This window comes from Hydra vulgaris, chromosome 06 (genome assembly GCF_038396675.1).
Source record: "Hydra vulgaris chromosome 06, alternate assembly HydraT2T_AEP".
In the NCBI taxonomy this organism is placed as follows: domain Eukaryota; kingdom Metazoa; phylum Cnidaria; class Hydrozoa; order Anthoathecata; family Hydridae; genus Hydra; species Hydra vulgaris.
Window position 1 is genome coordinate 35,651,571 of NC_088925.1, and position 72,089 is coordinate 35,723,659.

The 72,089-nt window shown below is 28.5% G+C and overlaps 2 protein-coding genes across 4 annotated transcripts; both read left to right on the forward strand.

Annotated features, from left to right (window-relative positions):
• Positions 1-7,033: 7,033 nt before the first annotated feature.
• Positions 7,034-38,527, forward strand: LOC100204282 (protein lin-9 homolog). Its single transcript, XM_065799976.1, has 5 exons — positions 7,034-7,284; positions 18,599-19,064; positions 27,025-27,172; positions 34,162-34,280; positions 37,712-38,527. Exons 1-5 carry the CDS (start codon positions 7,162-7,164, stop codon positions 38,488-38,490), a joined length of 1,635 nt encoding a protein of 544 aa, XP_065656048.1. The 5' UTR covers positions 7,034-7,161; the 3' UTR covers positions 38,491-38,527.
• Positions 38,528-38,738: 211 nt separating this feature from the next.
• LOC100201294 (mitochondrial inner membrane protease ATP23 homolog) lies at positions 38,739-48,357 on the forward strand. 3 transcript variants are annotated; one of them, XM_065799978.1, is made up of 7 exons: positions 38,739-38,870; positions 39,513-39,558; positions 43,832-43,910; positions 46,551-46,685; positions 46,795-46,878; positions 47,836-48,005; positions 48,126-48,357. In XM_065799978.1, exons 1-6 carry the CDS (start codon positions 38,789-38,791, stop codon positions 47,962-47,964), a joined length of 555 nt encoding a protein of 184 aa, XP_065656050.1. In that variant the 5' UTR covers positions 38,739-38,788; the 3' UTR covers positions 47,965-48,005; positions 48,126-48,357. The 3 variants fall into 3 exon arrangements, with proteins under 3 accessions (XP_065656050.1, XP_065656049.1, XP_065656051.1); XM_065799979.1 differs by adding an exon at positions 39,298-39,399 and having other exon boundaries at positions 38,750-38,870; positions 47,836-48,357; XM_065799977.1 differs by having other exon boundaries at positions 47,836-48,357.
• Positions 48,358-72,089: the final 23,732 nt, after the last annotated feature.

Here is a 72,089-nt window from a genome sequence, read left to right on the forward strand (position 1 = left end):
GAAATCGCATAATAAGTCATCTTGCCCCGTTCACGTGATCAGATGACAAATTCAAGCATTTTTTTTTTAATTTTAATTTCAAATTTTTCTACTTTCAAACTGAAAATTCATGTAGGCAATGAATTATTATGATAACATAAAGATACTGATAAAGTATTATTGTTTTATGACTGATAGTTTTGCAATAAGTAAGGACTTTCAAAACGTTCGCCATCTAGTCCCATATTCCTCTATGCATTATTATCTCTAGCAACGGCAACTGAACTACAAATGAAAGACGTATATTCGTTCTTATTTGAGAAATAGATGACATCATGTTTTCCTAACTTGTCTATACTCTACTAAATCGACTTGACTCTGTTTATGATGAGAGAAGTTTTATTAGACAAAAGATTACCGGTTTTTACATCCATTTAAAACAAACGTGACATCCATTTAAAACAACCATAACAATCATTTAAAACATCGTGCCAATCAATTAAAACAATATTAAAACATTTAACGCATGCGCAATCTCAACATTTTATATCATTCAAAAAAAAGGTTTTATTTTAATATATATTTTTATTTTTTTATTTCAATTTTTGAAAATTGTTGAAAAATTTTTTTTTATTTAAAATATTTAAAATATTTAAATATTTATTATTAAATTATAAATAAAATATTTATATATAATAAAATAAAATAATAAAATATTTATTATTAAATAATAATAAAATTATAAAATATAATTATAAATATAATAATTTTAAATAATAAAATATTTATTATTAAATATTTAAAATATTTAAAATATTTAAAATATTTAAAATATTAAAATATTTAAAAATTTTTTTTATTTAAAATAAAATGTTTATTTTCCAACTTTTCTGACCTAAGACACGCTTTTTTAAAGCGTGTCTTAGGTCAGATGACATACCTCGACAGTATTTGGAAAATAAACATTTTATTTTAAATAAAAAATTTTTTTTTAATAATTTTCAAAAATTGAATAAAAAAAATAAATATATATATTAAAATAAAACCTTATTTTTTTAAATAATATTGAATGTTGGGATAGCGCATGCGTTAAATGTATTTATTGAAAATCACGATTGTTTTAATTGATTGGCACGATGTTTCAAATGAATGTCATGGTTGTTTTAAATGGATGTCATGTTTGTTTTAAATGGATGTAAAAACCGTTATCAAAAATTATCAGTGGTCAACATTGACAAAAGAATATCTTTCTGAATTTGCATTAATTTTAATTGAACGTAAGCTTCCTGAGAGCATTTACTTTGAATTAATATTGTTAAAATAAACCATTTTGTTTCAACCAAGGAGTTATAATAGACTCGAGGGAGAACGAAGTTAAAATACGTCATTTTTCAAGGAATAGTTTTAGTTGTAACAAAATTTGCTATTAAACACCGCGTAATTATCATAATTCAAAGTTAACCAATCACATTTCACTTTAACAAAAGTTATACATCGATATTGTTTCAAAACGTCTTAAACCATTGAAGCATCACAAAAAAAGATGGAAGTTTAAAAAATTCGTTTTTTGTTTGAGTTAGTTTATGTTTAGAGTATAGCAATTTGCTTTTAAATCCAGAAAAAAAACTACAACACCAAACAAAATGGAGAGATATAATAAGTTCCTTGCCGAAAAAAGGTTCCTTTAGAACGTAACAAACCTAAAGCTAAACGGGAAAACAAAAGATAAGGTTCAACCAAGTATTAGAGGTTGTCTAAAACGTTGATATTTATACCTAGTATTGAGGTATTCAAAAAAAGATTAGTTTACGTAGATCATGATTTTTGTTGTGATTACTACTTAATAGTTGGAGCAATTGATAAAAACTTATCCAGTCAACTTTTAAGATAGTAATCCATTTTGATTACAGCCTACAAAAGTTACAAACTACATTTCAAAATTATCCTTTTTCAACGCAAAGGCGCTATTTTGACTTGGCGCTGGAATAGTTATACAACAAAGACTGTACTACGATTTTAAACACGTTCTCCCTCCATTTTTTTATACCTCCTTGCATCAACCCAGCGGACATAAACGTCCGTAAGACGTCTATACAATGTTTTACAGACGTTACAATTCGGTACGATGTCCTTTAGACGTCCAACAAACTTTCTGTACTTGTTAAAGATAAAATCTCGCAGAAAATATTTGTATAAACTTGCAGGAAAGTAAATTTCTTTCTTAATTGTTACTTTCAGTAATATATCTAGTGTAAATACATTTTTAAATAACCGAATAATTGCAATAATATTAAATGTTTCTTTCTTTTTTTTAACGATAGTTGTTAACCAAAGTAAACTAAGCAAACTCAGGTTTTAGATTGTTTAGTATTTTAGATGTATTTAACATTTATAATAAAAGGCACATAAAAGCATTGATAAAATATATTTATCAAAAGTGCGATTCTTGAAAAGAAATGTTTCTAAAGGTTAATGTGCCACTCCCAAACTCTGTCGCTCCCTACTCATCTCCCTAGCCCCTCTCTCCTCCACACGACGCTTAACATCAATCCGCCACTAAACGTAACTATAAACATTTTTGTAGCTCATAATAATGATGTTAATGTTACCATGAGAACCATGAAAAGCAATGTTGTTATTGCTTGTATGTTTTAACAGTGTTAGATGGAGAAGTTTTGTTTTTGCATCACTTTTTTTCTGTGTTTGTGTGAGTTTCTTTTGAAAATTTTGATTTCATAACGGTCTCTTTTTTACACCAATTAATCATTAAAATAATACTTATGTAATAGTGATAACCTGAAATAACAAAAAACAAATATGGAATCAAAAAGTAGAACATCCTAATTAAATTAAGTTTAAGGTGATAGACCACAAAATAGACACTTTTCATGAAATATTTAAAAAAAGTGTTAAAAATATGCAGAAATGTTATCACTAAAAGAAATAAAATGTTTTTGAAAAATCTATAATAGCACAAAAATAATGTAAAAAAATATTTAACTCCTATGTTTTCAAAACACATTATCTTAATTTAGAATTATAAACCATGATTCAAACTTGACATATCTGGTAATGACATAAATTAGCAAATAAAAGCCTGATAGAAAAAAATACAAAAACAAGTTAGCTTGCAAAGTTATTAAAGAACTTTTTCATATAATTGGCAATAGATTTGTTTGTGGTTGGTATGGCGTTGCTAAGGTAAACAATGCTTTTAATTTTTTTTTTTTTTAATTTCATTTCCAAATTTAAAATCTGCTTTATATGCATGCACCAAAATAAAGAGGATAAAACTTTAAATAAGATTAGTTTAAAAACAACATTTTGATATTTTGGTCTAAAGCAAGTATTTTAATTGTGATCTACATTTAACGACCAATTAATCGAAATGTTTCTATGCACAGTTTTTTTTTTTAATGTTTTTCAAGATAAGAATCTGAAGTAGGGGTGTACCGGATTGGAACCGGATTTGCCGAAATTGTTAATAAAATTCCGGCCGGAACGTTCTATTCAAGGAATTTGAAGCATTAGATCACGAAAACGTAAAATCAAATATAATGGAATACAATCAATGACAATTGAATAATCTTAAAATTATTTATCAAAACAATTCATAGCTTGTAGCGATGTTTTGCAAAAAAATATTTTTAGATCTTAAAGGTTCCACAAAAATATAAATGATTGAAATAATACATCGAATCTGCATAGTTTATCATGTTTGCTGACAATAAAAAATAAAATAAAAAAAAGCAATAATCAGCTGATTTAAATGACTATAAAAATTATTAAAACAAATGAGATTTTGCTCACAAAACAAAATTACCCACAATCAACCAAAAAATCAAAACCTATCCACAGTCAAACTACCCCAGCCGGCATCTCTACGTTGTTTCAACGTTGAAATTTGGTTGAAGCGTTGTTTTAACTTTGTTCAACTATGTCTCAACGTTAAAACAACGTTACGATTTAAACGTTGTTTATTTAACGTTGTTTCAACGATAAATCAACGTTGACAAAAAAACTTAATTATAAAAAAATCGTCCGTTGAATTGGCGCTTAAAGTAAAAATAGTTTAAGCGAAAAAGTAATAAAGCAATATTTAAGTATAATGTGCAAAACAGAGAGTATTTATGTGTGAAATTTTGAATTTTCAAAAACGTTTTATCTAGTATTCAAATTTCTACTTGTTCTTAAGACAAAAGAAATTAATGACTTATTTAAGAAACTGGCGAAAATGCCACTCTATTGTTCTAGCTCTGGCAGAATCATCTTCTAGTAGTGAAGAAGAGAAAGTCGAAAAATATAATGACAATTTAAAATTTACACAAAATATTAGTTAAGTAGAAGAAGACAAAAATTCGGAAAGCGATTATGAAAGTGAAGAACTTCTTTATGATTATTTGTCTCAAAGTGACAACGATACTGTGTTTTTCTTAGAAGAAATTGAAAAAAACGATGTCTCTTTCATAAACTGGCGAAATGGCAGTAGAGCACTGTTGTTCTTATATATTTAGAAACACTAATTTATATGGCTTTGTAAATGGAATACCTTTATAAGTTGTAATACCTTTCCATTCCTTATAAGTTTTTCAAGTTTGCCTTTTTTGATTTTTTTTAATATATTTTTTTTATTTACAGTTTCTTCTATTGTATTCAATGGAGCAAAAGAAACCTCGGTTAGTGGAATATTGTTTGATTTTCTAAAATACGCTTCATTTCAAAAAGGTGATGGAATCTTTTAGAGAAGAAATTTGTGTAGATTTTATTCAATTATATGTAGATTATATTCAATTATTTGTAGGCTTCTGTGATATCAAAAGGTTTTTTAACAGCCGGTTTAACATTGATAAATCAACGTTAAAAAAAACTGTTATTCTTAACGTTGTTTCAACGTAAATTCAACGTTATTGTAACGTTTTTTTGCGTCGAATCAACGTTGATATAACGTTTGAACCTAACGTTGATTTAACGTTGATAAATCAACGTTGAAAAAAACTTTCATTCTAAACGTTAAATCAACGTAAATTCAAAGTTAGGTTTCAACGTAAATTCAACGTTATTTCAACGTTATTTGCCGGCTGGGTACTCTTTCCCCGAAAATTTACTTCAATTGTTTCGCCATTTTTCAAACATTTTTCCTAATAAAAAAGGCACAATGAATTACCATATTGATTAGAATTGAGCAAAGTTTTCTAAAATTCTTGGAACTTTGTTTAAATTCTTGGAATTTATGAAGTTTCAAGAATAAATTTTCGATAACTTTAAGTCCAATGTGTTATAAAATGTGATGAAAAAAGAAGACATGTGTTTCAATCTCAATTATATACCTTTTAGCCATTAATTTTTTTATATTTAGCTAATATAAATGTAACTTTCCACCTGCCCGTCTTTTCACAGATACGAGCCAAGATAGGAATAAGTAATTACGCGAGCATGCATAGTTTTGCTTCTGAAAAACTTAAATTGAAACTACGCAAGCTCATTATTGATTGATTATTTTTTCTAAACCAGTAAAAAAACGGTCAATTGGAAAGTCAACTTGTCAGAGATGTACTGAAATAGGTTAGCCTCTCCTGTCAAACTTCTATTCCGTTGGTGCCCATCACGTCCAAAAGCATAAAAATAATATTCTTTTACTAGATGAAAAGATGGTAGGTCCTTTTATAAGATGAAAAGAAGGTAGGTACAATCGGCAGAGCAAAACAGATTGGTTGAGCAGATCATTTATATGATAAAAACGACAGAGCGGATTATAAAACCAGCTAAATTCTTTTTAGTAATCTGCCAATTAATTTGGCAGATCACATGCACACAAATTAATCCAAATCGAAAGTTAATCCTAGAAAGAATTAATAGTTTGGTAACTTGAGACTTGTGCACAAATGTTTTATGTGTTAGGTAGGAAAATTATTACCATTAAAAAAGGTGATCTGCCATATTTTAATATGTGATTTGCCAAATTTATGGCCAGATCACATTTAGAATTTGGTTGTTTGGATTTCCGCAAGTTTAGGTACAATGTCACGCTTAATTGAAGATCGATGGTAAAACAAATCCATCAATAGTTTAACTTTAAAACCTGTCAATAGAGCCCCAAATCTTTAATTTAAATTTTTTCAATACAATATAAAAGTTCTAACATTTATTCTCCTTAATTGTTTGATCGTCTATAAGAATTTAGCTTATTTTATAATCCAAAAGAATGTCTCTAATAAGAATTCAGCTAATTTTATAATCCGCTTTGCAGTTTGTATTATACCATATAAATTATCTACTCTGTTAAATCTGTTAAACCAGCCTGCTCTGCCCTGCAAACTGTGTTTACCCAAAAAAGATTAAATATATTAAATGTAAGGCTGTCTGTCTAAACTCAAAACCTCAGTTGATATGTGTAAACTCTGAAGTTTACACACATCAAACTGTGAGAGTTTTACACACATCAATCCTTCTATCCTTGCATATCTTAGTTTATTCTCTTTATCCATTATCCAGTTTATCCATTTATCGGGTTTATCCTCTTTATCCTTATCCAGTTTATCCTTTTCAGTATATCATCTATCCATGCATATACAGTTTGCCTAGATTGTCTTAGTTTGGGTTTGGAGTTTAAAAAAAGACCCACCAAAAATAGATCAGAAAAAAGGTAGCGGGCCATTAAAGCGAAAAGTTTAAAATCAAAAAGATGTTTTAGCGAATTTTTTCTTTTTTCCTTTTTTTTTTTCAAGAAAACAACCTGGGGTTTATCTTTAATTCTAAAACGTTGCATTAAATTATGTTTTTATTAATAATTTCAATTATTATTTAATCAACAATTTTATAAAATTATTTTTACTACCTTAAGTATATTAAAATACATATTAAATTTGTTTTAATTAAACCTTTTTATAATAGTTATTGAATGCTAATAGAAACCAGAAACTTTTTCGCTTTAACGACCTTGGGGGATCAACCAGATGCTTTGACAGCCTTTGGGGAACCTTCGCTTTAACGCTTGGGGGAACCTTCGCTTTAACGGCCTTGGGGAAGCAGTAACTTTTTCGCTTTAACGGCCTTGGGGGAAAAAGGATTGAAAACTAAACAGTACACTGCGGTCCGAATAACAAACATTGACTAAAAAAAAAGAATTAGGTAACTGAATTAATGAACTCACGTCGTATAAAAATACATCTCTAATGTACAAATATGTCAGAAACGATATCGAAATTGGACGAGGTTGTTCCTTTTCAAGCTCTTGTTACTCTTCACGACTCACTTCAAAAAATATCGCGGAAGCATAAGTCCTGTGGTACATCTTTTTTAAATCAAGTAAGATTGATTGATTGTTTCTTGATATGGTTAGCAATTAGATGCTATTGAAAATCAATTGTTAATATTTTTTATTACATTAAAAAAAAAAAAAATCCTTTTTAAGAAAAAAATAGTATGTAGGTATGTGACAAAAAAAAAAGAAAAAAAGAAAAAGAAAATGTAAAGTTAAATTCAAAGACATCATTAGAAGCAGCTGTTAGTAACTAAAAAATATAATCAAACTTTTAATTTTTCGATGTCATTTAAGAAAGTTGTATTTTTCAAGCACAATATTTTTTGTAGGGAAAGTTGAATAAGGTTGTGACTGTAAATTGTAATAATGAACTTAAATTAGTCACAACTTTCATAAAGATCCAATTTAGTAAATTGGATTATTTTTATGGATATTGTGATTAATTTAAGTTCATAATTACAAATTGAAGTAATAACCTTATTACTCCTGCTATTTAAAAATTATTTCCAACTTTTTTTAGCTTTCAATTTTACCAAATTTATGTAAATTATTCACATAAATTTGATATCAATTAAAAGCTAAAAAAAAGTTGGAAACATTTCTTAAATAGCAAAGGTAAATACAATATGCTCATGGTAGTGTCACCACCGAAGGTGAGGGAACATGATGTTTAGCAGGACTTTAACATATCCTTGACTTCCTCTGCATCAATATTATGCAACTGGCTGCTGCGTCTCTAATATAAAATGTTCTAATAGCTTTAAATTAATTTTTTTGTACTGCCTCTCTAAAACAGCAACAATTGGTGATAAACAAGAAACAAACATCTATTCAAACTCTATGTTTTTTGGGCACACCAAAGCTATTGCTTTAAAGATCTTGTCATTTTCAAATAAATCATTTGATTATTTTATAGGATTATCTTTTACATAATTTTTTAATATTTTTTTCACCATTTTTATCCCTCCAATATGACTTAAACTTCCTATAGCTGACTAATAAAAAATAATATCTAATAAAGTCAATAGCTCTAAGAAACATATTTCCTTTTAACTGTTTTGTTATTAAATTCTATTTTTAAACTACTTTGTAGCCCGTACATAAAAATGTACTGGTACTTAAAAACTTAACAAACAAGTTGACTTGCAAGAGCTAGATATTGTCTTAAGTGAGTGTAAGTGACAATTTATTTCAATTTTTTTCTCATGAAGAATTTATTAGCTGAACAGCTGCATGAAAAGTGATCTATTGCTATAACATGACACTGTGTTATAGTTGTAAAATGAATAGAGTTTATATGTAATTCTTCCTTGAGTTGTTGCATCAAAGCTAAGAGCAAGAGATTGGCTGTAGAAAGTGCAACAAGGTTGCTAATTATATCTAATTTATGAACCATCTCTTCAACTGTACTATGATGTAGAAAATTTTCTATATTTACAATACCTAAATTTTAAAAATATTTTTGCTACAAAATAAATATTTTTTGTTAGTATCTAGTTATTTTTAAGGCAATGGGAAGAAATGCAAAAACATTTTCAAATGAGAAGTGGAAAATCACTTTTAATTACTGTTATAGTTTAAGTAATAATGTAATATAATATTAATGATGTCACTTCCCGTCTTCTGAATATTATGGTTATTAGTAACGCTATTTATATATAATCTATTATACATACGGTTATTAGTTACACCATTTAAATACGATAGATGTTTGTAGTTCTTGTATAGCCTTTTTCTTATATTTGATAAAAGCCAAAATATATATGAAAGACTATTTTATTATGGTTTACAACAATTTTATCAAATATAATTAAAAATCAGTATGGATGCAAAAATATTCAAAAAAGTACTGTGCAACGAACTAAACGAAGAAGACTATATATACTGGAAAAAAATGCTATCAATTTATCTAGATAAAGCCACAATCCCAGAGGACTGTAAACTTCAAGTCTTATTCGTTCTATGCGGAGTGAAGGCTTTTACGATAATTCAGGATGTTACATCATAAGACGATGCAATCAAAGTTCTTTATAACAAGTATCAAAAACGATCAACAGCGATCATGATGTGCCATAAACTTCGCTCTTTTAAACAAAAAGAAGGGGAATCAATTGAAAGGTTTATGAGTAACTTAAATTTTCCAGAATATGTCCAACAGAACCTCTAACAGCAGATCAACATAGTAACCTACTAATATGTGATGTTTTTATAGCTGGTATTCGCTCACCTTCTATTTGTCAACAACTGCTTGAAGCTGTAGATGACAATCTAGAGTCACTTTATAAAACAGCTCTTATGATGGAATTGGCCACCAAAGATGCCCTTAATTTGACAACAATCATGACAGCTACTACCACGCTACTAACTTTTGCAGCAAGTCATAATCTTACCAAATCTCCCTGTTTTTGATACAGTAATGATCCACATCCAAAAATCAAATGCCCTGCACGAAACTCTACATGTACACATTGTCATAGAAAGGGCCACTGGGCAACTGTCTGTCTTTCTAAGAAAAGAAAAAAAACTGACACCAAAGCAGCAGTTGTTAAAGAATATAATGAAAAGGATGATAACACAATAATATCTATGGTCATAGCAGCAATTGACTCATCTGATTAACGTCACCATAAACTAATTAACGTCACCATAAACGAAAATCTAACATATGCACTGTTAGATACTGAGTCCGACAAAACTTTTATTACATCAGAACTTCTTCAACAATGGAAATTTTCATACAATACTCAATCTACCTCAAAGGTATCACTGGCATTATTATTAGTTAGCGAAAAATTAAAAGTACAATTCCTCATTGTGGACAACTTGGTGGCACCAGTAGTTATCGGAATGGACGTGTTAACATGTTATTCCTCAATTACCATCAGTTTTAAAGAAAACAAGGAGCTTCTAAAATTTTGTTTAGCAACAAAAAGTATTAAATGTTCAACATACGCCTTAATACCTGGGATTGATATTAACAAAATAAAACCAGTAGCTACAACCTCACGACGTATTCCAAAAAATATCTCCGTCATAACAGATGAAATAAACGGCTTACTAAAAAAAGATATAATTCAAGTAAGCCGCAGCCCTTGGCGAGCTCAATGTTTTGTAGTATGAACAGGAAATAAAAATTGCCTCGTGATTGATTATTCAAATACAAATAATTTACACACTCCGCTCGATTCATATCCTACACCACGAATCGATGACTTGATACTTAAAATAGCAGTCCATAAAATTTTTAGCACAATTGATCTCAAATCGGCGTATCATCAAGTGAGAATACAACCTGAAGATTACAAACTAACCGCATTTGAAGCTAATGGCAAATTATAGGAGTTTTTTTTTTTTTTTTTTTTTGTTAATTCACCTCCCCAAGGCCGAGAAGGCCACTACATACGAGGAGGCTACTTAATTGTGGTTATAACCCTCTCTCAACTCTATAACTCTGAAACACGAACCTTGACGAACAAGGCCGCTGTGCGGAGAAACAAGTTGAGCGCGGTACTACTAGGGACGTGGTGGGGATCGAACTCGGAACCTCTCGCTTATAAAGCAAGCGCTCTACCATGACACCACTACCGCATTCAAATGCTTACCCTTTGGATGTACAAACGCGGTACCAATCTTTCAACAAGTAATGGAGGAATTCATTCAGGATAATAAACTTGAAAACACATATGCTTATCTTGACAATATAATTATCGGTGGAAAAGATGCCCAAGAGCACAATAAAAATCTTAGTCGCTTTCTACACGCAGCTAAAATCGCCAACATTGAGATAAATGAAGAAAACAGTAACTTTAAAAAAACTCATATCAAATTCTTAGGCCATATTAATGAAAATGGAACTATAAAGCCAGACCCAAAAGATATGAAGCACTGATAAATATGCCTGAGCCAAGATCATTAAAAGAGCTAAACCGAATGATAGGTTTATTTGCTTATTACGCTAAGTGGATACACAATTGCACAGCATTAACTCTCCCACTTACCCAAGCAAGAGACAATTTTCCAACAAAGGGTTTAACCCTAATGCCAAGGAAGCAATGAAAATACTCAAAAAAAAACTTGTAGAAACTTGTCTAGCCTCCCCTAATTTAAAAGTTTCATTAACAATAGAAACTGATGCCTCCGACTCAGCACTCGGAGGAACACTATTACAACTTGGCAGGTCCATTGTCTAGTAAGCGATTTATAAAATAAAATAAAAGTTAAAAATAAATATAAATATGATAAAACTAGTATAAAAAGAGTAAAATAAAAATACATAATCGGAACAAAAAAACTAAATAAAAGTCCCCGTAAATGCAGACTAGGATTGCGTGTGTATATATATATATATATATATATATATATATATATATATATATATATATATATATATATATATATATATATATATATCTGTGTGTGTGTGTGTTTGTGTGTGTGTGTGTGTGTATATATATATATATATATAACAACTTCACTTTCAAAAAGGTTGCAAGCAACCACTATTAAGTTACGAGTTACTAGAACACAAAGGATAGAATAACCAGCACGGAAAGGGTTAACTGAAGACTTAAAAAGTTGTAGGTTGTGTAAGTCAAAAAAACATGAAGATGGGTGAGAGTTTTGATGTTTTTCAATGTGCGAGGAAAAAATCCAAATAAATAAAAATTTTTATAGCATGAAGGGAAAGATACAGTAAAAGGATGCAACTTTACTGAATGACAAGCCGAGTGAGAATAAGTTTTGGTTGATTTAACTAGAGATGATGGCTTATTTGAGTAGCATCCTTGATAGTATTTGTAGAAAAAAGAAAGAGATGAAATCTTACAACAAAAGATCATAAGATAAGACATAAGATTGTATCAAAGAGATACAATCTTACAACAATGATATAGTAGCTCATGTTTGGCAGATAAAACCAAGCAGGTCAAACCATGAATGCAATTCCCAAAAAGGGCTCCGGATTTGAAAGTCACAAAAAAATTACTTTTCCTAGTTTTTTGAAAAAATAGAGATGAGTTATTTGTATCTTGTCTCTGGGTCCAACTACATTTGTAAATGTAGTTGGACCCAGGGACTTTGTATCCCTGGGTCCAACTACATTTACAATGTGCTTTTAAACCTTGCCTGAGAGTGAGATTTTTGTCATTTGTCAATATAGGAATGTCAATAATATTAGATTTTTAGCAGTAAATAATTGTGTTTTGTTGGAGTTAACGATACAGAAGTAAAGATAGAACCTTTTGTTTCACCTAAAGTGAAATAAAGAGTGTAGGCCTTCCGGAATGAATACTGCAGTTAGTAAAAAATGATTTAGTACAACAAGAGTGCAACAAAAATCAAAAATGAAAAATTAACGCGATGGCGTTTGGAATTAGCTGATATTAATTATACAATTTCTTACAGGCTGGGGAACCAAAACATTGTAACAGATGCCTTTTCAAGATGTTGCTCGACTGTAAATAACACTAAAGCGTTTTACAGTATCCATTCCCAGCTATGCCATCCCGGAGTTACAAGAATGATACATTACTGCAAAACCAGAAATCTACCATACTCCACTGCAGAAATCAAACAATTAACATACCAATGTACAACTTGCAATGAACTCAAACCACTTTTTTACAAACCACCCACAGGTCGTCTCATTCAGGCAACAAGGCCTCGGGAACGCTTATCGATGGACTTTGTTGGACCTTTACAATCCACTACAGCAAACAAATACATCCTCCTGGTGGTTGACGAGTACTCACGCTACCCATTTGCATTCCTCTGTCAAGACATTTTAGCTGACACTGTTATACGACACCTTCTCAGCCTCTTTTCATTATTTAGTGCACCATCATCTATTCATACAGATCGTGGAACTCAGTTCAAAAGCTTAAAAATCAAAGTTTTTCTAGAAAAGAATGGAGTAATTAAAACTAGAACCACTCCTTACCATCCCCGAGGCAATTGTCAGTGTGAACAAATAAACGGAACAATACTAAAAGCTGTTAGTCTAGCTCTGAAAATCTTAAGTCTAGGAAAAGAGAAATGGGAAATAGTATTGCAAATGGCTTTGTCCTCCATAAGAGGACTTCTGTGTACCGTCACTAACGAAACACCCCATCAGAGGATGATGAACTTTCAACGCTCATTAATAATAGGCACTGTTTGTTCAACAAAAGAACTTGCCCCACTAGAAGACCTAAATCCCTCAACAGAATCAGTCCAACAACAATCCGGTGATTTGAACATTGAACAGATGATCATTAGCAACAATATTAGCAATTCAATAAACAGAAACCAAGAAGAACTAAATGAAACTAACTTCAAGCCAATTAGTTGAGAATTCAATTATAGATAGTATCCCTTGTAATCAGTCACCTACAAAGCGGTACCTAGTCAGCCTTTACAGAAAGTTACTACTCCCGAGAATCTTACTAACATACCATCAAGAACAGGACGCATTATGAAGAGGCCAAAGTATCTCAACGATTACTTTCCTTCCTAATACAATATCAGAGGTTAAGTCTATACTCTACGCCCTAAAACTTTCCTAACATGGAGAAGACTGTTATAATTTAAGTAATAATGTAATATAATATTAATGGCGTCACTTCCTGTCTTCTGAATATTAAAGTTATTAGTAATGCTATTTATATATAATCTATTATACATACGGTTATTAGTTACACTATTTAAATACAATAGATGTTTGTAGTTATTGTATAGCTTTTTTCTTATATTTGATAAAAGCCAAAATATATATGAAAGACTATTTTATTATAGTTTACAACAATTACATTCAAGAATGATTTTGCTATTTACATTTTCTTTTGTTAGGTGACTAAAGATTACACACTCTTTTGTATTTTTTGATATCTGGTTATAAGTGGTATAAAAATCAAACTTTTCATTAATAATTCCAAAGTTTTTAAAGTTGACTTTGATTGTTGTATATACAATAGTAAAACATAATTATATAGCCCTATTAGGTTATTATGTACATTCTAGCATTTTTATTACTTATTACAGTATTATATAGATAATATAAAATTGTCTATATAATACTGTTTTGTAAGCCCATATATATATATATATATATATATATATATATATATATATATATATATATATATATATATATATATATATATATATATATATATATATATATATATATATATATGTTTTTATTATAGTATATTTTTATATGTCCTCAAATTTTTAAGATAAAAATAAAACAACTTTATCTTGTTGTAGTTTTAAAAATTATTGAGAATAAACTCTTACTTCGTAATGTCTTTTTGATCAACTTTTTCAACTTGAGTTTAATGTCATATTTTTGTAAATACTTAAACAATTAATAATTTTAGTAATATGCATCATGAAAAACTTGGAAACACTTTTAAGTAAATTTTAGCTAACGTAAAACAGAAATTTAAGTATCCCTTTTTGACATAAAATTAATTTGAACCTTTCTTCATATTTTAACCCATTGTCTATTTATATTAATTTCTATTTTTGTCACTAATTATATAATAAATATAAATATATTCCTTTCATGATATAAGTTAAAATAAAAGATAAATGCAAAGACTGTTTTGTGCAAATCTAAGGTTTAGTAGCTAAAATAAGAAAATACATTAGTTGTTGGTAAATGCAATATTTTGATAAAGGTTCATGATGTTGAGAACATTAATGTTTGTCAAAACAATGTACAAAATATCAACCAGGCAACTGAGAAAGCACAAACTAGTCAATCCTTTGTTGAGAAAGCTGAACTTTTATTTGTAGCTAATTTCTTGCTTTTCAATAAGACTCCTTTTATAATTGACCAATAACTTTTTCTTCGCCATTTTATTCATACCATTCTTGCGACTTCTTGGAGTAGTGAATTGTAGCCAAATTAGGCCAAAATGTTGTGGGCATTTCATGCTTTTTAACAAATAGCAAAAAGTCTTTCTTTACGCATTCTTTTATATATAAATCTGTGTTCAAAGTATTACAAGTTTTGTATGATGTACTTTTTAAACCATAGGAGCAGATTGCTTGCTATATAAGAAACTTGGGAGCAAATTTTTCAGTTTGAATATTTTTTTGAAAACCCAAATTTTTCGGCTACATATCTATATTTCGGCTGATAAAAATATTCCTGCCCTGTCAATTGTGAAAAGTCCTTTTGGCAATAGGGCATCATCTTCAATTATGCACAGGTTTTCTTGGTTTCAAAAGTTAATGTTTTTTTGAATGGCAAATTGCTTTAATTTCTCCTTCAATGCTTTAAAGTTTTCTTTTTATGATATGCTTTATATTCTTGAGATCTAAGTACTTTTCCTATCAAAGCTTGGCTGTATTTAAATTTTCTCGCAAAATCTCTCTGAGACTGATATGGATTTGTCTTTATGAAGCGAATGATCGATTTTGCATTATAACTATCTTTAAGTCCTTTCTTTTTTCCACCCTCAGCTTCTCTTTCAATAGATTGAGTCTATTTATATCACCAAAAAATAAATCCAACTAATGTTCAAGAAACATCTGTCAATTTTGAAATGTCAACTTGTGACAATGAGGGATTTTAAAGAAAAATTTTTAAAGCTATTTTTCGATTTAATATTTGTTTACTCGTTTTAATCCAATAGCAATTATAACCAATACTTATTACCATTACAATCAAACAACAACACATTAGTTTCTGTGTGCAAAAAAGTTAAAAAAATTTGTCAAGTAGTTTTTGAGTAATAAACGATTAAAAGGTGCTGAATTTCATTGTGTTTAACCGATACTGCAGAGAAAGAAAAATTTGTGATTTCTTATAAGAAAATAATGGCAAGAGCAAGCAGTGGCAAGATGGTGTCAACTAAATTGAAATAATCACAAAATCTAAAAAAGTAGCAATTGATAGCAAGAATGATTTATGCTACTGATGCCATCAAAAATTTATCAAAATTTGAATGGGATTAGTTGTATAAATTATTCCATTTAAATTTCTTATACACAGGATATAACTCTCCTTATAGAATTGATCTTGGTATAAAATAACTGTTTACAAAAACAGCTCAACTAGCTGTTCAAGGTTGTTTCTTGATCAGTCTGTAGCTATGACTGTTGATGGGTAAAGTAATGTCCATAATGAACCAATAGTCTGCAAGACTATTGGTTCTAATGTGTTGTTGATAAATAATATGTTGTTGATAAATATCTGAATTCACTTGCAACAGTTGCAATAGTGAATTCAGATATTTATCTTAAAGATATAATTAATATATCTGACCATTCACATACTAAACATATTTGAATATTGAAAAAATATATATATAAGTAAATTTATTTTATAAAAATTTTGCAAACAAAGGTTACATAATGTATAATGTTGTCTAATATAAAACAGTGAGAAATTTGTTTGAAAATGCCTTCCTTGTTTTTTTTAGTATATCACTAATGTATGTAAAGAACATTGTTGGGTGTTCTTGCGACAGTTCTGTATTTCTTGTGTTCTGTATTTCATCCTGTACTAAAATCCTAAACTCTCTCCAAAAATTTTATACAAATATATTGTTGCCCTTTACCAAGGAAATTGTCACCTTCTGTTTGCACATATTCTTTGCTTTTTATTGAACAAAGATTTTTTGAAAATAAATATTTACATGTTTTAATAATGTTTAAATCATTCACAAACAGTTTGACACTTTAGCGCCAAAAAAACAGAGTATATACGACCTGACCAAATCACCATTTTGGCTTAAATGATGCAAGTTTTGAGAAGCTTACTTGAATTTCTAGATTCTTATCTTTGTAAGACACATTTAATTCTTTTAGTTGATTCTTTGTTTTCTTTGTTTAAGGATGTTCTTTCGGACTCTACTGCTACTTATAACTCTTTTATTGTAACCACAATAACGTTTAAAAAGAAAAAGGTAACATCTAAAAGAACAAAATGTCTGAAAATTTATAATTGTAATAGTAAATATAATAAATAATACTAATAAACATGATAATTAAAGTGTTTAAAAATAAATTCAAAGCCCAGTGCCAAGTCTCTTATTGTGGCCTCCAAAGCTGAGAAAATGCTTGGTTTACTAAAACATACCTTTATAAGCAGAGACTCAAAACTATGGCAAAAACTTTACATTACATATTACGCCCTCATCTTGAATTTAATATTATGATAAGGAGCCCTCATCCTCAGAAAAATATTTATTAGAATAAGTTCAGAAACAAAATTCTCATATGAGTTGTTGCTTTATTTCTAGGAAACAAGGTGCACCAAACTAGGCCTCACCACCTTTAAAGAAAGGTGCATCCCTGGTGACATGATCCAAAAATATAAAATAGACAATAACATTGACATCATCTCCTGACACTCTTCACCTTTTAGCATTCCTTCTTTTTACAGCCATCACACATGTATACAACAAGAAAAAGACAATAACTGTCTTGTCCAATAAAACTTTTTTAACAACTACATTGCAGTAGGATGTCCTTCCTGACGAAGATTCACAAATCAGATTTGTTAACTGATTTAAGATTTCTTTTAACATTGTTATATCCACTACAATGCATCATCTATATAATCTATTGTGACCGTCCTAGTGGTTAAACAAATTAGTCTTGCTAACTGATGATGTGTTCAAAGGAACATGCCCTTAACAATCAATTTATTAACTATATTAACACTTGGTCAGTTTTTGTATAAAATTTATAATATAAAAAATTGTTACATATACAAAAAAATAAAAAATAAAAAAGTTTGTGTTTTTCAGTTAATAATAATTAATTGTCACACTTAATTATGTCTCATAATTCTTAATTATTCTTATAATTCTTAATTATGTCTCGTAATTCTTTTTTTCTTCAAATCTATATGAGTCTATAAATTAAACTAAATATAAGTTGTTTTTTTTAGTAATTTCTAAAAAAAATTGGGTTCTTTTGTAATTATAGTTCAATTTGTTTCTTTTGTTTTTTAAGTTTGCCCTTTTTAAGGCATGTAAGATTATCAGTAACTAAGAATATTAAAAGCTTAAAAAAAATTTACATTTTTTTGTAATTTTATTCAGTTGGGTCTTGTAAAATAGATGTTTTCATAGTTTTTAAACATATATCAACTCCATATTTCAATATTAGATTTTTTGAATTCCACCAAAAAAGCATTTTTAAAATGTATGTTCATATTTTTCCCATTACTATTTCTTATTTTATTATTAAAAATATTTGTAAAAAATTCTGTGAAAGTAGACACGTTTTTGAAAATGGGACCAATATTAAAATTGCAATATCTTGGAAGTTGTTATTGATATAATTTTTTATGGAAAACATTTTTCTTATAAGATTTTAATGTGAAAGTGAAAATACAATTTTTTTTCTTTTCTTTAGGAGTTTTGTGCAGAGCCCTCACCTGTAAAAAAGCATTTTCACATAGATCCAATAAGTTTGGATATTTTTACTGAGCAAACAGAGTCAATTTCATCTCAAGTGAGAAACCCATTTTTTGAAAGTTGTTTAAGAAATAAAATATTTGTAAATTTGCAAAGTTGCTTGAAGCAATCTGCAAGTCGTCGTTGGTGTTATTATGAATGGTTTTACTCAAATATTGATAGAGCATTGCTTCTGGATCAAAATGACTTTGAATCATGTTTACAACATTTGTTTAAAAATTTAAAGACCAGAATGTTAACTAAAAGACAATGGTCAATAATAAGAAGAATGATGGGCAAACCAAGACGCTGTTCGCCTGCTTTTTTTAATGAAGAAGTCAATTATTTAAATGAAAAACGTAAGAAAATTCGTTATCTTCACCAGCTGAAAGGTTTTGAAGTTGCAGACATGATGCAATTTAAAGGTATTTGCTTTTAAATGTAGAGATAATTAATAATTTAATAATGATAATTTTTTAACAAGATGCAAATAATTGTTATATTGGTTCAACAATTTTAAGTCATTACTCATTATTTTGTTTTTTTAAAAAAAAAAAAGAAACAAATAGGCTAGAATAGAAAGATTTTTTCTTATTTCGATAGTTCTACTTTTACTAATCTAGTACTAAAAGTGTCTTTTAAGCTTTTCTAAGCTTCGGGTTATTAAAAGATAAAAAAGGTTATCAAAAGATAGAAAAAGTAAATAAAATTTGAAAACATGTAAGATAAAATGTTTTACAGTTAGTCAACTAAAAATGTATGAATTCCATCAATATTGTTCAATGTAATATAATCCTCAGATTTGTCCTTAACACAATGTTCTTCTAATTTTGCATTATACTATATAATTCTACCAATATATACTGTTTGTAATATCCATGAATCTCCTGATTAAATTTATTAATCCCAAAATATTCTTTAGGGTCATCCACTTGTTCTGATTTATCTATATCAACCTCTGTTGGTTTTAGCCTTTCTTCTGATAACATGTCTTTGAGCTCTGTGGCAAGTATTGGTAGAGCACATTGGGGGTGGGACAGCATAATTTGGAAAACCTTCCAAAATTTATTTTGTAATGTTTTGTTCAGTCTGCTGGAATCAAGTATCCATTTTTTCAAAAAAAGGTTGACATTATTACCCAACCACTCCTCTTGGATAGCATCTGTCCTATGACACAATCTTTAGGTTGCTTATTATTCATAGTTGCAGATACACCATACCAAACTAATCCATTTATCAACATTACTTCTGCATGAAATAATTCACAAATAATATCAACTCTTTATTGTTACCAATTTTGACAGTTTGTTTCAAAGTTTTTTTTACCCATTCCGTACTAAACTCCATATCTGACTAGGCTTTTGATTGCCAATACACATCAACATCTTTGTGATTCATTCTCAACTGGGCTAATATATTTTATATTTTCACTAAAATTCACTGCCAACTGAACTTTGCTTTCAGGTGATTTACAAACTTGAATAGTACATTATTTTTTACATAAACCTGGTCCTGCATTTCTAGTATTGGGTCTTTTCTTTTTATAAATTTTTATGTTTATTTATAAAATGCAATAATTTAATAAAATATAATGCAATGTTTTTGACTACCTGCTTAGTTAATTGTCGATTGTCCCCTCCTAGGCAGTAATTTAATATTGATGGGGCATACACCTGTGGTACGGCAAATTCTATTTTTTCGATACCATAAACGACTTTGAATTGCCGGATTAAATCACCTCGATTTCTTCTTTCTTCAAGAGTTGTAAGTCCAAGGATATGAAGTCTCTCTTCATATGACCTATGCTTGCTTTCTGTGATTATTTTTGTTACTCTTTTTTGAATACAATATATATATATATATATTATATATACGTATATATATATATATATATATATATATATATATATATATATATATATATATATATATATATATATATATATATATATATATATTTAATATACATATTATATGTGTTCCTAATAAGTTATTCAGTAATACCACTGCTTTAATCTTGTTAAACTAGCAATAAAAAGTGGGAAAATGTTGCCAAAGCAATGTTTATAATGTATTTATTTTATAGTAAATTTGCTGTAAACTTAAAAACTTGCTTAAGTGGCAGTAAAAATCAAAAGTTTTAAAATAGCACAAGTTTTGAGAAGTTTTATGTTAATTTCTAAAACTGAAATTAACATAAAACTTAAGACTTTGAAAACTCAAATTAGCATAAAACAAAAAGTCGAAAACAAAAATTCACACAAAAAGTATTTAAATAATACTGTTACTTCTTTTAACAATAAAAACAAAGAAATAAAAAAATAAGTTTAGAAGATTAAAACAAATTAATGTTATATGTAAAAGTTAATGTAATAGGTAGTATAATTAAAACAAATATACTAAAATAAATATTTGTTCTGTTTTTAGTTTTATATTAGTTTATATACAAATTTATAATAAAAACAAATAAACTAATCAATAAAAATTATTGCAAAACATGTAGTTTATAATTTATTACATTAGTATACCATAAATTTATCATATTAATATACCATTAATTTATTATATTGTATAACCATAAGTTTATAAAGTATAGGATTAATACATAAAATTAAAATAAATAATTTTTTTTTTTTAAAACATCTTCACTTCCAACAAGGCTGCAAGTAGCCACTAATTAAAGTAATTATCAGAACTTAAAAAGTGAAAAAAGTTAACATTCCATTAAAAAAAAAATTTTTCGGATAAATTTTCTATTATTTGAAATTCATTAATTTGTTAATGAATTTTAAATAGTATAATATAATTTGAAATTCATTAATAAATTAATATTTATTAATGAATTAATAAATCAAAAATATAATTTCTTTTGAATATTTCAAAAGAAATTATAATATAGTAGTTATATGTTATAATATTATAAGGTATAACCTCATTTGCTTGTTACCCAGCACAGCCCACCACGATTGTGCTGAGCAAAAAAAATAATATTTTTCACATTTCTCGTTATTTCGGAGATTGAAAAATGACCAAGGTTTCCTAGGTAAGTGAAATCCTAAAGTATATTCTTTGCTATAGATTTTCTCTGCCTTGTGTTAATGAAGTTAAGTGCTCAACATCAAAATCCATTGTTAACATTAGCAACAATCGGTATGATCGCTTAAAAAGCTCTGTTATTGAAGATTGGTTTTATTTTTGCAAAGCTTGTTATATACTTTAGTTAAAGGAATTTTTCATGCTATTTATTTTTGCTCTGTAACTTCATTTCTTTATTTCTTCTTATTTATTTCTGTAACTTGCCAAATTTAACTTTGTTGGCTACATCTTTAATATCTTTTTTCTGTTAGTTCCACTGCTTAAAAAAATTTCATGAAACTTTTTTCTCACCCTCTCTCATTTCTGATAAGTAACAATCTTTAGAAATTATAAAGGTACTTACTTACAACAGTTGAAATGTATATCGCCAACAAGTATTTTAAACACTGTTGAAATGCTGTTGAGATACTGTTTTTTTTTTTTAATATTTATATTTGCTTGTAAAGCGTTCTTTTTATCAATAACAAAATAATACTAAATATGTCTTGCAGTGGTTTTGTTCATGATTTGTTTTCAATTATGTTATTTAACTATCTATAATTTCAAATGCTATAAATGTTATAAATGTTATAAATGTTATAAATGTTATAAAATGTTAAATATTATGTTAACTATTATAAATATGTTAGATATTAGCTAAAAAACTAGAAATAATTAAAAACAAAATATATATTTAACAATAGAGTATAAATTTAAGTATAAGGTTGATGCATTGGTATCTGCTAGTACCCATCAGCAATGACCAAAAGTAAGCATTGGTCACCCCTACTATAAACATTAAGATAAATATTACCTAGCAGAACCAATATTACCCAAAAGCAATTATTTTTGGTCTAAACAATTTGAGTTCACATATAGTTCAAACAAAAAATAAATAACCCAAGGTAAATCCATTTAGTTAAAGTTTACTAGAACAGTTGTAATCGTCAGCTACAAAATATTATGTGTAGAAGGACAGGTTACAACCTAAGGCCTGTCATACTTTTAATTTATGATAAAAAAGTCCAACAAGTTATAACTTATATTACACTAGTAAAAAAAATAGTTCTGTGTAAACTGATGTAAATAAACAAAATGACTGAGGATCTTTGAATATTTTTAGATTAATGGAAAAGATTTGCTAGTTGTTAGTATATTCTATAATTGATTTCCAAAGTTATAATGAGCAGATTCATGGATCTAACAGATAATATTCCCAACAAAATACTTCAATTATTTATCAGTATTGTTTCTTTAAGAAGGAATTATTTTTTATAATGTGGCTCGAAAGCTAAAATATTACAAAGCAGAATTAAAAAAAGATTTTGTGTGATAATTGAAAATATTTAATGTGAGTATCAAAGACAAAATAAAAATATAAAAACTAGTGGAAACAAAATATTGGACAAAAGTCTGACATCTCTACAATTACTTGTGGGGTTGTTATGGTGATGTACATGTTTGTGAATGGAAGTAGTTATTGAATCTTTAAATGGAATTTTCTTTTATATATGCATAAAAACACAACAATAAATGTTTAACAAATCTTTCACAAAAAAAAAATAATAATTTTTTGAAGATGTGTCAAACATTTATTGTTGAGATTCAGCATCTTTTTTAAACATTAAATTAATAGAGTAAAACCGGATGGAACTGCACTCAAATCAATAAAAATTAGATAACTTTTTTTTTAAATAATTTTTTTTTTTCATATATATATGTATTAGATAGGTAATAAAAAACTGTATAAGAAAATATGAATATATATTTAAAAATATATAATAAAATTATCAAAAATATTGAATGTGAAGAAAAAAAAACTGTGCGGTTTTAGGCAATGTTCTGATAAAACCGCGCACTTGAGAAAACATTGAATTTTTTTAAGTTTTAACTTTTTTTGTTATTATTGTTTTTAACACAAAAAAATTCAGTTCCAACTTCATATTTCTTTGTTAAACATGTTTCTTTGCACAACCATTCAAGACACATCGAATTCTCACATTGCAACATTTCTCTGTGTACTCTATACTTTTTACATCTTTTAATTGTTTGGCTGATGGTACTTGTTCTTCGTTGTTGTTTTGCTGTGGTTGCTCAAGAGTCTACGCTTTACGTTAAGTTTAGCAACTTTCACGGCTTTCTTTGTTGCTTTTTCTTTACTTTTTGTTTGAAGAACTTGATCACATTTTCTTCGGTAATACATTTTTTGCCAAGTTTTGACATGTTGCACTGCTTCTGATGATGCTGTGTCTGAGCAAGGTGGCATAGGTGCAGTGGAAGCTACTAAAGTTAATAGTGGTAGATTAAATGTTTGTGTGATTGCTAATGTTTTATGATTAATGTTGTTTTTATTAAGTGGAAATAAACCATTGTACTTGAAACCAGTGATTGCATGCAGGCATTAAAACATTTACCACTCTCGTACAGCTGTTTGAGCCATGGTTGAAAGTTTATCTAAATTCCGAAAGTTTATCCTGATCCCGAGGGTTGTATATATATATATATATATATACAGTATCCGACAAAACGAGTGCAACCAAATAATGCTAATTTAGTTTCTTTATATAAATTTATATTGTTTAGAGACAAAGTTCTTCAAGTTTTATTCATCACAAAGTTCATTATTTGTACACGAAAATTAATAAATTAATCAAAAGTATTAAAAAAAGTTGATTTCCTTCTGGACAAAACAAGTGCAACTCGACAAAATGTTAACCAAGCTGTATTTTGCTATCATTATTTCGTGGCGAATCCTTTGTTGTCGTTCACAGCCTTGCATCTTCGAGGCATAGATTTGAACAGGTGATCAATGAAACTTTGTGGAATCGCTGCCCAGGCCTTTTGGATTTGTTCAAGCAGTTGATCCTTATTACGAACACCTTCACGATTAATTCTGCGGTTGACAATCTCCCACAGGTTCTCGATAGGGTTGAGATCCGGAGATGGCCAATCCATCACCGATAGGTGGTTGTCTTGAAACCACTGCTGGACTACTTTTGCAGTGTGTTTCGGATCGTTGTCTTGCTGAAAAAACCATTTTATTGGCATATTCCATTCAGCATGAGGTAACATAACATCTTTCAGGATATTTTTATACATGAAACGGTCCATTATTCCATCGTTTCGATGTATTGGACCTAAACCGTTAGCAGAAAAACACCCCCAGACCATTACATTGCATTCACCATGCTTCACGGTCTTATGGCAGTAACGTAAATTGAGGCGTTTTCCGACCGGTCGATGTACACGGCAAATGCCATCACTCCCAATGATGTTGAACTTCGATTCATCACTGAACAGGACAGTTTGCCATTTCTGCACATTCCAGTCAATATGAGATGTAGCAAACAGGAGTCTTTTCTTCTGGTTTTTTAATGAAATCAGCGGTTTCTTTGCAGGGCGTCAAGAAAACAATCCGGCTTCAACAGCACGTCATCTGATTGTTCGGTCCTGATGATATCCAGGGATCCTTCTTAACGGATCTTACAATCATGGAATCCTCTCTAGAAGTGGTGGAACGCGGTCTTCCACCTTTGTTATCTGCTGCCAACTTCCCCGTAGAACGATATTTGGGACATAGTCTTGATTTGGTCCATTTTTTCACGCCATATTTATCACAAATACCTTTTTGTGACATTCCACTTACGTAATCGCCAATAATTTTCTTTCTTAGTTCCAATCCAAGACTGTCGGGAGCCATTTTTGCACTTGAAGTCATAAAAATAATAAAAATAAATAATCACGCTTCTCAAGGCTTACCGTGTTACATTTACCTTGTGATAATACAATAATGCTCTGTGGAACACAACGTCTTGGTTGGATGTGGACGGTATTGATGTAATGAAACACTTGTTGTATTTCACTTCTTGTATTGATGTTCTTCGATAAAACACTTTGATGAAACTCACTTTGATAAACTGTCTTGATAATACTGACTGATTGACTTCCATATACTGACTGAATTACATGTCAATTTACATGTCTCTTATATAGTAAAATGAAGCTGTGTGAACCTGTTCTGGAAGATTCTAGATGCTTCTTTTCGATGCTTCTGGAAGCTTCTAGATGCGTCTGGATGCTTCTGAATGTTTTTGGATATTTCTGGATGCTACTGGATGCTTCCAGATGCTTCTTCTGGAAATTTCTGGAAGCTTCTGCATGTTTCTGGAAACTTCTGGATACTTCCTTTAATTATTAAAAAACTTCCGTGACGTTGACACGGACCAGACTTAAGAAAATGAAACAAACCAAAAAAGTTGCACTTGTTTTGTCCGCTGCAAAATGGCACTTGTCAACGAAATTCTGCCTGTGTGTTGTCACCTGTCAGCTGATTGCTCATGTCATGGCATGCTATGACTCCAGACTCAAGAACTTTTTGCTGTGGTAGTATAGTTCGTTTCGTTTTTAAGACATGTAAAATTAGGAACACTTTTTAGCATTGTTCGATGTTGGTTGCAAATGTTTTGTCCAATACTGTATATATATATATATATATATATATATATATATATATATATATATATATATATATATATATATATATATATATATATATATATATATATATATATATATATATATATATATATATACATATATATTTATATATATATACATACATATATATATATATATATATATATATATATATATACATATATATTTATATATATATACATACATACATACATACATACATACATATATATATATATATATATATATATATATATATATATATATATATATATATATATATATATATATATATATATATATATTCATTTATTTGTATTTATAAACATAAGGCGAGTTTCAATCTATTTCAAGATGAAATATTTGGTTTATAGGGTTTATCAAGATTTAGGCAGCTTTGGCTATAACCCCGGCCCTGGCCCAGCCCCAGCCTCAGTCAAATATCAGCCCCAGTCACTTACTACACTTAACTCCTCACTTAATGTTTTTATTTTTAAAAAATTAGCCATTTTTATCTCATGACATGTAGAAAAGTCATAACAAAGAAATAGTAAAAATTAATTTTTATAAAGAGTAACCATTAACTAAAAATAAAGCCAAATTTGAATTAGAATGAATTAGTATTTCTCAAATTATAAACAGCTCAATTTTAACCATTAAATTTAGAGTTTTTGCAGTGAATTGGTTAAGTTTGATTTTTTTTTTACATTTTTATGAATATTTTAAAATATTTTGGTTGTTTAAAACATTTTTAAAAGTATTTAAAGATATTTGATTAGGCAATTTAAAATATTTTTAAATATTTGATCAGATATATCGTAATTGTGTTTACAGACCTGCCAGATGAAATACCAATGCCAATGGTTGTTGGAACCAAGGTTACTGCAAAAGTTCATCCAACAGGAGATGGCTTGCGTTTGTTTACAGGGATTGTAGATGCTGTTGATAATTTAGACAATACATATCGTGTTAATTTTGAAAGGTAGGTATTTTTTATACATACATCTGCACCTTACCTTCACTAGGGTACCTTCTATTAAGGTTTGATTAGGGTTTCCTGGAAAAAAAGTCACAAATAAACTATCTGAATAAGAAATTAAGGAATTTCTCATTCAGGTAAAAAATATTTTAATCAGAAAAAAAGAGGCAACTGCTTTTGATTTTATATTTAGTTTTGTTGAAATTTAAAAGCCTAAAATTTTAGCTTTTATTCTTTGATTCCTAAAGAGACTAATAGTCACATGTTTAGCCTGGGCATATACTTATGTGAAATCAGGTTTGAAGTTCATTTTATTCATATCATTTATTTGAACAAAATGAACTTGCGAAGTTGGTTTGAATATTTCTGAGTTCTGTTTTTAAACGACTATAAAATTTTTTGGGAAATTTTATAGTTGTTTAAACCATTGATAAATCTTTTGCAAGTATCAATGATAAATCCAATTGTGAACCTTAAAGTAGTTTTCAGTACATAATTCAAACATTAACATGTATTTAATAAACACAGTAAAGTTAAAAATTGTTTGACATGAAGCCAAAAGCTTGTCCTCCATTGAAGAAGCAGAAACACCTCATGTGAAAAGATTAGGAAAGAATTGTTTTTAGTGATGCGAGTATTATTCAAAGTTCTGAGCAGCAAGTGCAATGTGTAAGATGACAAGTTGGGGAGGAAATGCGAGGTGACTGTATTGTTCAGCATGTCAAGCACCCAGTACAGATTATAATATGAAGTGTAGTGAGCATTTTTGGCATGGGTAAGTTTTTAGCATTTGCTTTTTATTTAAAAAACTATTTTTTCAGTGCGACAAAATCATAAGACACTTTTGGAAAAAATTTATCTCGATTTTAAAAAATCAATAGTAGGTATTTTTACCATTTTTTTGAATCACATCAATCATTCTAAAAGGTAAAAAATTGTAAATTTTCTTATTTTGTGTTTTATGTACAAGATGTCAATTGCATCTCATGCTGATACAAAGAATAATTTTAAGTCAGCTAGTAAACTTTATTGTTTACCACCTTCATGACTAGGCATCCAATACCGATACCAAGCCCTAAACACTACATGTGACAGCTATCCCCAAGCATTCTCAATAATATTCAGGTCTGTGGATCTGAATATTTGAATGTTTCAATTTTACTGTTGTTGAAATAATCCTTTACTATCTTAGCTGTATGAATGCTAGCATTATCTTGCTGAAAAACAAAATTTTCTTTACCAATGACTAGGGCATCCAATACCGGTATACCGAAAACCGGTATCTCAGTATACCGGCTGTTTTTCAAATACCGATACCAAGCTCTCAATACTGGTATATATCGGTATTTCAGTTATTTTTCATTTGACAGAAATTGTTCGATGAGACTTCGTGCATGTTTAGACAAGGAGATTTTTAGAGAGTTATAAGTGCGAAAATATCACCAAAGAAAACTTTGAGTATAAAAATGGATAAAAAAAGACTTTTTTAGATGTAGAAAGCCTTTTTTAATATTTAGTTACCAAAGTATTAAATAAGTTACATTTATATTTTGAAATATTAAACTTTTTTAATAGTTAGTTAAAATATCTAAGCAAGAAAATATCAACAAAGAAAACTTAGATTATTGAAATAAAAAAAGCTTTGTTGTGTTGTTCTATATTTATTTGTAAATATAACAACAACAACAAATAAAGTCAAAAAAATTTTTTTTTTTAAATAAACGTTTAATACACATGTATTCAAAGTCAAGATAAAAAAACATAACAACATCTCTATTGAATAATGAGATGTTATGTTTTTTTGTTGTTTTATGTTTTTTCATATTACTATATTAAGTTCAATAGTTTATTTTGTTTATAAATTTTTGATATTTATATAATTTGTATTTCAATATTATTTATCATATTTCAAGTTCTAGTATTCAAAAACATGCTGCCCTAGCCATGGCTGATAAAACAAGAGTATTTGAAGATTTTGAAAAAAGACTTCAGGACAAAAACTCCCTGTGGCAATATTTTTAGCGCGAAAAGTCTGTAGCTATACCAAAATGTAAAAAATGTGCTAGAGAAATCAAGACCTGTGGTGGCTCGACTAGTGGACTCCAAACACATTTAAGGACTTCTCACCAAATAAATTTGAAACGTTATCCAATTAAAGTTTCAATTTTGCCATCTACTGCTGGTATTTCCTCTACATCTGATTTGCAACTCGCTAGACCCAGAAATAAAATTTTAACTTATTTTACAAAAAGCAAAGACAAAGATACACTGCCGAATGTTTCAGCTAAAATAACAGCCACCGATGGCTTGCCATCCAGAGTTTTTATAACATCCAATGAGCTAAGAAAATCGCTAATAGCTCGAGGTTTTGACGTGCCAAAATCATCAGAATCCATTTGCCAAATAGTTAAGAAATATACTACTAAAATTTGAAACTTGATAATAAAGAAATCTAAACTTCAGCGGCAAGGATAACTGATTTAGTTATACATTTGACAAGTGGACTTCTGTAAAAAATAGTTTTTATTTGAACATTTATGTTCATTCTAGAAACAGATTTTAGAATTTGAGTTTAGCAAAAGTTAATAGACATTTCCCAGCAGAAATGTATGTTAAGTTAATTGACAACTTACTGAAAGAACACAACTTTAAAATTGATTGCGATATCGTATGTATTACCACGGATGGTGCTTTGGTGATGAAGAAAGTAGGACAATTAATGTCCGTCGACCAAAAACTGCAAGCAACCACTATTAAGTTGGTGAGTTACTAGAAAAAAAGAATAAAGTTATAGAACAAAGAAACGGTTGACAAAAGACTTGAAAAGTTGAAGGTATGAGTCAGGAAAACATGAAGATGGTAAAGAGTGAGTTCCAAAGGTTTGAAGTGTGGGGAAAAAAACTAAACGAATAAAAGTTGGAGCATGCAGGGACAGATACAGTAAAAGAATGAGACTTTGATGAATGACAAGTCAAGCAAGAATGAGTTTTAGTTGATGGAACTAGAGATGATAGTTGTTTGAGCAGCAACTATGGTATTTATAGAAAAGAGAAAGATGCAACTTTGCCACCATGGGAAAGAGCAAATAATTTGACTCCATTGATAAACAAAAGTTGTAAAGCTGTTTAGACAATCACTGACAAAAAATGAAATCCTTTAAGTTTATGTAAAAACTAAACATGGTAAAGAACTGCCATTAACATAAAGTAATGAGACCAGCTAGAACAGCTTACTTTTTAGGCTAGAACACTTTTATAAATTAAAAAGTTCCATTCAAAAAACCCTGATTGACTTAGATTCAGCTATTAACTTTATGGAATCTGAATTAGAATTGATATTATCAGCAGTATTTATGCTGATACCAGTGAAATTGGCTGTAGAGGCTTTATGTCAGAGAGATGCTTTATGTAGAGGCTTTATGTCAGATGAGAATAAAAGAAAGATGCACAAATTTATCTTATCTCATACAATATCTTCATTAAGGAGATCAAGCCCTTATACATATGGTAAAACTGGTAATAACTAGTTTTACCATATGTATAAAAAAACACCTGTTTTATTGGTTTATCTCAAGGAGATAAACCAATAAAACATGATTATTACTAGTTTTACCATATGTATAATTCAAGGTTTTGTTCACGCACGATTTTAGTTTATATCTCTAGGAACATTGTAAATATATATAAGGAATTTTTTATTAAACATTGCACTTACTATTGTCTGGAATTTGGAAAAATATATGCAATGTCTCAAGCAAGATCAAAAAAGGTTTTTTTGGTAGAAAAAAACCATCGAAAAGCTACCTGATAATAAGCTGCCAACAAAAGGAGAAGTGCTTGGATATCTTCATTATAGAAAATACTTTATGACATCACTTTCTAAATCTGCTAGACTTTAGGGCGTTGTTGCCTGCCCCCTTTCTAAATTTTTTTTTACGCCTAAATGTAATGAATCTGGTGGTTATCAGGCGAAAGAGAACAGCTTGATGTGTGTTACTAAAGCCTTGTTAATATATGGGAAAAGGCTTCAGTTCCAATATTCTGTCATAAACAAATAAGGCATAAATAATACTTTTAATTTCTAATTTTGACAGAAATAATGTTATAAAAATAATGGTATAAAAATGATAAAATACTAGTAATTAACTTTTTAACTTATACGTATATCTTATAGGAATAACATTATAGAATTGGAAAAATCAAAGAAGTAGATTACAAGCAAACAGAAATAAAGTATCTACTGGGTATAAAAAATCACACATAGAATTTTGGGAAGAAATGCGTAATCTTTTTGACATTTCTCCTTCAGATGTTAATGACATAATAATGAAAGATAAAACTAAATCATAACCAACCAGAAAAAAAGATTGCATGTTTTTGGATGATCAAAAAAGCCTGCGAAAGTGGTCAATGGATCGTAAGGACAAAAATTATGAAAAGTTTATAAAAAGAAAGATTGCAAAAACAAATCAATTTCAAGCGAAAATGATAGGTCAACAATCGTCTGACAACATTTTCAATCAAGTCTTCAAAAACATTCTGATACTGAATTTGTATAATCAGATGAGTTAGATATAGACTTTAAAGAATACAATTCAAAATAGAAAAAAAAACTGACGATTTTGTAACATTTTTTATTCAAAACAAATAAATGGTCTTTGTTGATTGATTTTCTACCAAATAATTGTTGGTTGATGTTCTCCCAAAGATGCTAAGATGCAAAAATGCTAAGATGCTGAGATCTGAGCTCTGTCATTCAAAAAATTTGATTTTTCTTTGTTAAAAATATTTCTTAAGAGATCTGGCACTATGCTTTGGATCTTGTTGTAAGATCAATTTGCAAGTCATTTTATACTTTGAATGTGGCAGCATAACATTCTTCATGCTGTCTAAATAAACTCTCTGGTTTATAATACTTTCTATGTCATTAATGGAACCCACATTGTTACAAATAAAACAACCCCATAAAATTTCATCCTCCATAAAAGTAGGTAATTGATATTTTGGATTGAACCTGTATTATATTGGAGATCTAACTTCTTCTCTACTGGATAGCATAAACTTTGATTCATCAAAGAAAAGAATTTTTTACCAGTCTATAGTTTGTGGCATGAAACTGGTACAAAATTGAATTATGTTTGACATAAATTGAATTATGTTTGGCGTCTTGCAAGGATTATTCTTGGAATATTTTACTAACAATCTATCAGCCTTTTCAGTTGTAACTTAAGGTCTTTCAGAGTGAGGCTTGCTTTCAATAGTTTTGGGGGAATGAAATCTTTTTATAATGTGACTTAATCCTTGTTTAAAAACATTGTCATTATCAAATAATGTCATTTTTTTCCCACAGCATTTATAATTAATTTCTTTATTTTATTCAAAACTCTTTTTCCATGCTTTTAATCAATCAATCATATATATTCTGAAAATAAATTTTCACGGCTATTTACAAATAGTATTGAAATACTAATCTCAAGTAAATACCTTAAAAAAATAGTTTACTTATATACAATTAATCTTTGTAATAATAATAATAATATTAATAATAGTAATAAGAATAATAACAATAACAATAATAGTAATAATAATAATAAAGTAATTACAATAATTTAAATAAATCGGTATTACTTTTCATACAGCAATCGTTTTTACTTACAAAGTTACAGTTACAAACAGTAATAACCTGACAAAACGTAACAACTTACGATGACATAAAAACGACTACTGCTAAAAAAAATTATAAAGATTTAGTAAATATATTAATATAATCATAGTTGTTATAATATAATAATCAAAATATATTGCAAATATTATGACCAAATAAATAAATACAATATAAACAGAAAAACACTGAGAAAATCAAAACAAAACAAAAGTTACAACAAACATTAAAAACAAAACAAAAAATTACCTTTGGCAAAAAAAAAAAAAAACGAAAAAAAACGAAAAAAAAAAGGATTAAAAAAAATAATAATACACGGTAGAATAAAACATATGTAATAAATGGCTAAAATGAAAATAAAAACAAATAATATGTAACTGTATAAAAAAAAAATTATATATCATTAAAAATAAATATTAATTAAAAATAAATAAAAGACTAACAAAAAATAATAAGTAAAACTATATACGCTAAAAAACTGAAGAAAAATAAATAAATAATAAAATAAATAATCCTAAGAAATAAATGAAAGAAAACTAAAGAAATAAATGAAAAAATAAAAAAAAATCTTGATTTGCCGAACGTGGTTCCGATGTTTAAATAGTTTTTTTTTCTTTCTTTGCCATTCTTTTTATATAGTTCATTCATTAACGTTTTTTTTTTAACTTCTATTTTCATTACTTTTTTACTTATTTTCTTACAGATATTTCTTTTTCTTTTTTTCTTTTAAAACGTTTATTTATTCTTCTTTTTTGTTGATTTTATTTTTGTTTAATTTATAAATGTTTTCTTTTCCCTTTTACTCTTTTCCTTTCAAAAGTTATTTTCAACCGTTTGAAAAAAGCGTCCACCATTTGCGATGTCATTGCAAAGAGCCTTAAAATACCACTAATTAATTAAATTATAAAGTTTTACAAACGTTTTGGTAACTAATTATACTTCACTGCTTTTGAAATATCTCAAATTAAGTGAGTCAATAAATTTCAAGAAAATTTTGGGCTTTAATTTTGCTTTTGTTTACAAAAACTTGATATAATGGTGGGGGACAATACTGTTTCTAAACTTTTGCACAGAAGACTTTTAAAAAAAAAACAATTTTAATTAACTGTTAATTTTACAATGTAGTTATAAATTCAATGTAGTTATAAATACAATGTAATTATAAATACAATATATTTATAAATACAATATGGCAGTATTAAAATAATATAAAGCACATTTAACAAAAATTTCAATTTATTTTATACAATTAAAAAAAATTTCAAATTTAACAAAAATTTCAATTATTATTTAGTTTGAGTATAATTTTTTTCTTTTTTTTTCTTTTGTAGTAATGGTATTGGTCCTCTCTCTGTATTAGACATCGATGTTGCAAGTGAAAAGTATGAATCAATGAATTTGCATATGTTTATTTTTAAAGAACGTCCAAAACTTGTAAAGTTGCAAATAGGTATTTATGTTACAAAACTTGTAATGATACAAATAGATCATAATCAGAAACTTTGAACTCTTGTTTATTCTTTAGAAGTTGAAGGAAAAATAATTACCAAATTTTTTCAGTATTTAAAATCTTTAAAAATTCAGTAATTTTATTTTTCAATTACTGACTTTTAAAATAACCATAATAGTTTTTTAATGATAATATTAATAAATTTATAATAGTTCACAATTATGATTAGCAGTAAGCAACCCGTAATACGGGTTAGTAGTAAATAAATAACTAATAACAATTTAATTTGATATATTATCTAAAAAATATAAAATATAAACTCTATATATATAGGGCTGCCATTGTCTTAGTTTTTCCGCAGAAGAACACTGTAAAAGTTTTAATTTTAATTAGTTTAGCATTGTGCTCTCCTCCGTAAAAATAGGGACAATGGCAGCCCTATCTATATAATATAATCTTTTTGGTTTTGCTTGCTTTTGTTTGTCTTGGCATTTAGTATAGACCATGTAACTCAAGTTATTAAGTTCTTTTTAATAACAGCAAACACCAGAGAAGGAAAGCCAAGTACAAATTACCAATACCTAAAAAAAAAAAAAAAAAAAAAAAAATTGATCACCTTAAACTACATAAGCATTATTTTACATATTTATTATCGTTTTTTAGAATAAGTAAGTTTATTAATAAAGAGGAGCATCATTTTACTAATTCATGAACACAATAATAAATATTAAATTATTTTAATATTTATTATTGTGTTCATGAATTAGTAAGTGACTTGTAAAACATATCTTAAACATGGTCATTATCAATTATGATACCAAAAAATAAATAAGAGCTTAGTAATAACAGCTTACATAAGAGCTTAGTAATAACAGATTGTTTCAATAATGCTCGCCTTTATTAATAAACTGACATTAAACAGAGAGGAGACAGACTGTGTTTCAAAGGCACTGTGACAATAAATTATTATAATCATAACTTTAGTTATTGTTTTTAATGACAATGATAAAAAAATATTTATTAGCACAAAATAGCTTTATCACAGTTACCATTAAAAAAGGCTTTTAATGTAAATAAATTAAATAAATTAACAATTAACATATATAACAAATCTGATAATTGTTTAATAAATAATAGTCATAAAAACTAATAATAAAAAAGTTATTATAATAATCTTAAACTTTTCAGTCATGATATTGTATCCATGGTGAAATCGTAGAATATCTGAAAGTTATGAGAAACAAAAAGTTGAGTATAATATAAAACAGATATATGTAAAGCTGAGTTTCGATTAAAATATAAATGTTAGCACTTATCTGATGGGTCCAAGAAATTATAATTGGTAACTTTGAAGAAAAAAAAAGAAGATATTTAGCTTAACAACTTTTAGTATTTATATTTTGATACTAATTATATTAGGATTTTTACTTAGTCTTAGTTCCAAAATGTTTTGAGTAAAAAATAGTTAACAGAAATTAAGACCAACCGGCACTAAATGGTGCCAAGTAATACCACAACTTAATAACATCTCTTGACTGGCTAGGAACACAATCTTGCTTTACACACTGCTAAGTAACATTGCCATAAATTATTGAACAGAAGTTTTGTATTACTGAAGGTTCATAATTGTAAAACTGAGTAATAATAATTTAACATGATTTCTAACCAATGTTGCATGTTCAGGGTTGCGCACCAATGATGCCATCTCTTGGGGAAAAAAGTTAATAAACTAATTTAGGAATAAATTAATTTCTTCTTGCCAAGCAGCATTTCTTACATTTTGACCACAAATAATTTTAGCTTGTTTAGTTATAATCATTTCACCAAAGTATCAATTATTATCAAGTTGATAGTATTTTTTCTAATAACTTATTTAAGCCTAATATCATCTGTTTCAATTTTATCAATAAACATATTAACTATTATCAATAAACATATTAACAGTAGTATTACTACTGTAGTAACAAATAAACGCAAAAGAATCTTAAGAAATATGATCTTTTCTATAAAATTATTTACTATTATTTTAATTGAATATAAGAATAAAATAAACAACTTTGATAAATTGCTGTTATTTAAAAAAAAGAAAAAAAAAGAAAGAAATTAAATAAAAATATCAAAATATTATTAGTTTAAAGTGGTGAAAACATATCTAAAAAAAGATAAATGATAATGTTCAAGTAAAAATCAACAAAAACCTGCAATCCTAATAACAAAGATATAATTTGGTAATAAAAACAAAAACACAATGAATCTTACTTTGTTTCTTATCTATATAAAAATTTAATTTAACTATTTAAATCTATTTAAAAAACTATTTTAAAAAGTAAAAATAAAAAAATAAAAAATGTCTTGTGTAAAAATATATTTAAAAAAAAGTCAAATGCAATTACTTTAGAATATATATGATATATAAACCTCTACAATTTAACTCATTAGTTTAACCACTGGTTTACCATTGAGGTCGAAAGTTAATAAATTAAAATTAAAATAATTTCATTATTCAAAATAACAATTTTTAAAATAAAAACCTATAACAATTTAATTCAAGATTTATTAAGATCCATATCTTTTTATAAGTTTATATAGATATATAAGTATATATAATTTACAAAATAGTATGACAAAAAAAAAAAATACAAACTGTTTATGAAATGAACTTAAATTTATCTAGTATAAAACAACATTTATTAGTATCAATTATTTTTAATGTAACAAAGAACGCAGAGTACAATGCACAACATTTTCAATAAAAATGAAGCAATGTCAGTCAGTATATTTTTATTTAAAGTAATAAAAAAGATAAAACCATTTAAGAACAAATTTAAAAATTTCTAATAAATATATATTCAGATACCTTAAAATGAAGCATAACACAACATTCTTTTGACAACTTCCAGCAGAATTTTTTTTTACTTGGTCTATTCCTTATTATTTTTTCTAAGAGAAAATATACAAATAGATACAGAGAAATATAAAATATACTGAAATTTATGTATATAGACTTACATGTCAACAAATAACAGTTATTCACAGATATTCGCCAATAAACTGTGCGCATAAATTTGCATAATTATGCGCATAACTTTTTTTGCAATTTTTGCAATTTAACGACTTTTAAATCATTAAAAGCCGTTAATTTGTTTTGACTAAACAGACAGACAAAAAAAAAACGAATTTCAATTCTAGTTTTCATAAAATTTTTAATTAATGTGCTTATGAAGCAAATCATCAGTTTTAATAGTGGAATTAAAAGTTAATAACTTTTCATTCCAATATTAAATTTTTATTTGTTTTTTCATCAAAAATAATTTTAAAAATAAAAGACTTATTATTTAATCTTCTATTTTTAGTTATTTATTTTTCTGTTTTATTATAAATTCATAAATTTAATTTATATATATATATATTAGTTTTATATTATTTTATAGATTTACAAAATACAAGGAGTCCAATTGCAGATGTAAAGACACCTTTGAAGCTAGCTGAAACTCTACTCAGTGATAACATATCGGGAACATATGGTGGTTTTCCAATTAAGTTTTTATTGCACATGCTGAAGCTCTCAAAACTCATAAAGAATAAGAAAGATCATGTGTATAAGTTGAAAGAAATGAACAGCAAAGCAGAGATAAGTCAGCCATTTAAGGAAATATTAAGTAATGACTTTAAAAGCAGCTATGCTTGTTTGATATTGGAACTCGAAAAAATAAACAATGAGCTAAATAGTATTTTTGAAAACATGCAGATGATTATGCAAAAGCTTGGTCCTCATGGTTTTAGTGATCCTTCAGACCTTTTAAAAAGAGAGGGAGAAAAAACAGCTGCTGGACTAATTGAAAAAGCACAAAGAAATCTTAAAAATAATCAAATCAAAATTTTAATAACAAAGTTGACATCTTTGATGCTTCATATCAATCAGTTTTCTCAAAAAAACTGTGGATCTTGCCAGCTTCTTTCTCTTGATGCTGCTGTAAAAGATATTAAATCAAATCTTAAAAAAGAAAATGTATCTTTTTTTGAGGACCAAATTGAGACAAGCATCGAATACCTAAAAAATAGCCTACATGGATGTGAAAGCTCACTTTCAGCATTTGATGGTGACAAAAAAACTTTAAAAATTAAGGACTTTGATCTTAATTCTGCATTTGAAGAAGACGATTTTGAAGATGAAGAAGAAGAAGAAGTACTTAACAATATTTTGATTTAGATATCTGAATTATAGAGGAAAATTTTTAAAATTAAAATTGTGTTGAATTTTCTTAACTTTATTTAATGTTCTTAAAAGTTTGAGCTAAAAATGCATTTGATTTTAGCTCAAACTTTTTTATTCATGTTGTATTTTTATTCAGGTGTGTTTGTGTATATATATTTATATGCACACATTTTTTTTATTCATATGTGTATATTTATACATATTTTGCCTTATTTGTTCAAGAGATTCTAAATTACTTTCCCATGTTTGTTTCTAAGAAAAGAAAATAACATAGTTCATTAAAAATAATAAAATGGAAAATGAACAGTGTGAACAGAAAATGGATTATAAGCATATTCAGTGTAAACAAAAAGTTAAAGAGGCATGTGCTACATGTAAGTTTTTTTGTTTAAAATTCATACATAAATATATATATATATATATATATATATATATATATATATATATATATATATATATATATATATATATATATATATATATATATAAGATTTTTTTTTTTTAATTTATTAACTTTAATAAAAGTTTTAATAAATTAATATTTTAGTTTAAAATATTATAAGCATTATAAAATGTTATTTTTATAATTTCAGTTATATAATTTTTGTAATTATAAAATATTATCATATTACTAATTAATAATAACATTTTTAAATGAAAAATAAAATGTTTTTTTTATTTATTTTTTTTGATTTAAAAAGCCTTACAAAATAACAATGAAAACTTATTCAAATTAATAATATTGCTGTGAATATAAAGTATTATAAATATAAAAAGTTGTTAAATATTAACACAAACTAGATATGAAATGAGATTTCCAGTGTAATAAAAGTGTGGCAAAGAAGGACCATTGCTTAATTTATACTTTCAAAGTACCCCTGGCAGCTACTATTGAGTATTTAGGTAGTGTTATGTTTTGAAATGCACACTTTAGTTCCAATAGTAATGCAATTTTTTTAAATAAATTGTCATTACTAAACTTTATTTAAAAATTATTTTACTTTAATATTTTTTAGATAAACCTATCCAAGTAATGCTTCATCAATTAAATAAACTGGGATGGTAAGAATATTTAATATTTAAGTCAAAGGTGTTTTAATTACACTGGGTACTATACATTTTAAATTTTAAGGTACTGGGTATGTACATTATACCTTACACTTTAGATTTCTAAATATTTTTATAACTTGGTGTTTTAGCATATTTTAATATTATTAAAATGATTAAAAATAAATACCATAAAATGATAAGGTTCATAGAGATCCTGAAATTATGACCTGGAGTTTGAGCTTTATCTTAAAATGTTATGGAGTGACCTGGAATTTAAAATGTATCTTTAAATTTTATGGAATGTCCTGAAATTTAAAGTGTATCCTCAAATGTTATGGAATTAATTATTTTCTTTATTAATTCTTTAAATTGCTTGTTCTTATATTTATTATTGCTTAGCAACACAACAGTTATACTTAGAGTCGGTTTAGTACAGTAGGGTGTTTGTTTTTTTTTCAAATTTTAAATTATTCTATGTAAATTTTTTGATAAGTTCAATAATTATTATGGTAAATTTTAGGAAAATTTTCCTGAAATTCACCATAAAAATTATAACTTATCAAAAATGGTAAATTTTATGTAAATTTTTTGGACTTATTGTTCAGGAGCTTTAAAGATGTTGAGTGACTGATCTGCATATGATCTGAAAAAAATCATGAAATTCAGTAACTTGGAATCTATCTATTTGGTACCTTCCGGTTTTTTTTCTGTTGCCCTGCAGGCAACTGAAATAGTTTTCATTTCTTACTTGAATCATCTGCTATGATAATCAGTAGTCTGATATAATAATTTTTTTTTAGTATTTTTTTGTGATGAAAATACTAAAGAAAAAAAATTTTAATGTCTGACTACTAAAATACGACTAATAAGAAATGACTTAATTAAAAGTAAATTAATTAATACAAAAAAGTGAAATGTTATAAGATGTTAAAAAATATTGTTAAGTAACCTTAGTTAAAGAGATATTGGTAAGGAGATAACTTGAAATACAACTTTTTAATTGTCATTTTTGTCATTTTTGTTGTAGTCGATATCTGCTTTGTGTTGTTTCTTTTTGTCAATATTAACGAAGGTTTCATTATATGGAGCAAAGTAAGTTGAAAGCCATAACCGCAAAGAAACATTTTATAAAAAGAAAAATATTCTATTATTCTCTCACAATCTTCAATTAAATTTAATTTAGTTGAATGCTTAAAACATTATGTTTTTATTGTAATTTATTATACTAAGAAATTTTTAGAAAAAAAGAATTTTTACATGCATCATTAAGTGCATTCTAATTCTAATAATGTTTTCTCACGTGCATCCTAATAATGGTTTTTATTACTTTTTTTTACTAATTTTGTATGACTTTTTTTTAATAATTTATTAGTAAAATAAATTTTTAAGTTAAAATAAAAATTTATTTTACTAATGAAAAACAAAAGATATTATGTGTGAGTAATGACTCAACTCCCCATTCACATGATTTTTGAATGGAAAAAAAAGTAGTTTAAAACTCATTTTAAATTGAGAAGAAATGTGCTTCAAAATGCAACAACAATGTTTAAAAAAACAGTACATTTGCACTTAGAAATATTAAATTGCGCGTCCGCTTCTTTTTATTACGTTTAGTAAAACTATATAATACACTCTAGTGCACTTATTATTAAACAAAGTGTACACTACTTTAAATGCTTTTTAAAGGTTTCTTTTAAATAATCACAAGCAATAAAATCTTTATAGTTCAAAATATGGTTTAAATAAACATGGTTTAAATATGGGTTTATACTGACAGATATTTTTTAAAAATTTTGTTAGCTCTTTGAGAAAATGAGTCGTCCCGTGCTATCAGACAACCATGAGGGTACACTCCTGCTTATTGTTTTTTAGCCCGGAGTCTTGTCACTATTGTGCAGATTTTTTGGGGGTTCTGAGTCCCTGGTAGTAAATTGCTTTATTAACCAGTGGCAAAAAGCAAATGCCAATTATAAAGCTCCTATTATTATTACTGAGAAAAGATATGGTGGTTTTTATGGTGACATATGATATGGTGGTTTCTAAAGGTTTCAAATATCTTTTAATGATGTGTATCAACACATCAGATGCTTTTGAAAGAGGAAAAGATGACCAAAAAAAAAAGTTAAACAATGATTTTTCAATGAAAGATGAACTTTATTATGAAGAGTTTAGCGCAGAAATTTTTATATTTTTAAGTAAAATATATTTTATAATTTTAAATTAACAAAAAACCTATTCTCATTTATTTTTATTCTTGGGTCACCCATCTAAACTTTACAAAAAAATCAAATAATGAAAATTAAAAAAAAAATGCTCTTGATTCACTTTCTTGGTTGACTTGACTTGGTTGCCCAAGTTTGACTTGGTTGCACCCAGGGATCCGGAGTCCCAAAGAGGACTCCGGATTTGAAAGTCACAAAAAGATTACTTTATCTTAGTTTTTGATATCCAGGAGTTCTAAAAATATAAATAAGTTAATGGACTACTAATAGGAAAAAAAATTAAGACTTTTAATTTAGAGAAACAATCGTTTTTTGAACCCGGAGTCCTTAGGTATAATGGCGTCAAAGGCTCTGGGACTCCAGGACTCCGGGCTTAAAAACAATAAGTTTCAAGTCATTAAATATCATGAACTTTTTTCTTATAGCAGATCATAAGTCAACAATTATGTTTAGAGCTTCTGGACACTACAGACTTGGAAAAAGTAGAGATATAAAGCCAAAGTCCTTTTGGGACTCCGCATCCCTGGTTGCACCATTTCTTTATTAAATATGTCTTTAAGCTTAGGTTGGTGTTTTTATGTTTGTTAAATATGTCCTTAAGTTTAGGTTGATGTTTTTATGCTTATTAAATATTTTCTTAAGCTTAGGTTGATGTTTTATGCTTATTAAATATATCCTTAGGCTTAGTTGATGTTGTTATGCTTATTAAATATGTCATGAAGCTAAGGTTGATGTTGTTATGCTTATTAAATATGCCCTTAAGCTTAGGCTGATGTTTTATGCTTATTTTATGCTTTTTATGTCCTTAAGCTATATATATATATATATATATATATATATATATATATATATATATATATATATATATATATATATATATATATATATATATATATATATATATATATATATATATATATATATGTATGTAAATCTTATATTAAGACTGTAAATTTAAATACACTGATGTAGATGCATCGGTATCAGCATGTATCCATCGGCCATAATTAGGCATTGGTTCACCTCTACTGAATTGATTGATGTTGGTTTGTTTTCTAAAGAAAATACAAAAATTTAATAAAAAGTTGTGAAAGCTTTGAAACTTCTTAGAAGTAGATCCAGAAGTACAAAATATTTTTTCAGGTTTTAATAAAGAATATTACATTATATGTGTGGAACCAGGTGATACATTTTTATTTCGATTTAGCCCCCAAAAAAACTAACAAAGAAAAACATGCAAAATAATTGTCAAATATTTGGTTGAATGGATTACATAGTATTAAAAAATCGATACAAGCATTAATAGTGAATGGCAAGGATGTGTCATAATTTTTTGAACCAAAACTTAATAAAATGTTGAACTGGTTTATATGCCACTTCATACTAATGAACTACCCCCTCAGACTCATCTTATCATCTCATCACTTGAATTAAGCAAAAAAAGTTTTTGCACTTAAAAGTTTTGCATTGAGTTTATCAAAAATTTTGTAAAAAAAAATTTATATAAATGGTTTGTCTCTTTTAATTAATCATATTTGTTTTGATATATTGGCATTATATTGGTAATGTATTAAAACAAATTGGTAATATTTTGGTAATATATCAGTAATACATAGGTTTAAATATTTTTTTAATTTTTAAATAAAATTTGTACCATGAAATTTGTCATACAAGGCTAGGCTATATTAATTTGTGAAAAAAGCTCTATTTTTAAAGTTTTATTTACCCTACTGCCCCTTGGTATACTTACTTCTTTCAGTTGTATGCCCTTGGTATACCTACTTCTTTCAGTTGTATGCCCTCCATTTTTAAGGGTTTGCCCATTACCCCCTTATTATTTTACTCCCCCCTTTCATATACCCTCATTGACCTTCTTAATGATTTACAGTATTAATGATACACTATTAAATATTTTGTTAAAAAAGTTTTTTATTTGGTTATTTTTGTGTAAATATATCAGTTTTTATTTTTTTGTGTAAATATATCAATTTTTATTTTTTTGTGTAAATATATCAATTTTTATTTTTTTGTGTAAATATATCTATTTAAATATTTATCTTTAGCACTATAAATAAAAAGAATTTGTTGTGCGAGCCATGTGAAAAAAAACTTCTTGGGGGATTCGATCCTATCAACAAAGAAGTATTTTTTTTTAAAAAGAAATTAAAGTTTAATTAAAATTTGAAAAATGCTTATTTTTATTGTACTTCCCAAAGTCAACTACTCTCGGCATAATATAAGTCTACTCTCGGCATAATATAAGCTGACTTTATGTTCTGCGTTTAAATGGGGAGGGGGTTATTGACAGAAGTTTCATTTTAAGAAACAATTTTAAAAGTCTAAAAAAAGCTCATTGCTTGGGATGTCGTGCTCTATCTATAAATGAGTCAAGTTCTAATTAAACTTATGCCATGCCAAAACTAATCAAAAATGTTAAACATAAAAAATCATCCCCGCCACTTAACTGTTTCAATATATATCTTTCACAAATATTTATGGTCTTCAAAGTAACCTTCCATCAGTTGAATCTTACCTTTTGCAAAATTTACCAAACTTGCTTGCTCTTTGTGAGACCAATTTAAATTGGGTACTATCCTTTGATTTATAAATACTCCAATAGTCACATTTTTATGCTTAGCGGTATACTTGAGCATCAATTCACCTATTTGTCAGGAAATCAGGTTTGAATCCTTTGACCATTCTTTTATGTGCTTCCACTTAGCGCCTCTTTTATCTAGCATGTCTCTGACCCTAGCTTGTGCTCAGTTTCTCTCTCAGGTGGTTCCAACCATGCAATGATCTCTATAAATCTTTCATCATGTACATCTTCTTTGGACTCATTTTATCATCGCAATACTTACTACTACCCTTAAGCTGACTGGGATTCTTTTTTTGATTTTTTTTTGTGACAGTCCTTAAGTTGATGTTTTTTCTCTCTCTGGTGATAAATGTGCCTCCTATATAACCTCCTGCATCCAGGCAGAAATGGAAGCTTTTATTCCTTCTCGTTGGTTCCAAATCAAGCCTTGTTCTACTATATGCAGCTGCTATATCTTTAATTCATGGGTCTGTTTTTATTACATCTCTTCTAATTCAACTCTTGAATCTTATGGCTATACTCTTCCCTCCATTCCAATTAAACAGGTTAACCCATTGTTAGATATTCAAATCACTCCAGCTTCTGTTGCTAAAGTTATTTCTCAATTAAACTCTTCTACAACTTGTGGTTCAGACAACATTCCTGTCATAGTCTTACAAAAGAGTGCTCCAGAACTTTCTTCAATTCTCTTTAAACTATTTAATAAGTGTTTGGCTGAATCTTGTTTTCCTACTGTAAAATAACATCTGTGTTTCCAATTTTTTAAAACTGTGGAAATCATTCTGACCCCTTTAGCTATTGTCTGATCAGATCTGTTACTAGCAAGGTCTTTGAGTCTTTGATGGGCAAATTTATCACATTCCATCACAAATCAAATAATTTGCTGTCAGACAATCAATATGGTTTTGTTGTATCTTGAAAAGTTTTTGAAGTTATCAAATCATTAACTGCTTTATTTAAGTTATCCTCTAGGGCCAACACTCTTCTTCATTTCAAAAACTTCTGGGGTACCTCAAGATTCTATCATTGGTCCTGTTTTATTTCTTATCTACATTAATGATCTTCCAGACAGCCTTACATCTAAAGTAGTTCTTTTTGCTGATGGCTCAACTTTATACTCCAGTCTTGTCAAAAAATCTTCTCTTCGATTGCTTAGAACAGGCAGCTGATCTTGAATCTGATCTCACTTTTCTAACAGATTGGGGTTTGCAGTGGCTTGTGAACAATACTGTCAACATTCCTATATTGATAAATGGTAACCCTCTCATTGAGTCTCTTTGTGTCTTCTTGAATTATCATTTACTACTGACCTTTCATGGAAACCATATATACAATTGATTGTTAAATTAGCATCTACTAAGGTTGCTTCTCTTTATTGTGCTCACCATTTTCTAACACCTGATTCCATTCCTACCTCTACAAATCTCTCATTTGCCCCTGTATTGAAAACTGTTGTCATATTTGGTCTGGTTCTTCAAGTGATGCTTTTTTCTCTCTAGGCAAGGTCCAAAAACGCATTGTAAATGTAATTGAGCCTGTTCTATCTGCCAACCTTCAGCCTCTCTCCCAACCTTCAGCCTCTCTCCCATTGTCATGAGGTTAGATCTCTTTTCTATAAACTTTTTAGTTGTGAACATTGGCTAATATATTTAGGAATTAAATATTCTTTAATTGAATTGGTAGAGGGGGAGGGGAGGGCTGGTAAAACTATTTACTTATTTAACAGGGGGTTACTTAAGTATAAAGTTTATTATAATTACAATATGCAGTGTAGAATAAAAATGTGTTTTTAATGATTTTTTTATTTACTCATCATCAAATAAATAAATCGTTGATGGCCTAAATCTTTTTACTTTTTTTCAGACTTTTCTTTATAAAGTGCTAGCAGTGTTGTATAAGTTAAACAAAAGTTCAACTGCTTTAACTTCTATGTGCACGCAAGATTTACTATCACACTACAAAAAATTCTGTTTCGCACTATAAGAAAATTCATTTAATTTTCAGCACTTTCTGGCAAAAAGCTCCAAAATTAAATGAACTGTGTTAACCCATGCTGAATGACCCTAATAGCTAACCTATAGCTGATTGACCCTAATCTATTTAAAATAATAAAGCAAAAATTATAAAGCAGATTATATTATGCTTTATTATAATTAGTATAATTATCTATACTCTTGATTTAGGTATTTATATGCGAAAATAATTTATCATCACAGAAAAAACTCAATAGTATCCTTACTCATGAACTTATACATGCATTTGATGTATGCAGAGCGAAATACATTCATAGCAACTTAGATCATACTGCATGTTCTGAGGTCAGATTTTATATCCGTTATTCTGGTTTAGTAAATGTTTAGATATAAGTAAATAAAAATAATGAAAATATGAAATAATAAAAAATGTAATAATTTTTTTTATTAATAGATAAGAGCTGCAAATTTAAGTGAAGACTGCTCATTTCTAAATGAAGTTTTTGAAATGAACTTTCGTCTTAAATCACATAAGCAGGTATTATCTTTATAACAAAATCTAACGATGCCATCTTTATATTCTAAACTTATGGTACAGTTTGACTAGTGGTGTTTAGTAGGTTTATATTCTAAACTTATGGTACAGTTTGACTAGTGGTGTTTATATTCTAAACTTATGGTACAGTTTGACTAGTGGTGTTTAGTAGGTTTATATTCTAAACTTATGGTACAGTTTTTGTGGTGTTTAGTAGGTTTATATTCTAAACTTATGGTACAGTTTGACTAGTGGTGTTTAGTAAACTTATGGTACAGTTTTTGTGGTGTTTAGTAGGTTTAAGTAGTGTAAATTGCAACTATAAATAAATCATTTTTTTCTTGCAAATAATTTTTTTTATTTCTTTTTCATTCCTTTTTATTTCTTTTTCTTTTGCAGTCTGCAAAAACTTGAAAATTGTAGTTCAATTTTATTTATGCATTATAAGTTTCAAAAAAATATTCTGGTGCTTTAGGCTGTGCACCGCTTTGTTGAAAATAATTTTTTCCATCTACAATTTGACAACTGACTGCCACTGAATTATGGATGGATATAATCTATTTATGAAGATAAATAGATTATATCCATCTATAAATCTGTGGCAGTCAGTTGTCAAATTGTAGATGGAAAAGTTTATAAACATAATACGATGAAACATTTTAAATAAGTGTAGGACCATTATAAATATGTATCACTTTAAAGTATTGTATGCGAGATGTATTAAAACATTGTAAGCAAGTTGTAGTGAAGTTATGTAAGTAAGTTTTAGTGAAGTATTGTAAGCAGGTTGTAGTAAAGTATTGTAAGCAATTTGTATTATAATCGTTTCGGAATTTCCCATGTGTATATATATATATATATATATATATATATATATATATATATATATATATATATATATCGTTGATCAAATTGAATCGTAAAATGATAAGCGATAGTAAGTAGTATTTTTATTATTAGACATGTGTGAAACGGAAAGCCACGAAAAGTTTAATGACAGCCCACAACATTGATTTGTACAAAGCTTCTGCTCACGTAGAAAAAGTATTTCAAGAATGCTACAACGACCACACACCTTTTAGAAGTTGAATTTTTATTTGAACAAATTTCAAACACTTCATCTTGTTGAGGTATTGGAAACACAATGTTTTATATTTAAGTTATTAGGCTGCAATTTTTACAAAGAAAGTTAAAAATGTTTTTGCAGAAAGCTTTAAAAATGTGTAGATTACGGTTATTTATTTTTACAGAAAACGTTAAAGATGCGAAGATTACGGTTATTTTATTTTTATGAGGAATGTTTTAAGAGAAAGAGTTACAAAATTTTATGTTTTAAAATTGGATACTTCTATATACTTTGATTATTAGGTTATATGAAAACGATTTTTTATATCACTACCACGTTGGCGTGTATAATTTGATTTATTTATTTTTATTTTCTAATTATATCTAACAAAAAATAGATATATTTTTGTTTACTTATTTTTTGTGGTTATTAAGGTGCCCTAAGAAGTCCGTACGATCTTATCACAGAGCACCGCGAAAGAGCATTTAACTAGGAAGTTCATGCCTCCTTTCTTACCCATGCACAGTGATTTAGAAACACTTTGGCCAACAAATTTGCATTTAAAAAATGCAATTTTTATGAGTTTAAACTGATTTTAATAGTGCTAGGACTTTTTACCTTAGACTTCCTTGGCGAAGCCAATTCTTTTTTTAAAGAGAGTTTGTATCATTCTGTTAGAAACTAAAAAAGTTAGCTGCCCCAACTTGCCCCATTTTGAAATAATGTGGTTTTAAAAAGCTGATTTTATAAAAAAATTAACGATGTATATATATATATATGTATGTATATATATATATATATATATGTGTATATATATATACATCGTTAATTCTAAAGTCTAAGGTAAAAAGTCCTAGCACTATTAAAATCAGTTTAAACTCATAAAAATTGCATTTTTTATAAGATGTATCAATACATATTTACATTTTTTTTATAAATTAAGATAAATTTATCTATTATCTTTGTATACAATGAAAATTAAAATGAAAGGTTTTGTATTTAGGGAGAAAATTAAGTTTTAATAATGATGAAATTTTAACGATAAAAAAGAGCTGTTTTCGGTCATTTTCAAACAAAAATTAACAATAAAATCTATTATTACAGTACTTTTTTTTTTTATACCGTTAGAAATATAAGAAACTGTAGAAAATAGTTAGCTAATAACATTGTTTAAATTTCGCTACTCAAAAAACTATATTTTGGCCAAATTTCAAGTGTTTCTAAATCACTGTGCCATGTCGCAAATGTGGCCAGAGCTAGCATTGAACCACAGACCTTTTGAATCTGAGCCAGAACTTTTTTGTAAAAACCACGACTGCTATATATTTAGTCATTTGACCAATAGTCATGGCCAAGACTATGTACGTAATCATTGCGAAATAAGAAGTATATAAAAATCCCTAAGGGGCTGCTCATGAATAAAAATCATTCTGCCGATAAAAATTACCGAGATGAATAAACAGGTAAGATCTCTTAAAAACTAATTTTATCAATTTAACTAATTTAAACTAAAGATTTAAATAATTTAACAAATTGTAAATTTAACGCTGCTTTGATATGTAAAATTAGTCACCTTCGTTTAGACAAGATTTCGCCCTAGGACAACCGGTGTCCTTGTTAGGCGGAATCAAGTTTTTTCACAAGTTACACACAACCTGAAAATTATTACGGTTAGACTGGGCTGCTACGAAATTTGATAAGCATTTGCTGCATTTTAAACTTTAAGTCGTTGAACTACATGTAAAAATAGAATTTTAACATTTATCTTTAAGTTTTTTAAGGTAACAGCTAATTTTTTTTTTTTCAGTTAATTATAAGTTGAATATGTACTTAAAAACGTGACTTATGTAAAACACGCAATTTTATCAAGCTTTTAGTAAGAAGTATTATCAAACTTTTAATGTGTTGAGTAAGAATGGAAAGCTATCCGATTATTTGGTAAAGCTATACAATTATACGTGGGATGAATTTCATATGTAAAAAAAACATTTGAACATTTTTCCATATGAACTCGTGCTCGTTTGGAAAAAAAATATTTCGCACAAGTGCACTAAGCGTCGCACTCCTACTAAAAATAAATAGGTTAATAATCCAAGAACCATTGAACATTTTGAAATAATTTTTAAACAGGACATCGTATATTTATTTTTGTGCATAATTAAAAAAAAAAGTTCAAGTATTTAAAAAAACTAGATGCTTATTTCTCGATTTACCAGGAAAAAAGAGTTGTAAACCGATCGTTTTCTTTATTGAACATTAAATCATATTTATCATTTTGTTTTGTATAATTATAAATAAAAAAGGTTTTAGGAGAATAATCTGAGTTTATAAGTTCTCTAACCCATATTGATAAATAAATAAAAAGCTAAAATGAGGTAAAATGGATATACAGGTAAAATAATGGTGGGGTAAAATGGATGTAGATAAAATATATAAAATCCTACTATACATTATTCAGTTACATACAGTACAGTGCTGGCAAAAAGTCTTGCAACAAGGCACAAATTTACACAAATCAATGTTTCCACGCCAGTAGGCTCAGTGTTATTTTCTTATATTTTTATCTTTAGGTATAAATATATTTATAAAGACAATTTTGTAGCTTAAACAGTTAATTCAGTGAAAATCATGGCTAAGATTCGGCAGCTTAGGAAAGAAGAAAAAGCATGCATTCAACGTCTTGCTAAAAGTGGTCTCATGCAGACAATGTCTCATGCAGACATTGCAATAATTTACATGGTTGAACGCACTGCAATTTGGCGTGTTGTAAAGCAGGTTATCCCCCTGTCTCCTTACTGCAGGAAGGCCATTTAAGAAGCCATTAGTAACTGAAAAGATGAGAAAAAAGCGCATTGAGTTCTGCAAGAAGCATCAAGATTGGACAGAAGAGCAGTGGACACAGGTGATGTTCAGTGAAGAGTCCATGTTTTGTCAGTTCTCTGATGTTAAGCTTTTTGTTCGTCGATCTACTAGTTCTAATCCTACCAATCCTAAATACACATGCAAAACTGTGAAGCATTCACCTTCTGTAATGGTGTGGGGTTATTTTTCTGCTCATGGCCTCGGAGATTTATACTTTTTGCCCAAAGGAGAAACTATGAATGCAAAAAAGTACCTCAACGTTTTGGATGAATCTCTAATCAATTTCATGATTATTCATCAGTGCACAATTTTTCAACATGATTTAGCACCATGCCACACTGCGAAGTCTGTGAAGCAGTGGCTTGAATCAAAAAATATACCGTTGCTTGATTGGCCTGGAAATTCTCCAGATCTTAACCCAATTGAAAATCTTTGTATGTTAATCAAGAAACGTGTATCTGCTAAGAACTGCAGTTCATTAGATGGTTTAAAAAATGCTATTCGTCATGTATGGTGTACAGAAATTACATCAAGACTATGTGAAAATCTTGCCAAATCCATGCCCAAACGCATTAGTGCTGTGTTAAAAAACAAAGGATATCTTACCAAATATTAATAGTACATCTGTTTAAAATGATTATACAATGTAATAAAAATAATTGAATTTGTTTTTAGTGAAAATATAATATTTTTGGAAGTATTATTGTTTTTGGAAGTAATTATGAAAAGTAATTATGATGTTGCAAGACTTTTTGCATTTGTGTACACATTGCAAACATTGATTTGTGTAAAATTGTGCCTTGTTGCAAGACTTTTTGCCAGCACTGTATGTGCCAAAATTGTCAACATGTTTGAACAAAAAAATATTTTATATATATTTTAATAGAAAAGCTGTGAAGAAAAATGAAATTTTAGTTTTATTAATTAAACTTAAGACTTAGCTAACTAAAAATATTGCTTTTTGTTAAATTTAGAAGATGTTGAATTTTTTTTTTAATTTTTATGTGAAAAGCTAATGGCGACAATTTTGTCGCCATTAGCTTTTCACATAAAAATTAAAAAAATTAATAGCCTTATGACTAAATGATTGAGTTATCAACTTTTCACAGATTTTTAATGATTAAATATCATTTAAAGTTTGATTTTGTTTACAAAACATAAAAAAAGTATTGTTATTATCATCATGAGGAAAATAAATCTTGAACTAGAAAAAATGATTGTGGAAAGGCTTAAATCCGGACAATCTTATCGTGAAATCGCCGCCGAGTTTGGAAAGTCTCATAATCTCATATATAAAATTAAATTGCGCAATAGTTTAGAAGTAAATAAGCCTAAAAATGGTCGAAAGAAAATGTTTACACCAAGAGACCAAAGAACAATCGCTCATTTAATTGCTTCTGGAGAGACTAAAACTGCAAAGGATGTTACTAATTTAATGAATAACAGCTATGGTATTCATGCTTCAGTGCATGAATCCCATACAGTCAATAGAGAGTCAATAGAGAGCTCAAAAGAATTGATTTTCGATCCAGAAGAAAGATCAAGAAGCCATAGTTAGTTTCTTGTCACCGCCAAGCTTGTTTAAATTATGCGAAACTTCATGCACACATGACTTTTGACGACTTTTATGACTGGATTTGGACAGATGAAAGTAAAACTAATATGTTTGGATCAGATGGGATAAGATATACTTGGAGAAAGCGTAATTCACCATAAAGTGCTCAAGATTTTACACCAACCGTTAAATATGGCGGAGGAAAACTCTTGTTTTGGGGATGTTTCTGTGCTCGTGGATTCGGTGAGTTAGTAAAAACTAATGGAATAATGAACGCTGATGACTATATTAACATCCTTAGGGTCGGATATTTCAAGACCCTTTTAAGTTCTTTAAAATTTCGGCTGAACAAAATTAATTTTATTAGGAAATGTAAAAATCGCAGTTTAACATTTGTTGTTTATTTAGACTTGTTATTTTTTTACATTCATTGTTTGTTTGTTTTTTTTATTTTGTTTTTTTGACGACTTCTTTCCATTTTATATAAAAATAATAAAAATAAATAAATAATACGAAAAATAAAATTATTCACAAAAATAAAAATAAATTATAATTTATTATTATTTTTATGAAAAATTATTATTAGTAGTAATAAGTTAATAGTCATAAATAAATAAATCTATAAAAATAACTAAAAGCTTACAACCACAAAATATTCTTGTTCACTTTTATATTTAAACTATTTAAATAAAATTTGTTTTCTTTAAAACGCTGTACAAGTATCAAAATATTACGCATTTCAACGGTTTTTTGCGGTTTTGTTATTTTTAAGAAGCGGATGAACAAGCTTACTAACTAAAAAGTTAACTTGCTCACTAAAAAGTTAAGTATATTTATTAACTAAAATATTTACTAACTAAAAAGTTAAGTGTATTTATTAACTGAAACATTTGCTAATTAAAAACTTTTATTACTAACATTCTTCTTCTCAATCGAAACCAAATTAGGAAATTTATATTTGAGTATACATTTAATGAATATTAATTTTATCTTTTATTATTATTGCTTTTTTTATATTACTATATTTATAAAACTATTATTACTTTTATTTTATACTGTCTTTTTTAACTCTACTAATATTACTATTATCATTAATTTATCTTTGTTTTATAAACCTTATTAATATTATTTATAATGATAGTGATAGTGATTCAATTGTAATAATAGTTTTTATGGTTATTTTCCTAATTTTTGCAATTGTTATGTTTATTTTATTAATTTCTGTCATAGTTATAAACTTTACTATAATTATTTTTACAATTGTTTTTATCATTAGTTATAATTATTAGTAAAGTTATCATGATATAGTTACTAATTGTTTTTTTCACATTATTATTAATATTATTATTTTTATTATATTATTATTGCAATTATTAATATCATCTTTCTTTATTAGTGCTTTATTTTCCTTTCTTTCTTTTTTTTTTTTCTTTTTAATTTATTTTTCTTATTTATAATTCTTTCTGTGTTTTATTTGTTACTTTTTTTTTTTTTAGGTGTCACTCCATTGACTAGTTTTTAACTATAAGAGTGACACCTAACCTTATTTATGTGAGTTTATAAAATATTATTGTAAATTTTCATATTTTATGGTTAAACAAATGGATATATAGATATATAAAAAGTGAAATATATTTATTAACTAATATATTTGCTAACTAAAAAGTGAAATATTTATTAACATTTGCTAACTAAAAAAACTATGTATATTTATTAACTAAAATATTTACTAACAAAACAGTAATTAAATTTATTAACTAAAATATTTGCTAACTAAATAGTGAAGTATATTTATTAACTAAAATATTCACTAACTAAAAAGTTAAGAAAATATTTTAATAATCCATTTTTTTAGATCTAATATATGCGGCATTATATATTTTTAATTCTTTGTGTGAAGAATTAAAATTATCCATACTTTGGTGCTGTAGAGTATTGGCTAATTTGGTGTTGCTAAATTTAATCGGAAACACTGTACAGTTAGTTGACTGCAAACTGTTAAGAAAACTTGGATTATAGGAATCTTGTGTAGATCGAAAGAACTTTTTTAATTTAGCACGTGCTAACTTTTACTCAGTCGCAAGAATTTGATAAAAACAAAAATCTTTTTATACTTTAAATCATACATTATCATACATTGAATTATAGCTCTAAGTTGAGAAAACTGAGATGAAAAGGTGTAAAAGATTCTTTTCTTTCTACCCAAGACTGTTTACTAAACAACGTGAAGGTTTTATTCAAAATTTAAACCTATATAGAATAGGTTGTTTATTCAGACTTATTATTTTTTTCCATTTTTTTGTTTTTAATTTTTATGTTCTTTAACAATTTGTTTGTTACAAATGTTCTATACAAATTCGTAATATATAAAAGAATCGTTCACAGAGTATAGTAAAATAAATAAGTCACCAAGTTACGTTATACAAAAAATATATAAAATAAAACTGCAAAGTATAAGAAATTACTTTAAAGAACGCGGAAAGCTTGCAGAAGACCGATGGTCTTGTCATCAAGAAACCGCTATGCGTTACTAATATTTTTGGATACTTCAATTTAAAATAAGTTTATATTTAAAAAATAATGTTATTAGTTTCGACAGAATAAAAATAAATATGCAAAATGCAAAAAACATAGAATGCAGACAAAAAGAAGTTTTAATTTTTTTAAATTTTATTTTAATACACATAAATATGAGTAGGTACCCGATTTGCTAAATAGGTAATATATAGTCGTTCACGTGTTGATAAATAAGCAGAGCCATACCGAGCCAATTTTGCGCTACGGGCATGAAAAGAAAATTGCGCCCCCCCCCCAAAAAAAAAGAAAATTAAACGAAAAAAATGATTTATTGAGCACAAAATTTATCACATCAAGTTATAAGTAAAATTTGTCATTAAGGTTCCACAAACTTTAGTTCAATGTCACTTTTCTGGCTTTTCTTGACGCAAATTCACTAATGATATCACCAAAATCAATGTTGTTTGCCACTTCATTTTCAATTGAAATTATAGCTAAACTAGACAAACGTCCTTGACCAATTGTTGATCTCATACAGTTTTTTATGAGTTTAAGTTTACTTAAAAACTTCTCTCACACGTAGCAACTGTGACTGGTATGGTGAGGAAGATGCGAGTAGCAATTGCCGTGTTGGGATAAACATCGGTCAAAGAATATTTATGAATAAGCTGCAAAATGTCGATCGGGCTAGATTTTTCAAAGTCGTCCATCTTTGCGGCAGCTTGATATTTAAAGCTTGCCATTTCTGACTGGAAATCGGAAGAATCTAAATCTGTCTTGTAAATTTGAGATATATTTGCAGCTTTTTTCTTGAGTTCATCCAATAAACTTTTAGAGAGTGAAGGAAGTCAAAATTAGAGGATACAGCAAACATAGCCTCAAACCACCACTCAACTTGTGTCATAATGCTGTCAAACACAAGGTTGCACTGAGATCCAAATTCTGTTTCTGCTTTGAGAAGGTGAGAGCCATCTTCAGCTTCATAGAGTGCCATCCACTTCACTTTGCGCTTCCTCTTGATTGGAAAGCCACCATCAATTCCGCTCTGGTTAGCGTTTTCTGTGGCATCTTTGATAATGTTGTCCATCCCAATATCTCGAAGATTCTGAATGGAAGCCTTCAATCCTTTTATTTTTTTTGCGGTCAATTGAAATGGTTTTTGACTAAAGCAGTTTGTTTTCCCGGTCAATTAGAGAAAGAATTTGACACCAGAAATCCAACAAACACAAAAAACTCAAATCAATTTAAATGAGAAGTTCTTTTGCACTGCTAACTGTGACAACATTTATCATGGAATTATGGATATTGGATTCCAAGACTTGAAGAACGTCTTTGATTTGTCTGTCCAATGGTGTGATTGCTTCTTTTTTGGCAGACCATCTTGTGTCACTGTTTCCCTATAATAAGATGGTCAACGTTTTCATCAGTTTTTCCCATCTTGACGTTCCCAGCTTAAAAAAAAGTTAAAGATGGTTTGAACCTTTCCAAAAAACGTAATCATGAGTGGGGAAACCTCAGCAGCATGAACGCCAACAAGATTTAAAGTGTGAGCTGCGCATGGAACAAATCTTGCTGACTCATTAAGAGAATGGATGTGAGCTTTGACGCCATTGTATTTTCCAGACATATTGGCTCCATTTTCATAGCCTTGGCCCCGGCAATCGAAAATGTTTAGACCATCCTTCTCCAATTTTTCAGTAATCTCTGTTGCAAGACCTTTTCCGTTTTTTTGGTGAGATTCAATGAAGTCCACAAAGCTTTCCTTAATTGTTCAGGTTTTATTACTGATGTGGACATACCTGATGATCTGAGTCATCTGCTCTTTGTTGGAGGTATCTGGAGTGCAGTCAAACAGAACAGAGTAGTATTTAGCTTCTTTGATGTTTGACAAAATTTCGTTCCTGACTTTCTGCCCAAGTAACTCAATCAGCTCATTTTGAATTCGAGGAGAAAAGAAGGATGTTGTGGTTTGTTTTGCTTTAACGGACGCAATGTGTTCAGCCACTAAAGGATAATAATGGCTAGTCAACTCAATTAGGCTCAGAAAAATGTCACCGTTTTGTTGACCGATGTCTTCTATTGTTCCCCAATGGGCAAGATTGTTCTTGGCACAGAACAAAATTGCATCAACAATCACTTTTAAGCTGTCTCTCCACTTTTTCATCTCTCCACTGATAACTCTTTACAGATCAGAAGCCAGGGTCTTTCCTTCCTTGAGGTTTTTTCAAGAGTTTTCCAATCAGAGTAGCATCTTTGGTGTTCATTGCTGTTTTCATGCTCAGGAATTCTTGGGTTTAGTTTTCTCCAATCACAAAACCCTTTGGAAATTGCTGAGAAATTGTTGGTTTTTGTTGTTGAAAATAACAAACAGCAAAAGCAAAATAAAGAAACTTTTTTGTTGCTGTACTGCAGCCAAGTGAGAACAAATTTTTCACCATTGGGATGAACTTTTTCATATCATTTTGAGCTGAAGTGTCGCATTCTGTTGTCAAAATCACTCAGTGTGTTTGGGAAAAATTCTCTTCTGTCTTGCTCTATCCCATGCTCAATCAAAAAGCATCTTGTTTTGTCCGTTATTTTGGGCCATGTTGGTGGACCCCTGTGTTAAAAATTTTCTTCCGAGGCCACTGGAATTTCTGAGATTTCTGAATGAAGTTCGTCCTCGTCCATTTTAGTTGGACCTGAAAGCTGGGCATTTCCATCTTCCCTTGTTGGTTCTGAATCAGTTGTGCAAAATTCTTCTTGACTTTGGCTGATGAAAATCTCCTCTTCAATTAATTGCAAATGATGATCTGAACTTAAGTCAATTATAGGATCTGTTGAGTTGTCATTATCTTCAATACAAATATCCTCTGAAATAATTTGTTTTTTCGCTGAGTTTGTTACCAACCACTTTTTGAAACAGTTTTGTAGTTTCTCGTCACTTTTTTGGCGCTGTTTTCTTTTCTTCTTAAATTCAGCACCAGATAATTTTTTAGTTCGATTCATAATAGCATCATAATGTTCAAAAGTTATCGAAGGTATATTAGTGTTAAAGGGCGCTCTTTCGTTCAGTAAATGAGCTTTAATATTTAGGAGTTTGTGTCAAGAGGCGGAATTTTAATTAATTTTCTTACCAACAGCAGCGACGCCGTGAATATTTGTTTCATAAAGTGATTATTGTTTTTTTAATTTATTAAAGTTTGCGCCCTCCCAATTTTGGCGCCTCAGGCTGCGGCCCGGCCGGCCGGCCCCGCCCTTGGTACGGCCCTGTAAATAAGCCTATTATTTATTATTAGTTTTTTGTTGTTGTTGTTGTTTTTGAGTTATTTAGAGTTTTTAGAGTTATTAGAGTTTACATTGGTTTCGGAACAAAGTTAGTTTTATACATAGTTTTAAATGTTTTTGGGTTAATAAAAATTCATTAATTTATTAGTGTTTAAAATAAGATCTTTTAATAAGGTTTTCAGAGTATTTAAGTTATTCAATTTTTCCAGTTGATTATTTTTGGATATTAATTTGTTATATAGACAAGACCACGGTGCGAAATGGAAAAGCGCGAGAGATTAGTTTTTTTAAAAGGTACATTGAAGTTTCCCGTTCTTCTGGTATGATATCTATTTCTGCTATTTTGGAAGAAATTCATTGAAAAGTGAGAAGGAACAAGTCCAAGTTTATATTTAAGCATAAACAACAAATTTTGGAATGTATTGATTGGGTATATATTTAATGCTTTCAAATTTTTAAAAAGTGGCTCAGCATGCGAAAGTCTACCCTTATTAAAAACAGTTGTTGCAGCATGTTTTTGTTTTCGATATAGTGTGGTTAGTTTGGATTTATGAGTATTCGACCATGCAACATTAGCATATATGTAGTAGCTTTGTATGAACGAGAGGTATAGGAACTTTGAATTATCAGGAGACAGTATAGAACTAGCTTTGTAAAGGATACCAATGTTTTTTGATATTTTGGTATTTAACATATCTATATGTGATTTCCATAAGATGTTCTCATCAATAAGTATTCCTAGAAATTTAGTTGCTTGGGTTCTCTCTATTTTTTTAATATCAATATTTAGCGAAGATTAATCGGGAGGTTTTTTGATAAGGTAAAAATGAAAAAGAATGTATTTGGTTTTTTCTGTGTTTAGCGATAATTTGTTAGATTTTAACCAACTGTTTATTTTTTCAAGTTCAGTATTTGTAGTTTCATAAAGTTTTGTAATAGATGAATTTGAATTTGATTTTATTTAGAACCAATAAATTTACAATCAAGAATAATTTTTTTATGTTTTTACAAAATTTAATAATACTGTAAATTAGTCAATCATTAATTATAAAATATATTGACGAAGAGATGCAACACCTGGCATCTCAATGCTATTTAATGTGTAGGGGAAATTGTCGACGAGACAAGTTGTCCATCATGATAGGAAACTTTTGTATAAGTTGACCGTGTGAGTGTCAATTGCTTCCTGTGGTAACATATTCCAGGACGGTGTGACACGATTAGTTAAAATGTGGTGTCGCTTTTCGCAATCGTTAACAATTTGACTGCGTAGCTGTTTATTATGATTTCTCCTGCTATATGCGTTGTTAGAGATCCTTTGAGGAACAAAAAAGTTAACATGATCAGTTTTATTTACAATTTTAAACTGTCCAATAAGATCTCCTCTGGCTCTTCTCTCTTCCAGTGTTGTCATTCTAAATATATTTAAGCGTTGCTCATATGGGAGATGTTTGATTGAAGAGACTTTTGTTGCTCTGCGCTGAACTCTTTCTAGCATATTAATATCTTTCAAGCATATTGATATTTTTAAGAAAACCATGATTGAATAGCGAATTCCAGGCGTGGGGGCACGTATGTGATGTAAAGCATTCGCCAGAGATGAATGCTTCTGCTTCGGAATGCTTCGTTGAGTAGGCCCAATTTGTAATTGGCTACTGAGACTGCAGACTCCGCTTGGGCATGGACTTTAAGGTCATTTGATATCAGAACACTTAGGTCTTGTTCAGTTTCAGTTTACTCCAGGTTTCGACGAGTGCCTTCTGTGTTTGTCATTGAATAGACTTGATTAGATTTTCTGTTACCTCGACCGACATGCATTGTTTTGCATTTTTCCACATTAAAGAACATCAACCATTTGATCAATGTCTGATTGTAAAGCAAGCATATCTTCATTCGATTTTATGATGTTCTTAAATTTACTATCATCTGTGTAGAGCTTGCACCGGTTTGTAATATTGTCCGACAGATCGTTTATAAATTGTCGGAAAAAGGAGAGGGCCGAGAACGCTTCCTTGAGGGACGGCACTTGTGACTTTTTTTCAATCTGATGTGACTATTTCAGCAGCTGAATGAACATTAATGACAACACGCTGTTGTCTATTGATGAGCTAAGCATTTATCCACATGAATGCTTTCTCGTTGATGCCATATGCTTTCAATTTGCTCAATAGTCGATTGTGTGGAAATTTTTTTTTTTTTTTTTTTTGTAGTTATTTTAGGTGCTCCCAGAAGTCCTTACGGTCTTATCACAGAGCACCGTGGGAGAGCATTTAACAGGAAGTTCACGCCTCCTTCCGTACTAATGTCGCTTGTTGAGCTAGAGCTGGCGTCGAACCTAGGACCTCTGGGTTCTGAGCCAGAACTCAAACCACTGCGCCACGGCTGCTCAAAATTGATCAAATGCTTTTGCAAAATCAGAGTAAACCACATTTACTGGATACGTTTTGTGTGCGGCTTCTGTGAGGAAGTTGCGAGTTTCGAGGAGATTAGTCAAACAGCTTTTTCTTTGAACGAATCCGTGTTGTGCTATACTTATTAAACCGTTTAAGTTACAGTGTAGCATTATTTTTTCATGTAATATGCTTTCGAATATTTTGCATGGTATGGATGTGAAAGAAACTGGTCTTTCAATGCTTTTAGTTTGCTTTCTTTCTTGAAAAGGGGCTACAAGAAAAGAAGTACAAACTAAAGTCTCAAAGAAGAGAAAAAAAGAAAGAACGAAGAGTTCTCGTGAAAAAAAACCTATAAATATTATGCAGTCTGGTGTTTCAAAAAATCAACCTCAAACAAGTGAAGGAAAAAACATAGAAACTACTAGATCTGAAAAAGAGAAAAAATCAAAGTACACAAACTATACTTCAATTTCATTAAATAGGTCTCGTAGAAAGATAAATTTGTATACAGCTTCTGTAAAGGACACTGATAACCAATGCACTATAGAAAACTCAAAGACAATGCACAGAGCTAAATTATCTTATTGAAAATATTGGATTTCCTTCACAGGTCTGGTACATTGCTGGTTGAGGAAAATTCTACATGCTTCTTTGTGCTTGTCTCTGAGCTCTCTATGTGTATGGCGACCAGAGGGGATATATTTATTTCAAAGTTCTTGTTTTGTTCTAATAGCTTTTAAAACTTCGTTTGTTATCCATGGTTCAGATGTGGATGCATAAAATAAATTAGTGTTGTCTGCAAACATTATGACATCCAATTTACTTGAGGCTTACTAGGAAGATTGTTAATGTATATTAAAAACAAGAGAGGTACAAGAATGGAACCTTGGGGGACACCACATTTTATTTCGAGTAATTTTGAAAATCTTTTTCATGAGTAATAACGCATTGTTTTCTGTCTAGTAAAAAAAATTTAAACCAGTTTAGGGCAACACCTTTTATCCCATATTTTTCCAATTTCCTAATTTTATATATATATATATATGTATATATATATGAAAAGAAGTACAAACAAAACTAAATATTATGCAGTCTGGTGTTTCAAAAAATCAACCTCAAACAAGTGAAGGAAAAAACATAGAAACTACATACAACATATTCTCGTCTAATATGCATTTTTTGTTAGTTCGGGGTTCTAATTCCGGCACAGATCCGTCTGGCTCGTTGACAAATACTGATTGGAAATAATTGTTCAGGATTGTGCAAATCATTTGAAGATCTGTTGAAATTGTTCCATCAGTTGTTTCTATAGAGTTGAATACATATTTTGGTTTTGTTTTTAACATGTGCGTGTAGCCTTTTAGGGTTGCTTTTATATAAATTAGCTAGGTTCTCTTCATAATCTAACACGGCTAATCTCAAAGTTTTGGTTACATTTCTACATGCTTCTTTGTGCTTGTCTCTGAGCTCTCTATGTGTATGGCGACCAGAGGGGATATATTTATTTCAAAGTTCTTGTTTTGTTCTAATAGCTTTTAAAACTTCGTTTGTTATCCATGGTTCAGATGTGGATGCATAAAATAAATTAGTGTTGTCTGCAAACATTATGACATCCAATTTACTTGAGGCTTACTAGGAAGATTGTTAATGTATATTAAAAACAAGAGAGGTACAAGAATGGAACCTTGGGGGACACCACATTTTATTTCGAGTAATTTTGAAAATCTTTTTCATGAGTAATAACGCATTGTTTTCTGTCTAGTAAAAAAAATTTAAACCAGTTTAGGGCAACACCTTTTATCCCATATTTTTCCATTTTCCTAATTAAGATAGAGTGATCTACTGTGTCAAATGTCTTTTCTAAACCAACAAAGGACGTATTTTTTGTTTTCAAAGAAGTCATATTATTTATAAGATCAAGAATTGAGTGTTTGGTTGAACGTTGCTTTTGGAAGCCAAACTGATTTTCATTTAGGATTTTGCTACCTGTTAGATATTTATACAGTTTATTGTATATTACTCTCTCCGAAAGTTTTGAAAATGCAGGAAGAACTGAGACAGGTCTGTAGTTATTTAGTGTAAATGAATCCCCGGTTTTTAATATTGGTTTTATCTTAGCTATTTTTGATTTATTTGGTACAGCACCTGTAATAATTGAAGATTTAAATATTTCGTAGATTGGTTGTTTTATCACCGGAAACACATTTACAACTATATAGCTACAAATGTTGTTTATCCCAGGAACCTTATTCGTCTTAAGCGAGTTTTTTGCAATTTTTGGTTCTTCAGGGTTTAGTCCACAGAAAATATTTAAACAGAAATTTTGTTTGTGATATAGGTTTCGAAGGAGATATCAGGGCATTGAATTTTTGAAGCCATATTAGAGCCTATGCTTGCAAAAAAACTATTAAGTTTTCAGCGATAGAAATTTTTTCGATATATTCAGTTTCGTTAATGACAATTTTATTGGGTAAATTATTTGGTTTTGTATGATTTTTACCTATTATTTCTTTCAATATGTTCCAGGTTTTTTTAATATAGCTTTTTCTTTTTTGTAGTTGTATTGAATAATATATATTTTTTGAATTCTTTCTAATTTTTTCAAATACATTTATTGTTTGTTTTTTTGTTTTGTTTTTTGATGACTTCTTTCTATTTTATATAATAATAATAAATAAATATTAAGAAAAATAAAATTATTCATAAAATAATAACAAATTATAATTTATTATTATTTTTATAAAAAATAATTATTATTAATAATAAATTAATAGTCATAAATAAATAAGATATTAGTGTATGACTATAAGTTTATTTATGGCTTTTAATTATTCTATTAAAATAATTTAATATTTATTTATGACTTTTAATTATTCTATTAATATAAATAATATGTATTTATGACTTTTAATTATTCTATTAATATAATTTAATATTTATTTATGACTATTGATTATTCATACATTACTGGTGATGGCGCCCATTAATTTCTGCACAACTGTTATTGTCATTTTCTTGCTTGTAGTTGACCATGCTTTCAGTAACTATTGTACTGAATTAACAGTCTTACCTGTTTTACACAAATATCATTTGCCAATACCCCAATATTTTTCGATGGGCCGGAACTGTGGGAAACTTAGTGGATTAGGCTTTTTTATAAAAAGCTAACCTTTCTATAAATCTATTTTTTTTCATTTTGGAAGAAATTTTTTTAAAAATGAGAAGGAACAAGGATACATTTTAGCATAAACATCAAATTTTGTTAGATGTTGATTTGGTTTTAATGCGTTTAAGTGTTTTAAAAGTAGCTCACCGTGTGAGAATTTATCGATAAATTCAAATATATTATCGATGTTTTCAAAAATATTTTACCAACTAGAGACAAAAAAAGAAAAAAAAAAGGGTCGACGATATTTGACATTTGCAAACTCTACTTCAAAACTTGCCAATTCAAATGCTAAATGTACAAATGTGCCAACTCAAATGCATATATTTATATTCAAAAGAATTACATTGTTTATGAGATTTAGAATTTCATGTTCGGCCGAGTATTTCTATTGGAAACCGAATTGTTTTTCATTCAAGATATTGTTAATTTTTAAATATGTATATAATTTATTGTAAAAAGCTCTTTCCAAAAGTTTTGAAAATACCGGAAGAACTGAGATCGATCTGTTGTTGTTTAGTGTAAACGAGTCCTGTGTTTTTAGTATTGGTATAACTTTTTTTATAAACCTATTTTTAGTTTATCCGGTACAGATCCAGTAACAATTGATGATTTTAAAATTTCAAAAATTGATTTTTTAATCGCCGGAAACACATTCACAACTACATTGCCACAAACCTCGTCAATCCCCGTGGTCTTATTTATTTTTAATGAGTTTCTTGCAGTTTCTAAGTTTTCTCTTCATTGTTTAATCTGTTGAAGCTTAAACTACTATATTGTTTTGTAATATCTCGAAGGAGTTATCCAGACATTGAATTTTAGAGGGCATTTTTACAACTGTGAGGAATAAATTAGAAATAGTTCATTAACTTAATAGTTAACTATATCAACGCAGTTAAACATCTGTTATTGAAAACTTGTATTTTGTGGTTTTTTAAACAATAAAATTATGTACTCAAATAAGTATATATAAAATTATGAGCTCAAAAAAGTTTTGAACCCGTGAGATCTCACTTAGTATTCTTTGGATGTTGTTCATAAGAGTGTATTCTATTTGATTTAAAAAAAAAAAACTATTTTTGCCTATTTATTCTAATTTTTTCTAGTGCTAGTTATGCCTTTTCGGAAACAAAATGGCAGTTTTTTCTTTTCTTTAAAAAGTCAGTCAAATTGTATATAGATATAGTTATTATGTTTTTTGAGAAACTAACTTTGTGATCTAAAAATTTGTTAGTTTTATTGCATTTTACAATAGTGAAATGCAATAAAACTACAAATTTTTTAGTAGCATATAATTGACAGTGTGATAAAGTGGGATGGGGGAGTAGGAGGCAAGGCCCCTTGGTCCCAACGTTGCCACGATCGATGATTAATTGCATATTTCTATTTAAAATTGGGATAATATTTTATCGATTACTTTTTATTTTATTTAAAATTAGTTCTGTAAAGTTATAACATGTTTAAGACTTTTTCAATCAATATCTTTATATTATAAGATTCACAAAGAGATTATTTGCAAATTCCTCGCATGGAAATTTTTTAAATTTTGAAAAACAAGTTATCTTTCAGATTTAGATGACCAGCTTGAGGTTTTGCAATCACAGTTGTGTGTAAGAAGAAAAGTTTGTTTCCAATAGATGATAGGAAGAAACTAAAAAAGTCTTGACAAAATTAAAAATAAGATGGAAAAATAGTAACCGAACAAAAGTAGTATTCTTGAATATACATTACACATGGTTGAAAGCCTCAACAAATATTTGCGTTAACAAGATATTTAATGCTTATCTCTATTTAAGTTTTAATTTTTTTTATCTTTATCAAACATTTAAACATTTTGAGATTGTTCAAGCACAAAATAAAGAAAAAAAAAAGCCATAATGTAATGGGTTTGAACCACCTTTGAACTTTGATGAAGCAAGCAAGCAAACCAAACGACGAAAAACAGAGGAAATGCGTTCCACATTTAGTTCATACAAGTTAGCATTTGCTTTTCAGATGAGTCTTCGGCCTTCAGGAGCATGCAATGCCGCAGTTAAAGAAATGCCTTCCACTAATCGAAAAAAAGCAACAAAATGTGTAGAGAGTCTCATTGTCCCAAACTTTACAAACAATTGAGTTATGTGCTGCAATAGCTCTTTCTATACTAAGCTTTCTAAATATCAATATTCCATTATATGAAGTGCTGCAATTGCTAATAACTCTTCATTTTTACCATCTTACGACAAACTTAAAGAAGCCAAGATAATGTATTATCCTGAAGATATAATGGTAACTGAAATAAGCGTCAAAGTAAAACTGCAATTTTTATTAGATCACAATTGTTTACGAATTATAAAAACTCAACAAGATGTAATCGATTCCTTGAATTTTATCAAATTTCTTTCTTGTTCTTAAGTGAGGGTTTGATGGCAGTTCCGGTCAGCATATTTACATACTCCACAAGGCGATAGCACACATGCGCCCGCGCACGATTTTTCGTACTTTTTTATAAAGAAACATATTTTTAAATTTTTGAAGAAGTACTTACTGTACCTATATATTGTTTTCTTTCTGACTATATTACTAAAACAAAAAAAAAATTTGAAACTCATAATTAGAATATTTATTTTTCATTGAAAGCAATAAATCTTAATGAAATTGAAATTGAAATAAAAATAATGAAATTTGGCTTTAAATATATCCCAAGATAGAGCAAACGCCAAAAGTCATGGAGAAGGGCATTAATTACATTCAACTTTTCTTTTAAAATAAACCCTCACGATCTTTGTATAGTTGTGTACTTTAATTAAAAAAATGTTATTCTAATATACTTACGTGTTCTTTGATTACTATACATTTATAAAGCGACACTTCAAATGTAAACACAAAGGTAAATAAAGTATAGTATATAGTACGTAATTTAAAAATATGTTTCTTTATAAAAAAGTACGAAAAATCGTGCGCGGGCGCATGTGTGCTATCGCCTTGTGGAGTATGTAAATATGCTTCCGGTCATAGCAAGGAGTTATCATAGACTGGAGTGAGAACGAAGTTAAAATACGTCATTTTTCAAGGAACAGTCTTAGTAGTAAAATAATTTTCTATTAAACACTGCGTAATTATCATAATTAAAGTTAACCAATCACATTCCACGTTTAACAAAAATTATCCAATGATATTGTTTCAAAACGTTTTAAACGATCGCAAATAAGATGATGGAAGTTTAAGAAATTCGTAAACAATATTTAGAGTTAGTTTATTGCTATTTTTTTTGTTGTGCTTTTGAACGACTAATAATAAATTTCTAGATTAGAATTTAACTAATAAATGTCTAAATAAGAATTTGGCAGTATTTTTGCCGGATTTACAAAAAGAAATTTTATTTTCTATATTTGCTTTTAAATCCGACGAAAATACTCCAACACAAAATAAAATCCGACAAAACTACTCCAACACAAAATAAAATCCTGGAGGAATTTATTAAGTTCCTGGCCGAAATAACAGTTTTAAAGAACTTAACTAACCTATGGCTGAACAGGCAAGCAAAAAATAAGGTTTAAATAGGTAGTAGAGATTAAGGTAGAGAGTCTAAAACTTTTATATTTATACCTATAATTGAGGTAAGCAAGAAACAATTACTTCGCCTTAATCGTGATTTTTGTTTTAATTAACTTCTTGATTGATCGAATAGTTGTTAAAAACATATCTAACAAACTTTTCTTTTATTAATCCATTTCGATTACAACTCTCAAAGCTTATTGACTACGTTTTAAAATTTTCCATTTTTTTGCAAAAGCGCCATTTTGACTTGCTTCTGGAATAATTATACTACAAAGACTGTAGCGCGATTTTAATTCATTTTCGGCTTTGTTCTACCTCCAGCTAAGCTATTATACTTCCTTGGTAATAGCGAATATAAAGAGAACTTTGCTGACGAAAGATACTCAGATGCAAATGTTTTTCTGACTTCACTCGTGCTATTACAACTTTTGTGTACGAATTCAGTTTTAGGTCATGATGTTGTTTTATGGAAAAATAGGGCACCTTCATCTCCTCGATTTTGCAGACGTATCAGACTGCAATTTCTTCACAAAAATGTCCAGAAAAGCCTTAATGGAAAAGACTATATTAAAGATAAACTTAAATCACTGGTTCCTCTCATCATTGTTCAACATAAAATAGAAATAAAAATACATAATAAATTGATCTTGACAATGATTGACAAAAAAATTTGTAATGCAATACAACATGTCTACAACAATACAAAAGTTACTTATTCGTGGAACCTTAATTATAAAAATGGCTATATTTACCCATAGGACAACTATCTGAGGATGGATAGGAATCGAGAAACAAAGACTTAAAAAGATATCGCGAGGATATCTCCAGGAAAAATTCTAGAAAAAACACAATGGATGACGTTTTTTGCAGACTTCTGGTTTTGTCAGATCCTGCAATAGCTTTTATTGTAAAATCTCATGCAAAAGTCATCAGAAATTTGTCTTCTCAAGCTTTACAAATGTTATTACCTCCGGAGATTAAGGAAAACTCTGAAACTCATTCGTTTGTGATAGAACTTATCAACAGTATTTCAGCAATAAATCATTCTGATATTGAATGACAGTGGTGATTTACATTAAAAATAATCTAAATTAAACAATTATATTTATATATTTGTATTTATTAATCACCCACTGTATATAATACAAGGTAAACTATTATAAGTTATATTTTTGAAAAGAAATAAGTTTTGAATATTTACTTCAAGAATATCTTTGAAGATTTTCCTTTGCTCCAATGAGTTCTAGAACTCAATTGCATGGCTTAACTTTTGAAAATTTTTTTAAGGAATTATATTTTTTAACACAACAGTTTTTTTTTTTGTTTTTTTTTGTTTTGCATTAAGTTCTCTAGACCTACGACATCTAAAAAAGATGCTTAGCGGTTTGGTTTTTAAACTGCGAATTTACAATATCAAAGGTTGTTTTATTGCTCAATATGCGAATAAATAAATTTAACTTGTTTTGCTGAATGGTTGTTGATACATCTTGGATGTAAAACAAAGAATGAATATGACCAAAAGTAAGTACCGGAACCGCCAATCTTTTATAGCTGGACAATCGGATGAGCTGAGCGGATTCCAGACTGAATAAGAGTTTGGATTATTGCCCTGAATTTTGATATTCTATTATCAATACTTGAACAATTAAGCGAGGTAAAAAAAGAGCTTTTAGTATCCCAAATAAAACCTAGATGATTAAGTTTATCATTCAGTTTTATTTTTTGGTGGTCGACTGTGATCGTGCAGTTTGCAATTTGTTTTTTTCCGGTGAACAAGAACTCGGTCTTCTTAGCATTCAACTTTATACAATTTTATTTATGTATATATTACAAGCTGCTATAAGCTTTTTAATTCCAGACAGGGTAGAACTAAGAAGTATGGTGTCATCAGCGTATAATACAACACCTGTGTAGTTTCCATAAATTGATGTTCCTACGATACTTTCATTTTGTAGGCGAGGAGACAGAATCGATCTTTGTTTCACTCCTTGTGTTAGATAAAATCGATATGATTTGCATCTTAAATAAGTGACAGAAACACTGCTTTCATGATACAATGACGATATACTATTAATAATATAAAGCGGTAATGTTTTATTTTCGTATAGTTTCTCAAATAGAATGTCCCAGCTACAGCTGTCAAATGCTTTTTGAATGCTGCATGAAAGGTTGAGCTGTTTTTTGAAAAACCAAGTTGAAGAGGATGAGTTTCTTTTGTCTCTGGACAGATTATTAAAATAAGATATTCGATTAGTTTTGTAAAGATCGGAATGATGCTAATACCACGGCAGTTATTCGGATCAGTTAATGATTTTTTAGATGTATTATAAGTGATGTAGACATTGATTTTGGGGCCTAACTGTGATTAATAATAAAGTTAAAGAATTTTCTTAGCCACTCTGTTAGGGCTTTGCAACGTGCATGTTTTAAATATTCTGCAGAGATTCCAAACGCATCTTTGGTCTTGTTTAATTTTAGGCGAGAGATTTAATATTTTCATCTGATATTATTACCATATCAAATTTGGTACAAGGTGGAACATGAAAATTCGAAGCGGTATGCGTCATTGCTTTGGTATTCACAGGTTTTTCGAAACTATCGGCAAATTCTTTAGTGATTGATTCCTTGTTCTTTTTATTATTTATAGTAAAGAGTTTTGAGTTTGTATCAGACTTTATATATCTGAAGGTATTCCAGAAGTTTTTTGGGTTAGTATTTTTTAGCTTCTCGATTTTTGTGTATTGCTTGAAAAGGTTACAGTTTTGAACTTTTTTGACAAAGCCATTCGATACCAATTAAAAGTGAGTGAACTTAAATCTTTTTCGAAACCCAACTTACGCTATTTCTTAAAATGAAATGTAAGAACTTTTTTGCTCCTGCTTAACTCGGGATTCCACCATGATTTTAAATATAAATATATTTTTTTCAAGAACAAGTGTTGGCTAAGAGCCTCAGATGCACTTTTTGTAATAAAAGAATAGATTTCAATAAGTTCTTCGTCGTAATTGCTATTTGTAAAGTGAAAACTTTTAAAATTGTTATTTAAACACTCATTGTATAATTTTATAAAACTTTGATTATTCCAGACATAATTAGGAATGTTATTATTGTCTACAATTTTGTTAACATTTTCTCGGAGAGATTGCTCGCTGAGTGCAATTACAATTGATATTAGCAAATGATCACTCATACTTTGAAATGAAAAAGGGGCTGCAATACAATTCTCATACTAAAGAGAAGTATTCCTTGATAGAGTAATGTGATCAATGTAAGATGCGTTTGGATTACCTAAAATAACGTATCAACATCATATATTAGTATGATGTTGATACGTTATTTTAGTATCAGACCCTTTAACTACGTCTACTAGTTCAAAATTATTTTTTTTTATGAGTTCTGATAAAGCCATGGAGTAGTTATTTTTCGTGAAGTTTGATCTTTCAAATAAATCATATATTCCGTCTGGAAACGATTGAAAATCACCAAGTACAGTTACTTCGCCAACACTTTTATTAGTAAGGCCTTAATTACATCTAATTGATTCTTATATTCATCCAAAGATGTCCGATTATTTCGCAAAGAAGATAGATAAATACCAACAATGATAATGTTAGTATTAATTTTAATAAGGTTTATTACAAAAATATGATCATCTTCGTAGTGAATAATGACATTTTGAAACATATTTTTCTAAAAAAACGCATTTTCACTAAATGGTCGACCATGCTCGTGTTTATTTGCCTAGTGGAAGTATGGTGGAGTGAGCGTTTTTACAAATATTTTTGATAATGGGGTATTCTAGTTTTGATAACCAATGTTCGCATATGAAAGTCATATATCAAAATAATATTTGAAATTTGTTATATATGAGAAGTTATCAACGATTCACTATATTCAATTTTTGGCTTAAGTCCATGGCAGTTAAAAGTACATCATTTAAATGTTATTGGAAGTATGTTTTCCATTAATGCGCTGTCTGAATCTATTCTTATTTATAGAAAGCTTCCTGGTTTCCATTGGTTTCCAGATTTTGAGCAATATTTGAAAATAAACGCTTTTTTTGAAATGGCTTAACTATTATATTGATATCCGATAGAGCAGGGTTAAATATTTTGTTTTTGTCAGAGCTGTTTATTGAAACTTTGTAAGATCTGTTGTATTGATTTTCTTTGTTTAAATTAAGTGATATGACTGTGACACCTGTTTCCATTTTTATATAGATTTTCAAATCCTCTTCATTTATTTGATTGCTTACAACAAAAAGTTCAAACTGACGAACTATTCTTTGGCCAGCTTTTGTTTGTTTTTTTCTGGAATGTTAGTGCCGAAAACAGGCTGGACAATTTTATGTTTTTTTCCGAAGAAAAAATTTGTTTCTTGACCGGGAGGGTCTTTTATTTCTACCTACTAAGATAAAATTATTTAGATCATCGACATCGTCTATTGTGTTTTTGAATTTTTGAATTTATTTTTATTGGAAGTACACGAGGCTTTGAGGTGAGGTATTTGCAAAGATTTTTTGACACAGTGCACAGTAAGACAGAGTGTGCCAAAATACTAAAAAATCAATATCAGCATTGCACGGTGAAAATTTGTCATAATGGTGAAGACATGTTCATTAGAGGAAATATCTAGTTAAAAAAACATTAAATATTAATTTAATTGTAATTTTATGCGATTATTTACACGTTAATTTGACATGTGTTCCAAAACGCTATTTTGGATTTTTTATTTATCAACTTTCTTACGCTACTATTGTTTTAAATTAGCTTTATTGACTTTCATTTTAAACTATATTATTTTAATTAAGAATGTTTTTTTCGCTCAGGCTTTTAAAAATGATTTAAC

Coding starts and splice junctions, on each gene's coding strand:
- LOC100204282 (XM_065799976.1), top strand. CDS start 7,162: ATGTCAGAAACGATATCGAAATTGGACGAGGTTGTTCCTTTTCAAGCT. Junction 27,173..34,161: donor TATCGTGTTAATTTTGAAAG/GTAGGTATTTTT, acceptor TTTCTTTTGTAG/TAATGGTATTGGTCCTCTCT. Junction 34,281..37,711: donor ACTTGTAAAGTTGCAAATAG/GTATTTATGTTA, acceptor ATTATTTTATAG/ATTTACAAAATACAAGGAGT.
- LOC100201294 (XM_065799977.1), top strand. CDS start 38,789: ATGGAAAATGAACAGTGTGAACAGAAAATGGATTATAAGCATATTCAG. Junction 38,871..39,512: donor TAAAGAGGCATGTGCTACAT/GTAAGTTTTTTT, acceptor AATATTTTTTAG/ATAAACCTATCCAAGTAATG. Junction 46,686..46,794: donor ATCATACTGCATGTTCTGAG/GTCAGATTTTAT, acceptor TTTTATTAATAG/ATAAGAGCTGCAAATTTAAG.